The 72,089-nt window shown below is 41.6% G+C and overlaps 1 pseudogene; it reads left to right on the top strand.

Moving 5' to 3' along the window:
• The first annotated feature begins 42,300 nt into the window (after positions 1-42,300).
• On the top strand, positions 42,301-43,204 carry LOC104668883 (annotated as a pseudogene).
• The last annotated feature ends 28,885 nt before the right edge of the window (positions 43,205-72,089 follow it).

Raw genomic sequence — 72,089 nt, 5'->3', positions numbered from 1 at the left:
GAAAGCAGTTTGGACATTTCTCAAGGGACTTAGAACTAGCATTCAACCCAGCAATCCCATTACCGGGCATATACTCAAAAGATGATAAATTGTTCTACCATAAAGACACATGTACATGTATGTTCATAGTGCCCATCAATGGTAGTCTGAATAAATAAAATGTACATGTACATCATAGAATACTATGCAGCCATTAAAAAGAATGAGATCATGTCCTTTACAACAACATGGATGGAGCTGGAGGCCATTATCCTAAGCAAATTAACACAGGGGCAGAAAACCAAATAGCAAATGTTCTCACTTACAAGTGGGAGCTAAACAATGAGTACACATGGGCACAAAGAAAGGAACAACAGACATTAGGGCCTACTTGAGGGTGGAAGTTGGGAGGAGGGTGAGGATCAAAAAACTACTTATCGGGTACTATGCTTATTACCTGAGTGACAAAATAATCTGTACATCAAACCCTGCAATATGAAAGTTACCCATGTAACAAACCTGCACATGCACCCCTAAACCTAAAATAAAAATTGGAAAGAGAAAAAAAGGATATTCCATCTGGATGGGTCATACAAAATGTAAAAAACTTCTGATAGTTACATGGAAGTCTCATCTTTTAAGAAAAGAGTCTATAAATTAGGCTTCAAGAAATACTGAAATTCTGTTACTAATTACATAATAAAAACTAAGAATCTTTCATTGACTAAGGATCTTGATAAAAATGCAATTCCTCAAGGATCTAGAACTAGATGTACCATACGACCCAGCCATCCCACTACTGGGTATATACCCAAAGGATTATAAATTATTCTACTACAAAGACACATGCACACATATGTTTATTGCGGCACTATTCACAATAGCAAAGACTTGGAATCAACCCAAATGTCCATCTGTGACAGACTGGATTAAGAAAATGTGGCACATATACACCATGGAATACTATGCAGCCATAAAAAAGGATGAGTTTCCATCCTTTGTAGGGACATGGATGCAGCTGGAAACCATCATTCTTAGCAAACTATCACAAGAACAGAAAACCAAACACCGCATGTTCTCACTCATAGGTGGGAACTGAACAATGAGATCACTTGGACTCGGGAAGGGGAACATCACACACTGGGGCCTATCATGGGGAGGGGGGAGGAGGGAGGGATTGCATTGGGGAGTTATACATGATATAAATGATGAATTGATGGGTGCTGACGAGTTGATGGGTGCAGCACACCAACATGGCATAAGTATACATACGTAACAAACCTGCACGTTATGCACATGTACCCTAGAACTTAAAGTATAATAAAAATAAAAATAAAAAAATAAAAAAAAATGTGACCTTTTTTCAGCCAGTATTTTTAGTTTTCTAATTTATTTTTCTTATTAAGTATGGTTTTAATATTTTATAATTTATAAGTAAATTATATGTAATCATAAATGAGTGTAGTGCTTTGAGTAGAATTATATTTGATAGTATGCAGTTTTGTTTCATAATGTTAAATGATTGCTTTTATGAAATATCACATCTCTTAATAAACCATTGCCATTGTTCTATAAATATACTTACTAATACAAGTGGCAAAAGGAAAGAATTACGCAAGATACTGAGGGATCTTCCTGACACATTGTAAAGAATGTGACTCAAACTGGAGCTAAGACTACATATGATTAGAGAGTTTAATATAATTTAATATAATATCAATTTAGCTCTGTTAAACTTGGGTTGACTCAAGTCTCTAAGGAATACACAAAAGTATTTATGAGAAATTATAATGTGTCTAGCAAGCTGTGCCTCAAATTCTTTATTATGAGTACTCTTTTGCCTTGGTGTATTGAAAAGCAATAAGTTAAGCAGCTTGGAAGCAAAATCTTGTTTAAAAAACTGAGATAAAATTTACATAAAGTGAAATGTACAGATCTTAAGGATATGGCTCAGTGAGTGTTGACTGGTCCATATAGCCATGTAACCCACACCCCTATCCTTTTATCAATTATTTCATAAAATTCTTTTTTATTTTGAAATAATTATAGATTCACACACAGTTGTAAGAAATAACAGAGGGATCCCTTGTACCCTTTACCACAATGGTAACATCTTGCATATCTGTCTAGTATAGTATCACAACCAGGATATTGACATTGATACAGTCAAGATACAGAACATTTCCGTCACCACAAGGATCCTTTTTGTTGCTCTTTCATAGACACACACACATTTCCCTCCCACCACCACATCCTTCTTAGCCCCTGGCAACCACTTATCTGTTCTGCATTTCTATAATTTTGTCATTTTAAGAATGTTATATAACTGGAATTGTACAGTCTGAAACCTCGGGATTGGCTTTTTTCGCTCAGGATAATTCTCTTGAGATTCATCCAGGTTTTTGCACATAGCAACAGATTGTTCCTTTTCATTGTTGAGTAGTATTCCATGGTGTAGATGTATCCCGGTTTGTTTAATCATTTTACCTTTTGAAGTACATCTGGGTTGTTTCTAGTTTGTGGTTATCAGGAATTGAGCTGCTCAATAAACTTTTGAATACAAGTTTTTGTGTGAACTTGTCTTCACTTATCTAGCAGTGCAGTTCCCCAGAGTGTTCTTGCTGGATCCTATGGTAGTTATTTGTTTAGTTTTCTTTTTTCAATTGTCAAATTGGTCTCCAGAGTGGCTGTACCATTTTAAATTTCCCACTAAGCACTGCTTTCGCTGTATCCCATGGAATTTGATAAGTTGTATCACCATTTTCCTTCTTTCAAAATATTCTAAAATTTCTCAAGACTCTTTTTTTAAAACCCATGTGTATTTACAAGTGTGTGGTTTTATTTCCAAATATTTTGGGATTTTTCTAGCTATCTTTGTGTTGATTTTTTGTTCAATTCCATGTTGCTCTGAGAACATACTTTGTATGATTTCTATTTTACGTTGAGTTGTGATTTCTGAATTGGAATTTGGTCTACCTTAGTGAATATTCCATGTGAGCTTGAGAAGAATGTGTATTCCACTGTTGTTGGAGGAAGTATGCTATAAATGTCAATTAAATCCAGTTGACCAATGGTTTATTGTTCAGTTCAACCACATCTATACTGATTTTCTGCCTGCTGCATCTATCAATTACTGATAGAGGGGTATTGAAGTCTCCAACTATAATAGTGATTTTTTTCTATTTCTCTTGTAGTTCCACCAGTTTTTGCCTTACATATTTTGATGCTCTGTCGTTAGGTGCACACACATTAAGGATTATTATGTCTTTTTTGGAGAATTTACCCCTTTATCATTAATGTCTCTCTCTTCCTGATCATTTTCTTTGTTCTAAAGTTGGCTTTGTCTAAAACATATATTTAGATATACACCAGCTTTCTTTCAATTAGTGTTAGCAAGGTGTATATATCTTTTTCCATTCATTTTTAATCTGTTTATTTATATTTAAAATGGTTTTCTTTTTTTTTTTTTTTTTTTTTTTTTTTTTGAGGCGGAGTCTCGCTCTGTCGCCCGGACTGGAGTGCAGTGGCCGGATCTCAGCTCACTGCAAGCTCCGCCTCCCGGGTTTACGCCATTCTCCTGCCTCAGCCTCCCGAGTAGCTGGGACTACAGGCGCCTGCCACCTCGCCCGGCTAGTTTTTTTTGTATTTTTAGTAGAGACGGGGTTTCACCGTGTTAGCCAGGATGGTCTCGATCTCCTGACCTCGTGATCCGCCCGTCTCGGCCTCCCAAAGTGCTGGGATTACAGGCTTGAGCCACCGCGCCCGGCCTAAAATGGTTTTCTTTTAGACAGCCTCTACTTGGGTCTTGGTTTTTTAAATCTACTCTGAAAGTGTTTGTCCTTTAATTGATATATTTAGACAAGTCACCTCTAAAGTGATTATTAACATATTTAGGTTAATATCTACCATATCTGCTACTGTTTTCTATTTGTGGTACTTGTTTTTTGTTTTTTTTTTTTCAAAAAACGTTCCCTTCTTTTTCTGACTTCTCTGGTTTTAAGGATTTTACATCATTCCATTTTCTCTCTTCTCTTAGCATATATATTATCTTCTTTTAAAACATTTTCCTATGGTTTGTCCTAGAGTTTGCAATATATATTTACAATTAATATAAGTGCAATTTCAAATAACAGTATACCAGTTCATGTGCCTTGTACAAGAATATGTGCAATTTCTTCTTACTGTGCCTTATAAGATCAATCATTTCACTTACCCACAAATTATAATCACCTAAAACATTGTTGCTATTGCTATTTTAAACCAACAGTAATCTATTGGATCAATTAAGAACATAAAAAATAAAAAGATTTTATTTTATCTTCATTTATTCCTTCTCCAAATGCCCTTCCTTTCTGACAATATATGTCAGATCAAGTTTCTGATATATATCATTTTCCTTCTGCCTGAAGAAATTCTTTTAACACTTCTTGCAAAGCAGGTTAACTGGCAACAAACTCCCTCAGATTTATTTGTCTGAAAAGTCTTCATTTTTCTTTCAATCTTGTAGGATTTTTTTCCTTTCAACATCTTAAATATATCACTTTATTGTCTTCTTATTTGCATAGTTTTTGATGAGAAGTCTGATGTGATTCTTATTCTTGTTGCTCTTATTGGTGAAGTGGGGTTCTTTATTTTGCCCTGACTTCTTCCAAGATTTTCTCATTTTTCTTTGGCTTTCTGTAGTTTTAATATAATATGCTCTGGTATAGGTTTTTTAGTATTTATCTTTGGTGTTCTCTAAGATTCTAATATCTGTGGTTTGTATCTGTCATTAATTTTGGGCAATTCTCAGGCACTATTGCTTCAAATATTTCTTTCTTTCTATCTTCTCTTTTCACTACTTCGTGTATTTCTATTACATGTATGTTTCCCAGCTGTTCATTCATTAGTCCTGGGACACAGGTTATTTACTCCTAAGGCCCTTCTGTTGTTTCCATAGAAAACCAAAGCTGTTAGGTAAGCCCCTCTAACTTTACTCCCAAACTTTGTCTCCCTTTTTGTGGGTAGCCGCTGATATCATTACTCAACTTTTTTTCCTTCCAGCTGTTGGTGTCAAATGTACTCCTTGGAGACCCCTCTTCTGAATGGAATGTGTAAGTAGGTCTGGGGGCTTCTCACTCTGTGGCTCCTTCTCTAGAATTTTACCCTCTATTATCAGTCATTCTGGCACTTCCCAACACTCCCATTGACACCTCAAGCCAGTAAGACTGCTTTCTATTTGAGTTTTAGTTGTAGGGCTACTGACTGAGAAATACCCTCAGGGAAAAACCTGTCTAAATGTAGATCTTACCCAGTTTAATTCCTTTCTTTCTGGAGACATATTCTTTTTAATTTTTTTAACTTTTATTTTAGGTTTGGGGGTGCACGTGAAGTTTTGTTACATAGGTAAACTCATGTCATGGCAGTTTGTTCTACAGATTATTTCAACACCCAGGTATTAAGCCCAGTATCCAACAGTTATCTTTTCTGCTTCTCTCCTTCCTCCCACCCTCTCCACTCAAGTAGACCCCAGTGTCTGTTGTTTGCTTCTTTGTGTTCACGAGTTCTCATCATTTAGCTCCCATTTATAAGTGAGAACATGCGGTATTTGGTTTTCTGTTTCTGCATTAGTTTGCTAAGGATAATAGCCTCCCGCTCCATCCATGTTCCCACAAAAGACATGATCTCCTTCTGTTTTATGGCTATAGAGTATTCCACAGTGTATATGTACCACATTTTCTTTACCTAATCTTCATTGATAGCCAATTAGGGTGATTCCATATCTCTGCTATTGTGAATAGTGCTGCAACAAACATTCGTGTGCATGTGTCTTTAATGGCAGAATAATCTTTATTACTCTGGGTATATGCCCAGTAATGGGATTGCTGGGTCAAACGGAAGTTCTGCATTTAGCTCTTTGAGGAATTGCCATACAGCTTTCCCAAATTATTAAAACTAATGTACACTCACCCAAACAGCAAAGTTGGCAGCCCGCCCCCCGTCTCTGGGAGCTCCCACACAGGAAGGTTTCAGATCTGTTGGCTGGAGAACACCAGCAAGGGTGGGCGGAGACCCCGGTTGGGAGGTCCCATCCAGTGAGGAGGAATGGGATCGGGCACCTGCTTTAAGAAAAGCAGTTTGGCCATATTTTCATAGAGCAGCTGTGCTGTCCTGGGGAACCACTTCTACCCCCAATTGGCTTGGAATGGCTAAGTCATCCAAACAGCAAAAATGGGAACCCATCCCTTCTTCTGGGAGCTGTGTCCCAGAGAGGTTTCAAATTTCTGTTGGCCAGAAAACACGGGCAGGGGTGGGTGGAGATGCCGGATGGGAGGTCCTGCCTGTGAGGAGAAATGGCAGTCTGGTCACGTTATGTAGACCAGCTATGCTGTGCGGAAGGATCCCTTCCACCTCTGGTCGCCTTGGATTCTCCAAAGCCCCAAGGCTGAAATGGCTAAGTTGCCCAAACAGCCAAGATGGCAGCCTGCCTTTCACCCTGGAAGCTTCGTCTCAGGGAGGTGCAAAGCTGCTGCCAGTGACTGGTTGGAATTCCAAGCCAGTGGGTCTTATCCTGTTAGATGCTGTGGAAGTGGGGCCTGCAGATTGTCACTTCTCAGCCTCCTGGATTCAGCCTCATTCCTAGGGGTATACACGAGAGTCTAACCTCCTGCTTTGTCAGAGTTGCAGCTACTTTTGCCAGGAAGCCCAGAAAGCCTGGGTATTGAAGGCTCCCAGATTTCCACACGTGTCTGAGTGGCTGCTCTGCCAAGACCCCAGGTAGCTCTGTGCATCGGACTGAAGGCCCTGGTGGAGTGGGTTCACGAGGGGATCTCCTGACCTGAAATCCGTGGTAGAAGCGTGGGTTCCCAGGGTGCTACATTCACTCATGGCTTCCCTGCTGCAGGGGAGGTTGCCCTGGTTCCATGTTGCTCCTGGGTGGGCTGTCATCCTGCCTTGCTTTTCTCCATTCTCCGTGGGTCGAGCTGTTTCCTTGATTAGTCCCAATGCAAGTACCTGAATGTTTCCGTTTTAGGTTCTGTATTACTCGCTCCTTTTATTCCTCTCTATGAGAGTCATGCACAGTAGCTGCTTCTAGTCAGCCATCTTGGCCACCTCCCTCAGAGACATACTCTCATTTCCAGTTCTGCCTGCTTTGGTCATTTTCAAAAGCCTCAGATAGTTGGATTTTAAATATTTTGAATAGAATTTACAATTGTTATCTCTGGGAGGGTTAGTACATTTTAAGCTACTCTGTTACTGGAACCAGAACCTAGGAAGCTATCTCTTTACCTTTTTGATGAGAGCAGCAAAGTATCCTTTTAGACTGTAGATATTACCCCTAATCTCCTTTGGTTACTGGTAATCCAAAAGGTTATATGCCTGCTGTATTTTCTGTAGAGTCCGTTAATATTGAGAGTAGAGGGTAAGGAGAGCCACATTTTTCTGTTTTGAACATTTGTATTTTGGATTTAAGATTTTCTTCAGGAAAGACACATGTATAGTGGGCCCTCCATATCTGCAGGTTCTACACCAGGAGGGGACTCAACCAACCATGGATGGGAAATATTTTTTTAAATGGTAAAAAATAACAACACAACACATTTAAAAGTTTAAAATACAACATAACTATTTACATAGCATTTACATTGTATTAGGTCTTGTAAGTAATCTAGAGATGATTTACAGTATACAGGAGGATGTACATAGGTTAAATGTAATACTATGTCATTTTGTGTATAAGAAACTTGAGCCTCCTTGGATTTTGGGTATCTTCAGTGGGTCCTGGAACCAATCTCCCACAGATATTGAGGGACAACTGTATAGCTACACTTAATTCTGGCCTGTTTTCCACCGCTTGGATGAATGTTGAGAGAATTGTGCCTCTATTAAATTTGTATTATCAAAGCTAATAATTAAGGTAAATACCTTTGCCAGCTGTCTTTTCTCATGTCCTTCATGTTATCAGAAGCGGCTTTTGGTATTCATAATCTAGAAATAAATGATTCACTTCTGGTAAGCATTTACAGGTTAGAGAGCACAATAAATCATACCAATCATTTTTGTTTCCCTGAATTGAACACCCAAACCTCTGCTGTTCCCTATGCAGGGCATGGAGGTAAGTGTTCTCTTCTATTCTGAGGATCTCCTTGGAGGTGGGATTGGATTCAGAGATGTATATTCACAAACACCAATGCCATTATGAGTGTGAGCTGGCTTCTACCTTGGAGAGAGCAGCTCTTGCTGCTTCCTTAACTTGCTCTGAGATGAGACTCAGATTTGCAGCAACCCTATCATGTAAATTGCCAGGTTTCCTGTTCTGGATCCCAGTTTGTCCTTTTAAGATTAGAAAGCAGCAGTGTTCTAACCCTGCAGGCTAGGAGTCCATGTGGCAGATGTGATTTGCTGCTTGTGTATGCCATCAGGGCAAAGACAATGATTTTTAAAAATCATGTTTTTATAAGAATCATTTGCAACATTAAGAGATTGGACCCCAAGAGTCTAATGGCTAACTTTAAAAGGGGTTAAATCTCATGTGATGTTGACAGTCCTCCTCTGGATGGCTATAATCTCAAATGGTGAGAATCTGCTTCTTGCTGCGAAAGATCACATGGATTACTTATAAGTGTGAAAAGCAACTATCCCAGTCTCCTTAGCCTTTAATTTATCTTCCATATCTGATTCGACCTCCTGTGTTGGCCATTTCTCAACCATCTTTTCTGTCTACTCTTTGGTTCATCCTGTATTTATTCCTAAACCCAGCCCTATCCTCAGCCTCTCCTGGCTGCATGTGGTCTGAACATTTGGTACCCTGAAATATACTCCTTCTTGCCCTTTTTGGGCAGTGGCTTCTGGGGAAGATCTTGAGAGAAACTTTCTCATAGTGGTTTTTCATCTTTTTTCCCTACTTTAATAGACAAGATAGATCTGTTTATCCACTTGACAAATATCTCTTGAGCATCTCCTTTGATTCAGGCACTGTCTTAGGGACTGAAGATCAGTGATATCAAGAAAGATAGAAGTTTTTGCTTCCACGAAACTCACATTCTAGGAAGGATTACAGCTAAGTAAATGAAAAATAGTGATGTGATAAATGCTTTGATATGGGCATATAGGATATTACAGGGACTTATGAAAGCACCTAATATAAATGTATAGGGATGATATGGTTTGGATATTTGTACTCTCCAAATTTCATGCTGAAATTGTAATCCCCAGTGTTGGAGGTGGGGCCTGAGGGGAGGTATTTGGGTCATGGGGGTGGATCCCTCATGGTTTTGTGCTGTCCCCTTGATAGTGAGTTCTCATGAGATGTGGTTGTTTGAAAGTGTGCGGCACCTCTGCCTGTCTCTCTTGCTCTGGCTATCCCTGTGTGACACACCTGCTCCCCCTGCTCCCTCTTTACCTTCTGCCTTGGTTGGAAGGTTCCTGAGACCCTCACCAGAAGCAGATGCTGGAGCCATGCTGATACAGCCTGCTGAACCATGAGCCAATTAAACCTCTTTTCTTTTTACACTACCCAGCCTCAGGTGTTTCTTTATAGCAATACAAGAATAGCCTAACACAAGGGATCAAGGAAAATTTCCTGGGGGAAGTTGCACTTATGCTTAGACCTGAGAGTGATTAGGAAGAGATGGGTTCCAAGTAGGAGGAACAGTATCTAACATAGCCATAAATAACACATATCCAGGTGAGAATCCAGGATTATGCCCAACCTTCAACTGTATCTTGTACTTACCCTTTTCTTCCCTGCTTAAGAGAGCATATAGAATATAAAGTGAGCAATAAGTCATTGTAGGGATAAATATGAATCTGCTCTAACTTTTTAAAGAGATAAATCATAAATTATTTACAAATTGTCTGTTAACTAAGAGTCCGGATATGATCCATAGACCTGCACTTTCAAAATGATTTAACATTCCAGACAGTGTCTTATGCATAGACATTCATAAGAAAACAAAAAAGTCATAAGGGGCCAGGCATGGTGACTCATGCCTGCAATGCCAGCACTTTGGGAAGCCGAGGCAGGCAGATCACCTGAGGTAAGGAGTTCGAGACCAGCCTGGCCATCATGGAAACCCCATCTCTACTAAAAATACAAAAAATTGACTGGGTGTGGTGGTGGGTGCCTGTAATCCCAGCTACTCGGGAGGCTGAGGCAAGAGAATTGCTTGAACCCAGGAGGCAGAGATTGCAGTGAGCTGAGATCACACCACTACACTCCAGCCTGGGTGGCAGAGCAAGACACCATCTAAAAAAAAAAAAAAAAAAAAAAATAGAAAAAGAAAAAGTCATTAGAAAATACACTGAAGCAGGAAATGTGAAAAACAAATTTTCCTCTCTCTTTTGATATGAGTAAACATCCCCCTTGAAATTCCTCCCCCCTCCATGTGGTTGTACTCTGCTCTGCAGGTTTTATGAGTTTATAGATACCTATTTTCTGTAACTAGTGACTGTAACTTTCTGTTTTTCATTTGAGTAGCACAGTGAAGCTCATGAGACATGCCTGAGCAGGACTGGATTGCAGCTGTCTAGGCGCCATAGTGAAGGATATGAGATGAGCTTTTGCAAGGCTCTTGAGCAAGCTGAGAGAACAGCAATCTGGGCTGCATAGCAAGAGTCACATGAAAGCCTGAGTTATGAACCTGTCACAGTTTGATTAACTGCCTTTGTTCTGCTTCTGTACACTTGCTTTTGTGCCACTACGCTTTGCGCCACTGTAAGCTTGTTCCAAACTAGCCAACCCCCTTTCAGAAGTGTGTATAAAAGTCAAGCCCTGTCTTTGTTCAGGGCCCAGCCTTTGGCTGTTAATCTGCTGGGCCTGAGTACACTCAATAAAATCCTCCTGTTCCATCCAGAGGTCTCTCCAGCCTCCTGATTCCAGCAACAGCACCATCCCCCCAAAGGTAATCACCATTAAGAGTGAAGACACATTCTTCTAGTGTTTTTCCTTTCCAAAAAGATATACACTATTACATTTACAAAAACAGCCTTATGTAATACATGTATGACTGGCTTTTAAAATGTGATAGATTATAAACATTTTCACATTAGTAAATACTGTTCTATAATATAGTTTAAATACCTATGGGCTGGGCACGGTTGCTCACACCTATAATCCCAGACCTTTGGGAGGCCAAGGCAAGCAAATCACCCGAGGTCAGGCATTTGAGACCAGCCTGACCAACTTGGTGAAACTCCATCTCTACAAAAATTCAAAAATTAGCCAGGTGTGGTAGCACACTCCTGTAGTCCCAGCTACTCTGGAGGCTGAGGCAGGAGAATTGCTTGAACCCAGGAGGTGGAGTTTGCAATGAGCTGAGATCATGCCACTGCACTCCAGCCTCCTGGTTTGATCCCAGGGATCAAAGCCTGGGCAATAAAGTGAGACTCTGTCTCAAAAAAATAAAATAAAATAAAATAAAATAAAATAAAATAAAATAAAATAAAATAAAATAAAATAAAATAAAATAAAAATACATACTTTCTCATGTGATATATTTAATTAGTTCCGTATTGTTAGGCATTTTGGGTGCTTCCAAATTTTTTGTTTATAAAAAAGTCTGTAAATTGTGTAGATAAATCTTTCTAGCTTTAGAACTTCTATAAGCATTTCTTCCTTTTCTTAAGTTGAATCTGAGACCCACTCATCATTTCTTGATTAGGTGATACAACAAAAGAAAAATTTGGTTGTGAAAGCAGCAAGAGTAGAAAAAGCATTATGACTTTATAAATGAGGCTTTCAATTTATATTTCCATGATAACTTTATCATTTGTTGATATTTATTAACCAAAGTGCTACAGAACTCTTAGAAATATGAAAAGCCATGGGATTTAACCATACAATGAAAATCATAATATTTTAAAATGATGTTTACCATTATATCAGAATGAAATGATTTTAGGTCTGAAAAAAAATGTTTACCATTACAAAACAAAGGAGGGTAATTTTAAAACTTGCTTTCATAATTTGTAATCAAATTTGGTAGAAAACTAATACTTCATGTAAATTCGGGGGGAGGTTGATTCATTCCAAGTTCAGGTTATTTAAAGCATTTAAAACTACACAAATGGCAAACCATTAATCATAATTAAAATAAATATAAATGGGATTGTTTATGGTCTTATGATACCAGTTTTAGTTTGGAGCATCATAAACAATCAGTCTAAATTTACTGTGTCCAAGTAGACTTGACTTGTTGGATTAGAATGCGTAAACTGCTTAAAAACATAATATATTGCCCTCAGGGATTTCAATATTTTTGATGCATATTTAAAATTGAAATAACTTGTCAGTCTTCTATTTACTATTAAAGAATATTTTAATCTTTTTCTATTATCTTCCAAATTGAAATCAACCATCATTTAGTTTTTCTCCTCAGTGTTTCTGCTGCCCTTACCTTATTCAGTAATAAACTTATTACTGCTGTCCTTATTATAATATTATCACTGATAAGATGAATTTATGGGTGTTGGGGAATTCTCAGTTGGTTTCATAAACATTTATGACTCCTTTAAAATTTTAGTGAAAAATCCTAAAATATTATTGTCTTGTTGATGTCCATCTCATTTAAAATTTCTTAATCTCTAGTGCTTTAAGAACTCATGTTTATGCTACTTTGGAATCGTTAGTAGTTAGCTCAAAGATGATTTCTTGCACTAGAGATTCTTGATCATCTAGAAGCATCCTTCAAGAAGGATGTTTTAGAAACATACTTAATCTTGAGGGAAGTGCTAAACCTTTCTTCATTCCATCTGGGTCCGTTCTTGCTGTAGTTGATAGTACTGTTTGGGCAGTTGCTGTTGGCTTAGAGCAAATTGGTTCCCATCATTCTCCTGCTTACCTCTCTGGCCTCATTTCCCAGGACTCCTTACTCTCTCCACCTGCAGTAAGGTTGAGTCTAGAATTCAGCTTGAAGGCTGCCCTCAATTTCCTGAAAGCTGGACCGATTTGTCAGTGACCTGTGTTCCCAAAGGACACTCTCCTGGTGCTTAGCTCACTGTGGCTATTGCCGCAGGTGGGCAGGGAGCAGGTGACAGAGTATTCATCCTGGGGATGTAGTGGGAAGCAGGACCATGTCTGAGTTGAGGCTCCAATTCCCTGGCATGTGCCTCATTGTCTCATCAGACATCACTTATAAAACACAGATTCCAAGAGAAAATTGGGAAAAACTTTAAGAGAGCAACCAGAGAGCATTACTCCAAGAAAGAGGCCCTCTGAGGAGGAGCCAGGGGCTGAGAGACTGCACTGGCCACTATCCCAGGAAACTGGCCCCATGCACATTAATTCATTTCATCCTCCCAACAACCCCCTTGTAGAGATGTGGAAAATGTCACACTGAAAGTAACCAACCAAACATCCTGTTAACCAATAAATCAGTGACTGAGGCAAATGTCCCAATCAATAGAGGTTTATTGAGCCAAAGTTTGAGGACGTGCCCAGGAAAAACACAAGCCACAGAAGCATCTGTGACCTGTGCTGTTTCCAAAGAGGGTTTTGGGAACTCAGTATTTAAGGGAACGGAGCAAGCAGGAGGGGAAAAGGGAGGGGAAGGGTAGGCAGTGAGGCAAATGGTTGTATCCTGGTAAGGCTCTCCTTCATGCTCAGTAAGTCTATGTTTTATGTAAAATAAGGTGAATATCTGAAAAGAGGGAGTAGAGGCAAGAATAAATTACACACACATCTCAGGGGAGGCAGAGGAATGATTGATCTCAGCTTGTCCTTGTTCTATACCTGGGAAGATAAGTTTGTAATCGACATTGTCAGAGTGAGATTTAACAGAACTTGGTTTTAGGAGTTAAATTTAGATTGCAGACCCAAAGTTACCATTGGCATGTGCTTGTTTTATAGGGGGGATATGTCTCCTGAAATATTTAGGGGCTAGCAAGGTATTTCCTTGTAATTTGGGAAGGAGACCATCTGGAGAGTTATATGGCCTTTTGTCATTGTGGGAACCTGGCTTATTTCACAATGCAGGGTTGTGAAATTACAGCTATCTGTTCAGGGAAAAAGAATGGCTGTGTTGTATGACTCAGTTCCCAGGCTTAATTGTCCCTTGGGTATAACAAGTTTAGGGGTCCTGAGGTTTTATTTTCTTTTACAATCCCATGTCTTCTAAGTGGCATAGCCAGGATTTGAACTTGTGTACTAGTACATCCGTATGGTCTCTGCTCTTAAACTTTCTGCTAGCTCACTCCTCCTGTGCTACGTAAGTGAATGCTAGAATGCATAGCTCTAGGAGGCTGGAAGTGTAGGGAAGAAAACCATCTCTTTGTGCTTCTCCTCTGTGTATAACTACCTAGGTGGAGTCTAAGTTACTCAGGTCTCAGGTCTCTGCTGAGGACTGATGGTGTCTCCTGTTTACATCTGACAGTGTTAACAATCAGTATGGCCTGCCACGTAGCATTGTTCTCATCATTATCAAAAAGAAAAAGCCTTCCCTGTATATATGTGTACATAAAAACATATAATATTCATTTATATAAATTACTCACATATTTAAGAACATGTGTAACATTTTTTTAAAAACTTTGCTGTATTTAAAAAAATAGATCTGTATTGCCCTCTAGTGACCGTGAAAATTTAAAAGTCGGTAACCCTAAAAGAGAATAGCAGCTGTTCAAGTGCCAACCATAAAAACATCAACCCTACTACCTCCATATATTGCTGGGGTGCAAACAGACATGCTCACAGTGAACAGGTAGGTGATGTCATAGGGAAGTGGGCTGGGACAACATGGAAATGGTCCAACACTTCCCTTTCCAAAGGGGGAACCTCTTCTGAGTTCCAGCTTATTGCTGCCCTGAAGAAGACGGGCCAGTTGCTAAAGAGAAGCTCCAGAACCAGATATTTATGTAAGAGTGCCCAATGTTTAAATGTAGGAAATCGACTAACTTTTATTCCCAATCTCTGGGTGTGTCATTCATATTTCTGTGGGCTGGATTTAGGCTGCAAGTCTAGCCACTTGCTCATATGTGTTGGACAAAACTTACAGGAGGCCTTTGGTTTGGATTAGGCCCCAACAGACCAAACCAAAATGGAGTCATTTGTGCTAAGGTTACATATCACCAAGCTGAAAAGAAGTTGTTTATCTGACCTTCTGAGAAATCAGGAGAGAGAGAGATAATGGCCAAATCCCCAAACAGGCCAGTCCCAGCCAACGTAAGGAAGTCCCCTCTGCTTTAACATTTTTACAAACTTTTACAAAGTGACAAAGGAAAGTCACTTTGAAATGACCAATTTATTTTTGTTTTGTTTCTGCTTTCCTCAGCCTTTCTTTGTCTATAAAACCAATCTCCTCTGCTCAGCTCAGCAGAACACTTATTCTATTTTATGGAATGAAGTGTTGCCTGATTCTAAAGTTGCAAATAAAGCCAATTAAAATCTTAAAAAATGTGTTGTAATTTTGTTTTTTGACTCTTCTGACCTTTGGTTGATTGCCACTTACTGTCTAATGGGCACTGTGCTAAGGGATTTACATACAGTGTCCCCTTTAGCCTGCAAAACAACCCTATTACAGTTTAGCCCCCTTTCATAGATTAGGCTGAGAGAAGTTATTTGAATTGCCTAAGGTTGTGTGGTCTGAAAACCAGAGCTGGGATTTGAACACAGCTCTTCCTAACTCCAAAACCCATGATTTTAGCTCCTGCACTTGCTGCCCACCATGTGGTGTATAAGGTCTATTCAGTTGAGAAATATATATGGAGTTCTTGACACATGCCAGAGACTATTCTAGGTGACAAAGATACCTAGTCACAGTGAAGAACACAGCGACTGCCCTTGTTCTAGTGTGGTTTTTGTGTGCTGATTGGGGGAGAGGGCCAGTTGTGATACAGGGAGTAAGAGATGATAAATAAATACATGTCAATGCTGGATAGTAGAAACTGTCGTGGAAACATCAAGTGGTGTGAGAAGATTCAGAATGATGGTGGCTTGTGGTGACAGGGCGGTCAGGGAAGGCCTCCTTGGTGAGGTGTCACTGGACCAGAGTGAAGTGAAGAGCAAAGTCATTGATCCTGGATGGCATGTGGTGGGTGGGGGTGGGCATAGAGACCAAAGGGAACAGCAGCTGCCTAGGTCTCTGGGGGGTGTGTGCTTGGTGGGTTCCAGCAGCAGCTGAGAGGCCAGTGTGGCTGGAGTGAACATATGAGTGATGGGGAAGGCAGGCAGGGCCACAGGGTGCAGGTAGGGCATGGCATGGAGGATGAATTTCCTTCTGAGTATGATGGAAAGCCTTTGAGAGTTTTTGGCAAAGAAGCTGACACAAAAACGAGACAAGAATAAAATACCCTCCCCAATGTGACACTCTCCTTATGGCTTTACCTTACCACATGTTCTCTGCACATGCATGCTCCCAGGCGCAGCCCCTCTTTCCGCTGTGATAAATACCTTGTGGTTTGTTAAAAATGACATCTTCTCTTGTCCCTCTGCTTCTGGGTATGTATGTGTATGCCCAACCAGGCCTCATTAGTTCACCTATAGAATTATTTATGCATCCTTCTAAGCTCAACCCAAATGCCAGAGGTCAATTTTAGCTTAGTTTCCTGGCCAGGGTTAGTAAATTCCTTCCTCTGAGCTTCTATGCAATAACTATCATGCTAAAATTGAAATACTTGCTTTTTCTACAATTATACAAATAGTTCATAATACTAAACTTTGAGAAATGCATCAATTATTTAAAGAAAACAAGATGCCCATAATTGTCTCATAGCACTATCATCCAGAGGCAGTCACATACTGCCCTGTTATCTTCTTATCTTTTTTACTATGTGCATATTATATATGTTATTCTGATTATTTTTTCTTCTTTAACCTTATGTCATAAACATTTTCCTGCTGTTGAAAAATGTTAATTGTGGAAAATTTCAAAGACATAAAAAGTATAGAGTAGTGTAGTGAATCCTTATGTATCCATCACTAAGTTTCAACAACTAACAACTCATGGCCAACCTTGTTTTCTTTATATCCCCAGCTACTTCTTCACTTGGGATTATTTTGAAGCAAATTTCTGATACATCATTTCAATTGTGAACTTTTCAATATGTGTGTTTAAAACAATGGCTCAGAACTAATGGTGATTTGCCACCCAGGGGATATATGGCAATAGATAGAGACGTTTTTGGTTTTTACAACTGGGAATGAGGTGGGGGGTTGCTCCTGGCATCTAGTGGGCAGAGGCCAGGTACGCTGCTAAACATTCTATAATAAACAGCAGGGATCCCCAACCTGTGCATTGCCTGTTAGGAACTAGGCTGCACAGCAGGAAGTGAATGGTGGTCAGCAATTGAAGCTTCATCTGTATCTACAGCCCCTCCCGATGGCTGGCATTACTGCCTGAGCTCCACCTCCTGTCAGATCAGCAACAGTGGCATTAGATTCTCATAGGAATGCAAACCCTATTATGCAAACCCTATCAAACTGCACATGTGAGGGATCTAGGTTGCATATGCCTTATAAGAATCTAATGCCTGATGATCTGTCACTGTCTTCCATCACCTCCAGATGGGCCCATCTAGTCGTAGGAAAACAAGCTCAGGGCTCCCACTGATTCTACATTATGGTGAGTTGTATAATTATTTCATTTTATATTACAATGTAATGATGATAAAGTACGTAATAAATGTAATGTTCTTGAGTCATCCCCAAACTGTCTCCATCCTGGTCTGTAGAAAAATTGCCTTCCATGAAACCTGTCTCTGGTGCCAAAAAGGTTAGGGACCACTGGTGCACGGGACAGCTCCACAACAAGGAATTATCTAGCCCAAAATGTCGTAAGTGCCAGGGTTGAGAAGTAACTACTCTAAAAGGATTTAAAAACTTTTTAAAAACTTTGATTGTAGTATTATATGCATACAGAAAATTCGCAGATCAGAAGTGAGCAGCTCAATTCATGTCCATGACCTGCACACATCCAGATCAAGATACAGAACACGGTCAGCATCCCAGAAGCCACTGTGACATCTCATTCCAGTCACTGCCTGCCCCGAGGGTGGCTGTTATTCTGATTTCCAATAGCATATTGCCCAGTAAGGGATTCACTCAGCAGGTCTGTGTGGTCTAAACCCTGCACATTCCAAGGAAAGGTTTGTCTCTTGCCCATTTTCTAGGAGATAACCTGTAAACCTTTGGAATATTGGGCCTAATAAGAGTGTCTTTTTATATTGGGGGCTTTGGGCCACACTAGATGGGCTTATGCTAACAATGTGATTTACAGTGGGGCCTTGGGCCACACAGTATCAACTTGACCTCTGGAAGGGCTAGAAACTGAAGACCGGCTAAGTGGAGAATTCAGCCATATCTATGTGATCAACTTCCAATAAAAGTCTTGGACACCAAGGCTTGGATGAGTTTCCCTGGATGACAGTACTACATCCTTGCTGGAGGAGTAAGCACTCTCTCTGCTACTGCACTGATAAAGACAATGGAAGCTTGTGCCTGGTCTCTCCTGGACTCCTCCCTATGCACCTTTTTCCTTTGCTGATTTTGTTATTATTATTATTTTAGTAGAGACAGGGTCTTGCCATGTTGCTCAGGCTGGTCTCAAACTCCTGGGTTTAAGTGATCCTCCTGCCTAAGCCTCCCAAAGTGCTGGGATTACAGGTGTGAGCCCCCATGCCCGGTTCCTGATTTTAATCTATATATTTTGACTGCAATAAACTGTAACCCTGAGTAAACAGCTTTCCTGAGTTGTGAGTCCTTCTAGTGAAACTTTGAATCTGAAGGCATCTTTGGGGACCCTCAAATGCACACATTAATTTTGAAGGCCTTTATTTTGAAGCTTATGCATAGTACCATTATTACACCTAAAATCGTAACAATTTCTTAATATTATCAGATATCCAGTCAGCATTCTTCAGTCAGATTTCTCTAACTTGCGATTTTTTAGGAAAAGTTTGTTTGAGTCACGATTCAAATAAGACCCCTACATTATATTTAATTTACATATTTTTAAGACTGCTTTAATCTATAGGTTACCCTTCTATCTAATTTTTCCTTTTTGCAATTTGCTTGTTGAAGACTTTTTTTTTTTGTAGCTCTCTCAGACTAGATTTTGTAGAAGATTGCATCCCCATGGTGATGTTGACATATCCTGTTTTTTTGTTGTTGTTTTTTGTTTTTTCTTTTTTGTTTTTTTGAGACAGGGTCTTACTCTGTTGCCTAGGCTGGAGTGCAATAGTATGATCTCAACTCATTGCAATCTCTGCCTCCCAGGCTCAAGTGATTCTCCTGCCTCCCTAGTAGCTGGGATTACAGGCACACGCCACCACGCCCGGCTAACTTTTGTATTTTTTGGTAGAGACAGGGTTTCACAATGTTTACCAGGCTGGTCTCAAACTCCTGACCTCAAGTGATCTGCCCACCTCAGCCTCCCTAAGTGCTGGGATTACAGGCATGAGCCACTGTGCTTGGCTGACATATCCTGTTTTCTATATTTTCTGTTAGATCTAGAGGCATAATCAAATTCAGATTCAACTTTTTTGGCAAATCCTTAGTCATTTTCGGCTACCCTTCCTATTTTGGGGGACACATTTCCAGTTTTGTCCCCACCTCTCATTCCAGAACCTGTAAAGGGAGCAGATGTTCCAGGGAAGCCAATCCCTGGGTGTATGTCCTCGGCTGGGCAAATCCAACATTCTCTCCAGTCTCTGAATCTGAAGTGAGTGGCACAAAGAAACAGGCAAGAGCTGAGGACTCATTCCTGGGTGGCAGCAGTGGCCAGATGAGCAACAGTATCCTGACCTACTCTTCTTGTGATGTGATTTTTGACTTTTGACTGTGATTCCAGCTGCCCAGACTCCCCTGACCCTGCCCATGCCCCAGTCCTATCTATCCAGTCAGAGGTGGATTCTGACCCCTGATGTGGTCAATGTGATGGTTCTGAAGAGAGCTGTTCTGTTTTGATGTATAACTTCTGGTATGTTTTGTCCAAAGATCTGTCTCTCTACCTTATGGCCACAACTCCAAGATTTCCATATTTTTCTTGACTGATGATGACCTGTTTATTTTGCATATAGTGGAATCTCACTGCTGTAACTCAAAATGCTGGTGGCAGAGGCAGTCTGGCCCAGTGAGATGACAGGAAAATCAAATACACTGGAAAGCATATATATGATAATAAATTCTCTCTCTATATAGAGAGTATACATATGTTTGTGCATACATATACTTTATATAGACTTGTATGTGTGTGTCCAGGCATGTATTTATATATGGCAATAAGAGGATACATTCTAGTATATATCAGAGTATCTATTATAAATGCCAATAAAAGGGCATATTGATAAAGGAAGTTGGCAAAGAATGAGGATTCAAAATAGGCTTACGTTTTATATTAAGATGTCATGCATTGTATTTAAAGTACTTTTCTAAATTAAAACAACTCATCACTAGACGTAGTGATGGTATATTTAAAAATTTGCATCTTACTATGCCTCTAGTTTAAAGGTGCTGTAAGATTGCAGATAAGTGGTAAAATATCTGAAAAAAAAATAACAGAAGAAGGTGGCTGGCAAGATGGCCGAATAGGAGCAACTCCAGTCTGCAGCTCCCAGCAAGATCAATGCAGCAGGTGGGTAATTTCTGCATTTCCACCTAAGGTACCTGGCTTATCTCATTGGGACTGGTTAGACAGTGGGTGCAGCTCCCTGAGGGTGAGGTGAAGCAGGGTGGGACATCACCTTAGAAAACCCCATTGTCTCATCCCAAAATCTCCTTAAACTGATAAGCAACTTCAGCAAAGTCTTATGATACAAAATCAATGTGCAAAAATCACAAGCATTCTTATACACCAATAATAGGCAAATCATGAATGAACTCCCATTCACAGTTGCTACAAAAAGAATAAAATACCTAGGAATACAACATACAAGGGATGTGAAGGACATCTTCAAGGAGAACTACAAACCACTGCTCAAGGAAGTAAGAGGTGACACAAATGGAAAAACATTCCATGCTCATGGATAGGAAGAATCATTGACTTTCTTCACAGAATTAGAAAAAAATACTTTAAATTTCATATGGAACCAAAAGAGAGCCTGTATAGTCAAGAGAATCCTAAGCAAAAAGAACAAAGCTGGAGGCATCACGCTACCTGACTTCAAACTGTACTACAAAGCTATAGTAACCAAAACAGCATACTACTGGTACCAAAACAGAGATATAGACCAATGGAACAGAACAGAGGCCTTAGAAATAACACCACACATCTACAACCATCTGATCTTTGACAAACCTGACAAAAATAAGCAATGGGGAAAGGATTCCCTATTTAATAAATAGTGTTGGGAAAAATGGTTAGCCATATGCAGAAAACTGAAACTGGACCCCTTCCTTATACCTTATACAAAAATTAACTCAAGATGGATTAAAGACTTAAACAGAAGACCTAAAACCATAAAAACCCTAGAAGAAAACCTAGGCAATACCATTCAGGACATAGGCATGGGCAAAGACCTCATGACTAAAAACACCAAAAGCAATGGCAACAAAAGCCAAAATTGACAAATGGAATCTAATTAAACTAAAGAGCTTCTGCACAGCAAAAGAAACTATCGTCAGAGTGAACAGGCAACCTACAGAATGGGAGAAAATTTTTGCAATCTATCCATCTGACAAAGGGCTAATATCAAATTTACAAGAAAAAAAATCCCATCAAAAAGTGAGCAAAGGATATGAACAGACACTTTTCAAAAGAAGACATTTATGTGGCCAAAAAAAACATATGAAGAAAAGCTCATCATCACTGGTCATTAGAGAAATGCAAATCAAAACCACAATGAGATATCATCTCATGCGAGTTAGAATGGCAATCATTAAAAAGTCAGGAAACAACAGATGCTGGAGAGGATATGGAGAAACAGGTATGCTTTTACACTGTTGCTAGGAGTGTAAATTAGTTCAACCATGTGGACGACAGTGTGGTGATTCCTCCAGGATCTAGAAGCAGAAATACCATTTGACACGGCAATCCCATTACTGGATATATACTGAAAGGATTATAAATTATTCTGCTATAAAGACACATGCACATGTATGTTTATTGCAATGTTATTCACAATAGGAAAGACTTGGAACCAACCCAAATGCCCATCAATGATAGACTGCATTAAGAAAATGTGGTACACATATACCATGGAATACTATGTAGCCATAAAAAAGCATGAGTTGATGTCCTTGGAAGGGACGTAGATGAAGCTGGAAACCATCATTCCTAGAAAACTAACACAGGAACAGAAAACCAAACACTGCATGTTCTCACTCATAAATGGGAGTCAAACACATGGACACAGGGAGGGGAATGCCACACACCAGGGCCTGTCAGGGGCTTGGGGGTCTAGGGGACAGATAGCATTAGGAGAAATACCTAATGTAGATGATGGGTTGATGGGTGCAGCAAACCACCATGGCGTGTGTATACCTATGTAACAAACCTGCACGTTCTGCACATGTATCCCAGAACTTAAAGTATAATAAAATTTACAAAAGAAAAAATGTATAATTTTTTAGGCAATAAGAAACAAATACCCAAAAGCTGAATTGTTAAAAATTCCAAATTTAGTGGTATTTTAATTAATGTGCTACACTCCCCATCTATTCATGTTATCCTTGTATGGGAAGAGTCACGTTAAAGATATTTGAATGGAATTACGTTAAAGATATTTGAATGGAATTAAGTAGAGACTTAATGGTGCAGAGATTTGTTTTGAGTGACGGGATTCCTTGGTTTCCACACCTTTAGAGCACAGGTCCATGTGTGGCCTCTCAGTGTATTGTGCCAGTTTTCTCTGCTTCTGCCCGTCTCCATCTTAGCATCCACATTTCTCTGTGTTTCTGTTCAGTCTCCTAGCCCACCACTTTCCTTCCCACTATCCAGCTCAGAATTTATCTCTACCTTTCTGTCCCACACATTTGGCCTGACACAAAGTGGTGTGGCCTTTGACTTGGCCTGGAGACATGCACATCATTCCCTGTTTCCACCCATTCCCAGATACTGCCCTGGCAAGGGGATGTCATGCAAGATGTCTTTCTTATTAATCTTAGGGACACTTATGCCATTAAAAAAAATGGGTGATTTCATCACACCCAACTATTGTTCTATCTAGAAAGTCATGAAATAGCCTTAAATGCTAAGTTTTGGGGTTTTATTATTTCACCTTCAATTGTACTTTTTCTGTTTTTGTTTTGTTTTTTTGGTAATTCAAGTTTATAGAGGTATAATTTAAATACAGTAAAATTATTTTAAGGTGTTACTTTTTTGCATTTTGACACACACATACAATCATGTAACCTCCACCATAATCAAAATATAAAATATTTTTATCACCCTAAAGTTTCTTCCTACCTGAAAAATAAAAATAAAATTCTAAGCCCCATCTGACTGAATGGAGCCCCTATTGGGAAAGGGGATTGCAGAGAAATCTTGGAAGCTGAGTTCCCAGCAATGACAGGGTGGGGAGGTTGGGGAGGTCTCATTATACCTTCTCCCAGCCTAACCACCTTTAGGCTTTCTTCCTTAAGGGCTACACAGAAACCAGCCCTTTCAGAACCCTCCACACTGATAATGTCCATTACCAGCTTACCTTCACCATGTACAGAACAAAGACAAGATGAGATTAATCATTCCTTCACCCCTCCCTGAGACGTTCACATCCTCTGTTCCCTTTTTCTTCCAATGTTCAGCTTGTCTTATGTAAAATGTAGATTTAGCGGCACTAACTAAAGTCTCACAAGTATGTAACCATTTGTCTCACTGCCACCTCCACTTTTTTTTTTTTTAAAAAGGAAAATGTATAAAATACTAAACCTCCTGAGAATCTCTTTGGGAAAAAACAGACACAGATGCATCTGTGACTCTCGTTCTTCTCTGGGCCTACCCTCAAGATGGCTCGATAAACCTCAATGGCTGAGACTCCTGCCTCAGTCTCTCATTTTGGTTTTGTCATACCCTTTGCAGTCAATCCCTTTCCCCTATCCCCAGTCACCAATGATCTGTTTTCTGTCCCTATGGTTTTGTCATATACATGGAGTCATACAATTTATGACCTTTTTATTGCTGAATAGTATTCTTTTATTTTTTATTTTATTTTTATTTATTTATTTGAGACAGAGTCTCATTCTGTAACCCAGGCTGGAGTGCAGTGGCACTCTCTGCTCACTGCAACCTCCGCTCACTGCAACCTCTGCCAACCAGGTTAAAGTGATTTTCCCATCTCAGCCTCCTGAGTAACTAGGACTATAGGCACCTGCCAGTATGCCCAGCTAATTTTTATATTCTTTGGTGAAGACAGGATTGCACCATATTGGCCAGGTTGGTCTTGAACTCCTGACCTCAAGTGATCCACCCGCCTTGGCTTCCAAAAGTGCTGAGATTACAGGCATGAGCCACAGTGCCCAGCCTGACTAGTATTCTTAATTGTCTGTAAGACAAGTGTTTTCTCAGTGGCAACATTAGCTTTGAAATGCTAATGAAAACCAATGGGAAATGTTGATTCCGGCTAGAAACATTTGCCTTAGAGACCACTTTCAAGAACATATCAATTTTATTATGTGAAAGCATACCTGAAATCAATATTATCTATTGGTCTATATATATTATTCATCAATGTGAGAGACCAGGCCTAGTCAAACTAATAATATCCCTTGGGAATTTTTGCCAGCCTACTCCCCTCATTCTCAGCCCGGGTGGAGAACTACAGATATAAATGTTTCAATGCTATGCTTACTGCTAGTATTTAATCAGTGCTGCTGCTTGCAGTTGGGGATAAGACCAAGGACAATTGGATCTGCATAGAAAATTAGTGTTTCTAGGGCACCTGTAGCATAGGTTGATTGGATTCACCTCACCCAAATGAATCAGTAGCCATTAGTTTGGTGAAGAGAGGAAAGTAATCATTCCAGGCAGGCATGTGCAAAGGTCCTGTGGCATTATGCTGCACCAGATTAGAGTGATCTCAGGGCTGACATTCAACTGTTTGCACTGGTCAGACCATCAGGATGTCCAGTATTTACTCTGATAGAACATGTGCCTTATCAATTGTTAAATATTTTCAAATATCTCTGCTGAAGGCACTCTATGGCCAGCTAGCCTCAGGCAGTTAGGCTGTTGCATACTTGAGCCCTGCTGGAAGCAAGGGTCAGAGGGAAGGCGCTCGAACTCAGAGACTCCTGTCCCTCAAGTGCATACTGGACTGAGCTATACAGTAAGACTTCCCAGAGAGGCTAGGCTTTCACAGATTAGCAGTAATAAGTGCTATGGGCAAAATTTGAGTCCCCAGAGTCCTTTCCCTGGAACCACCAAGAAAACAAGCTGAACCCAGACCACTTCTGAAAGTGCCTGGCGTAAAGCAGGTGGTCATTACATATTCATTGACCTGCTGACTGGCAGAGGACACTCAGACATCCCTTTTATTTACTTTTCTTCTGAAGTTGTGTCTCTAGTTAATGCCTGTTTCACTTAACAGTCTAGGTTTGCCTCAACAGAATTCCATTTGGATTTAGAGACTGTCTAATCCAATGCTAATTTTACCAATGAGAAAGAAAGTAATTTGGCTAAAATACACAACTAGTCTATGGGCATATGATATGGTTTGGCTCTGTGTCCCCACCCAAATCTCATCTCGAATTGTAATACCCCTGTCGAGGGAGGGACCTGGTGGGAGGTGATTGGATCATGGGGCGATTCCCCCATGCTGTTCTCATGATAGTGAGTTCTCATAAGATCTGATGGTTTTAAAGTGTTTGGCAGTTCCCCGCCACTGCCCCTACCACCCTGCCCCTGCCGTCTTGTGAAGAAGGTACTTCCTTCACCTCTCCAATGATTGTAAGTTTCCTGAGGCCTCCCCAGTCATGTGGAACTGTGAGTCAATTAAACCTCTTTCCTGTATAAATTACCCAGTTTCAAGTTGTACTTCATAGCAGTGTGAAAATGGACTAATACAGCATACCTGACTAGAACTCAGGTTTACCAGTTCAAAGTTAATGCACTCTCCTGTTTTAATAAAAACGAACACTCCTTCTTCTCCCCACCACCCATAGAGAAAAACGTGTTTGTGTTCTTGGAAGCAAGACTGATTAAATTGCTGGGTTTGGATCTCGGTTCAGTAAGGTCGTGGTTTGGCCTATAGCAGCAAGTAAATATTTCAGATAAAGCACATATAAAATGTAAAAGCCCACACACCTCAGGAAACTTCAGTACAACTTTGCAGAGCAGGCTGATGTCCAATAATTTTATGATGCCACTGTTGGGGCAGACCCTCGGTCTATTGCCAGGAGCTCCGCTGGATCTGGAAGGATGTGCAGAAGGGTCCTGATGCAGCTCACTGATTTTCTAGGACACAGAAATTGAAATAGGATTAGGCTGGGAGAGGCTTATCTCAGTGCTGCTAGAATGTTGTTTCCTACATAAATGACTTCCTTTTATTATATTTTCCTCCTACACTGGTAGAATAATTTACAGAATGTTATGTGTCTGGTTTTTGTGACAGAAACATGGGTGACAGCTCTAATTTCAGCGGGTGCGGGAGAAAGGCTTCAGAGTGCTTCCTGGATTCCTTGCTGAGCATTTTTGCAGTCTAATTAGGGTAAATTACATAAAATGCAATTTGGACTGGGCTGCCTTCTCACAAAGGTAACTTAGACTTTCAAAATGGAGAACTAGAAATGAACAGATTTTTTAAAAAGCTTTTACCATTTTTGAATTAGCAAAAGATTAAGTGAATGAGGATCAGCCCTTAAAATCCTCTGAATGGAAAGTGCCTCCCTCTGATGTCTTTGATGAACCCATCCTCTTAACTGTTGGCTTTGTGTTCAGTTCGACCAAAAGTGAATAGTAAAATACTTAGGGGCCTTGTTTTCTCATCTGACATTTAAACAGAATTTGCAGGTGCTGGAGAATCTCCAGAAGAACAATAGCATTCAGGCAGGGAGTCTTGCTCATTGTTGAAGAAATGCCATGGCAACATCTCTGTGAAGTTGCTTGTGGGTGGATGGGACTGTGCCAACCTCCAAGTTCATGCTGTGTGTGTGCGTGTGTTTCATATGGATCACGCTGTCTTGTAAATCCTCATGTAAGGATATACATTTAGTCATATATCCTTATATCAGTCACCCAAAGCAGCTTCTAATTGGTACTTCAAGCTAAGAACAAAAAGTGAAATCAAATAAATTAATCAGTGAGGGGGACAGAAAAGAGTCTGCACACAAGCCTACGCCACACAAATGAAGCTAAAAACAAAAAAGCACTTCATAGCTTGGAGAACTCTAGAGGCGTGTGATTTAGGTGGAGGTATTAAGAACAGCAAGAGCTCTAACAAGCCAGAATTTTGAGAGAGATTTGGATTCTTTCTGCAGGTAGAACAAAATTTAAGTCTTTTTTCAATTTGGTAATTTAGTTTTGATTACCGAAGAGTCAAAGTAACTAAAATGTTCATAATGTAGTGGCTCCAGTATGTGCCACTGACTGTATTCTGAGAATTTATAAAATAACCTTTACCTGTTTTGCTGAAGACCAAGAAAGGGTTGAAGATGAGCTGGGGATGGTGGGTGAACAAAACTAGGCAGAATGGAATAAACAATTACTAGTCTGCTTCTCTATGCCCAAAATTCTGATGTCTGCTTGCTTTACATATATACTTATTTTATTCTTCACTATCAGTCCTTGGATAGTTGGAGAAAAAACTTCTTTTCTTCCACACAGTCATTAGACAAATGCTTATTATGTGCTTATAATGCCCCAGGCACAGGAGTAGTCTCTGAAAATAAAATGTTGACCCAAACTGATACAGCTCTTGTACTCAGGGAGCTTATATGCTACAGGAGATATCTACATTGATAAAATAGTCACACAAACATTATTAGTAATGGAAAAGGGAGGTAAATGGCACTATGAGAATACTTAGAGGTGGATCAGGGAAGACTTCCTTAAGAAGCACAATTGAGCTGAGATTGTAAGAATGAAAAGAAAATAAGTAAATAAAGTGAGAAGAAAGTATGTTTTAGGCAGATGGAGGAAAGAATATGTGTAAAGGCATGTGGCAGAAAGAAGTGTGGCTGATATGAGAGAATAAATGATAACTAATTTGTTACTCTAGGTTCCTAACTGAAAAAAAAAAAAAAAAAAAAAAAAAAACCAGAAAAAATTCTGGCCAATTTTTGCTGAAAAGGAATTTATTAAAAGATTGGATAGCATACAGATATCTTGGAGTACTGAAGAAGCAAGTCCAGTACCATGTCTGAAATAATTTCATGGAGCATGTGTCATGAAGGTATCATTAAAACCGACATCATTGGTATCATCAATTTAGGCCTACTTCTAGCCCCAAGTGGAAGATTTTAGCCACAGCCCTGAAGAGTCTTGAAGTAAAATCATACCCTCCTTAGAAAGTAACTATTCTCCTTTTGGAAAATAGTTCCTGGATTGCTACTTGATGCCAATAGAGATTGAGTTCCTAGTCACCAAGTGACATAGCATGTGAGTTTCTCTTCACTGACTGGGTGTTTCTGATATTCCAAGAAATAAGGCAGATGTATCCAATAGCACTCCATCAGCAAGAAGAAACAATATGTGATAGTAAGTCTCCAAGATGGCTCCCAATGATCTTTGCCTCCCAGTGTCCATGCCTCGTGTAGTCCCCATCTCCCACATTGTATCAGGACTGGTCTGGGTGACCAATAGAATACAGCAGCAGTGATGGTATATAGCTCCAGAAACTAGGTTATAAAAAACACTATGGTTTCTGCCTTGCTTTTTCTCTTGGATCACGTGTTCTGGCACAAGCCAGTTTGCCATGTTATGATGACACTCAAACAGCCTATGGAGAGGCTGAACTGAAGATCTTGCCAGTAGCCAAAGAGGAACCGAGGCCTCCTACCAGCAGCTATGTGAGTGAACTACCTTGGAAGTGGATCGTCCAGCACTAGTCAAGCCTTCAGATGATTACAGCCTTGACTGACACCTTGATTACAGCTTTGTGAGAAACTCTGAGCCACAACCACCCAGCTAACCCACTCCCAGATTTCTGACTATCTTATTCTATTTTCTGCTGCTACAACAATACTACAGACTGTGAGGGTGGTGACAATAGGATTAGCTGTGCTCAGTTTCCAGCAGTTGCAACAATAATTTATAAACAATTAAAGGTTATTTGGCTCATGATTCTAGAAGCTGGAAAGTCCAAGAGCAAGGTGCTGGCATGTGGCGAGGGTCATCCCATGGTGGAAGGTAGAAGGCAGAAGTGAGTGCACAAGACAGAGAAAATAGGATCAAATTCATTATTTTTATTCATTATTTTTATCAAGAACCCAACCTGTAACTAATCCACTTCCATAACAATGGCATTAATCCATTCATGAGGGTGGAGCCCTCATGGCCTAATCACTTCTTAAAGGTCCCACCTCTTAATACTGTTACAACAGAAATTAAATTTCAAGTTTTGAGTTTTGAAGAGGACACTCAAACCATGGCAGTGACTCTTAAAAAGTGTGTGAGATAATAGATGTTTGTTGCTTTAAGATACTATGTTTTGGGGTAATTTGTTATGCAGCCCCTCTCCTGGAAGCTTTCACAGCTGGCGTTGAGTGTCTGCAGGCTTTCCAGGTGCATGGTACAAGCTGTTGGCAGATCTACCAATCTGGGGTCTGAAGGATGGTGGCCTTCTTTTCACAGTTTCACTAGGCAGTGCCCCAGTGGGGACTTGGTGGAGTGGGGTGAGGCTCTTACCCCACATCTCTCTTCTGAACTGCCTTAGCAAAGGTTCCTCCTGAAGGCTCTGCCCCTGCAGCAAACTTCTGCCTGGACATCCAGGAATTTCCATACATCCTCTGAAATCTAGGCAGAGGTTCCGAAACCCCAATTCCTGATTTCTCTGCACCCACAGGCTCAACACCACATGTAACCCACCAAGACTTGGAGTTTGCACCCTCTGAAGTAATGGCCCAAAGTGTACCTTGGCCCCTTTTAGCCCCAGCAAAAGCTGAAGCAGCTGGAATGGAGGGCACCATGTCCCAAGGCTACATAGAGCAGGGGGCCCTGAGCTGGGCCCCAGGAAACCATTTTTCCCTCCTAGGCCTCTGGGCCTATAATGGAAGGGGCTGCCATGAAGGTCTCTGACGTGCCCTGGAGACATTTTCCCCCATTATCTTGGTGTTTAACACTCAGCTCCTTGTTGCTTAGGCAAATTTCTGCAGAGGGCTTGAATTTTTCCCCAGAAGATGAGTTTTTATTTTCTGTCTCATTGTCAGGTTGCAAATTTTCCAAACTTTTATGCTCTGCTTCCTCTTGACCCTTTGCTGCTTAGAAATTTCTTCTGCCAGATACCCTAAATCATCTCTCTCAAGTTCAAAGTTCCACAGATCTCTAAGGTGGGGGCAAAATGCTGCCAGTCTCTTTGCTAAAGCATAGCAAGAATCACCTTTATTCCAGTTGCCAACAAGTTCCTCATATTCAATGAGCACCTCAGCCTGGACTTCATTGTCGATATTACTATCGGCATTTTGGCCAAAGCCATTCGACAAGTCTCTAAGAAGTTCTAAACTTTCTCCCGCATCTTCCTGTCTTCTGAGTCCTCCAAGTCCCTAGGAAGTTCCAAACTTTCCCACATTTTCCTCTTTTTCTAAGCCCTCCAAACTCTTCTAACCTCTGCCTGTTACCCAAAGTTGCTTCCACATTTTTGGGTATCCTTATAGCAGCACCCCACTCTACCAATACCAATTTACTGTATTAGTTCCTTTTCAAGCAGCTGTGAAGAAATACCTGAGACTGGGTAATTTATAAAGGAAAGAGGTTTAATTGACTCACAGTTCTGCAGGGCTGGGGCGACCTCAGGAAACTTACAGTCATGGCAGAAGGGGAGGCAAACACATCCTTCTTTACATGGCAACAGAAAGGAGAAGTGCTGAGCAAAGAGGGAAAAGCCCCTTATAAGACCATCAGATCTTGTGAGGACTCACTCACTATCATGAGAACAGCATGGGGGTACCTGCCCCCATGATTCAATTACCTCCCACTTGGTCCCTTCCATGACACATGGGAATTATGGAACTACAATTCGAGATGAGATTTGGGTGGGTAGGGACACAGCCAAACCAGATCAGGGAAGTTCTAGGGGCTTCTTCTTGTTTCTTTTACAATAACCTCTCTTCCTCAGATCAGGAGGCCAATGTAGGATTTTTGCCCATTGTAGACTGTATCTATTCCAACTCCACATCCAGGAATGGGTGAATAACCTGGAATTAGTGTTGATGTCTCACTAAACCTACCATGAGATGGACTCAGGCCAAACTTCACACATCACCTGACTATCACCTGACAAGTCTAAAAGGAATATTTACAACATATCCTTGGGGTGGTCCACAGAATCTTTCACTTGCAATGCCTCTTCATTCAGGTCACTCTAGGTCTTTGAATTAACTAAACCTGGGATGGGGTACCATAGTAAACATTCTCTGCCCATTCATATCCCCTTGGGTCCTTTTTACCATTTCTGTGCACCCCTCCCCTGGTTTGGAGTTCTTTTGTTTCTAATATCTTACATTTGTAACTCTCTTCAGAGCTCTGTCCTTTAACTATTGGAGGCACTTTGGCCACATGCACAGAGAGCTGGAAGTGCCTAGGAATTCATGACCTCCTTCCCTCCTGGGGCTCCTACTCAAAGACTGATTGGTCCAGCTTTGTTGCCTTCAAGCATAATTTAAACTCTAGTTCCCATGTGGGATCAGGCCAAAGCTAGGACTTGGCCTGAAATTGCAACCTTTCTTGGCTTCTCTCCCCTTCCTATCATGCTTCCTCTTTCCTTACCAGTTTCTCCTGGAAACACTTGCTTAGTCAATTACTTGCATAGAAATCTTCATTTCAGGGTTTACTTTGAAAACTTGACCTAAGACAGGAGCCATAACTATGTGGTATCTCAGGCCTCTGTTAATCAGATTTAGATTTTGTTTGCTTGTTTGTTATTTTGGCCAAAAAGGAATTAAGTGGACTAGATGTCTATTTCAGTCTAAGGAGGTCATAGTCAATGACCATTGCCAAATATCCCTGTGGTCAATCAACCATCCTGTTACTCTAGCCCCACATCCTATTCAGTAACCACCCCCATCTTGCCTCAGGGAGGTAAATGCAGATTCTAGGCTTTATGTGCCCTGGAATCCCAGCATTGTCATTGAAATCAGAAAATCCATTTCCATCTCAGTTTCTCTCACGAGCATCCTCAACCTATAGAGAAAAGCTTGTACCATTACTTTTGAAGATGATGGCAATACTTTCACCATTGTAATTTCTGGGATGATAAAAGGAGCATCTTCTGGGCTGTCTTGCAATATATAGAAGATGGGTAAATGGGATGCCCATAATATGTCCTCAACATTCCTATGTCCCCAGGGCATTGGATCCTTTCTTGTGTATTTGCTGCTCATAGGGTATGAGGACCAGGAATACTGGCATCATCTGGGAGCCATTTGGAGAAATTCCGAATCTTGGACTCTACCCCAGACCCTACTGAATCGGAATTTTAACAAGACTCTCATGCTATTCATATGCACATTAAAGTTTGAGAAGCACTAACCTAAATTTGCTGTGCCAGCGAATTTCTGGCATTTCAGCATCTTGCAGTTAGGCCACCCCTGAGCCCAGGTATCGGTCAACTAATTGGAAACAACTAAAGTCACTTCCACTGCTCAAGCTAGCATATTGAATTTAGATGTTCTGGTCCACACGGGTGCTAGTAAATTCAGCCTGATCTAAAATTATGTTTCTCCCTCTTTGGTCTAGACCAATATTCTGCAAGTGTTTGAAAATGAAAATGAGCAATAGATTGCATATCCTTTGGTGTGTACATCTCCTTCTGGGCTTGTCTTTGTAATTACAGGTCATAAATTCCAGCCATAAGACTGGAATCTAGCCATGAGTCTGGAAACTATAAGGGTGACAGGGCTAAATCATGAGGTGAATTGGCTCACTTGGCAAGATACCTGTCTCAGCCATGATCTTTGGGGTCCTCAAAAAGGCAGGGAGAGCTTCATCAGAAGCGAAAGGAAAGACTCCTTCAGCTGGGGTTTGAAAGCTTGGGAGGCATTTGAATTCTCCTGTTATATCCCATTCCATCCCAATCTACTGTTTCTTAATCCATGCCCAAACTTCTATGTAGGAATAAATGATGCTGTGCATTAACCTGATATTGTAATTCAGCAATCCATAGGATCAAATTTTGAGTTCAGTTTTTGCGTGTCTCTGCCTTGCAGCTTCATACTATGACATATTAATTCAGTAGCCATTACTTCTGTTTCTGTCTTGAGCTGAGTATTTAGGACTTAGAGCTTGTCATTCTTATTTCTTTAATCTCTTCAGTGTCACTAAGAAACAACCACCTCCCCAGCTAGTCCTTGAATTAAAAAGCTGCTCCTTGTGCTTTTGATAACTCTTCTATGGCAGATGCCATTTAATCCCCCCAAGCCCTACCTTTAGTGGGCATTCTGTTCCAGTTAACACAGGTAATAATTTACCTAACAGCTTAATCGCTGGATACTATACTGTGTGGATTTGCTGCATTTTACTCACTGCATCCTCAACTGTACCAATAATCAAGTTCAGATTCCTCCTATTATCTTAAGGGTCTATTCCTTGTCATCACTTCTGGAACAAATTAGAAGCCAGGGTTTTTATCCTGCAACTAGGTCCACTCTGGCTAATTTTAGCACAAAAGAATTGATTACAGGATATTGAACAGTTCCCAAACTCTCCAAAAAGGCAGAAGAAATACACCCAAGAAGAACATTCAAAATCCTGCTAGAGACCTGGCCTCAGGAAGCCTTCCTAGTGCTGCTTTTATGGGGCACAGACTCTTCTGCTGGCTCTGCTGACCTTACCACTACCAGCAGTGACTGTTGCTCTGTCTGTTTCCCCTGCTGTCTCTGCACACTCATGACAACAATCATAACTTCCATGCTCATTTCAACAGATTGTACTATTTTGCATTCTTTTGTGTCATAGGTGCCAGAGTCTGGTATGGGGACAGCTGATGGCTGGAGTGTCACAGGCCCATGCCTTAGCTGCAAGGGACACCGTGAAAGCAAGTTTTCAGCTTTAATAGTGGGAGAAAATCTCTGTTGCCTGCAAAGATTCACAAGTTGGGAAATTCCCCAAAGGAAGGGCATTCAGAAATTGGCTCCATCATAGCTCATGTGATTGAGTTTAGACATCAAGGGTGAGTGTGGGTGAGATGAGGCTAGAGAGGTAAACAGGGGCCAGATTAGCAGAGCTTCAAGGCTTATTTTAAGGATTGGATTCTTCTAAAATTGGGAAGATTTTTAAAGGGCCTCAAATTGAGAAAAGGCTGTCCCATGATCAATTTTTAACATTATAGTAAGCACATCCCTCTGGAGAGCTTATTGGATGCAGCAAGAGAGGCTGTGAGTGCAGCTGTTAGGCTATTTCACTTATTCAGATGAGAGATGATGGTAGCATGAGCAATATTGGTGACAGAGAGGAAGAGCTGAATTCAGTAGACCTGATGATGGTTGGATAGAAGCAGGTGAGGGAGAAGGAAGTGTCTAGGATGCCCTCAGATTTCAGGCTACTGTCCCTGGATGAATGATGGTGCCACTCACCGGGATAGAGGAAACTGTACATGGTTCCGGTTGGGGCAGAGATGTGGGTTGTGTTGTGGGGGGTATTGAAGATCCTCTATCTGCTTTTAAACAAGCTGAACTTGAAGAGTCTTTGGGATATCCAAAAGAAGATTTCAAGAAGGCCGTTTGATATACAGATCTGGATCCCAGTGAAAAGGTCTGGGCTGAAAATATGAATTTATAAGCCAACAGCTCATAAGCTGGCACTTGAACATGTAGCTGTGAGTGAGATCATTTGGTGGGAGTGTGTAGGGCAGAAGAAAATAGTTCTAGAAAGGCATTTGGAAGGATGAAACATTTTCTCTTTTCTTTTTGACTTAGTCCGTGACCTGTGTAAGGGATGAAACATTTTAATGGCCAGTTTAGTGGGCTCTCTTGGTTGCTTTCTCAGAATTAGCATACTCCGTTTCTCTTCCTAGTCCCAGTTTTATTTAGATATTTCCTTTTTCCTTTTGCAGCTCTGTGCCTCTGCAGAATTTGACTTCACATTCAATTCTACATGCGGCATGATTAGCATAAGGGCAATCCTATTCCTCTTTCCAGTGAATGGTTCAAGAATGGCCATGTGACCTGCCAATGAGAGAGGAGAGCAGACCAGCTGTTAGGCTTGGGAAAGTTTGTCCTTGCTCCCAAGAGGGTACCAGAGGGAAATCAGTTTAAGTCCTTTGAACATCTTTGAGTCTAGATGTGTTGTCTGGCACTGCTGCATCTCTCATGCTGTCAGCTTGAGCATGTAGACATCACTGAGAGTGGCAGGAAGAGAGAGAAAGAGAGATGCTAGAAACCCGGGGCTTTGGAGTCTTTTAATCTGCTAACCCTGAAAGCCTGTTTGACTTCCTTACTTCCTTCTTGTGAGATGACATTTTTTATTATCTTTTTAGTTGGTTTGAGTTGAGATATCTGTTACTTGCAGCAGAGGAAAATGAGGCTGCACATTTACCCCAGATCCCACAGCTAGTAAGAAAGACACCTGGAATTTGACCTTAAGTTGGTCTGAAGGCAAAGCCCATATGCTAGAACTTTCACCCTGCCCGTAAAAGAAACATTTGCGTTTTCATTAGTTATTTTTTGGTAATTCCAGGACAGGAGATGGCAAGGGGGAGATAGTAAATATTTTAGCCTTTGCAGGCCATATGGTCTCTGTCTCAATTATCCAATTCTGCTGTTGTAGCAAAAGTGGTAATAGAAAATATGTAAACGAGTAGGTGTGGTTGTGCACCAGTAAAACTTTATTTACAAAAACAGAGGGTGGGCCTGTGGGTTGTAGTTTGCCAGCACTTGTTCTATTGTAAAAGACTGAGAAAAAAAATTCTGAATTAAGACCCTGTGTTTTAATTACAAGTGTCATTGTAGGAAATAGTGACTGAATCCAATTTAAGCACAGTCAAGTGCCATTTAGTGATATTTTAGCCAAGACAGACTGCATATACAACAGTGGTCTTGTAAGATGATAATGGAGCTGAGAAATTCCTATCACCTGGACACATCTTGATGATCCTGACTCTGTGGAGGTGGCTAATGTGTGTGTTTGTGTCTTAGTGTGGCAGGTCAGTTCCCCCTGACAATTGCACAGACAGGCCTGCATACCAGGCACACAGACAGGCCTGCATGGTACTCCAGTTAGACAGACAGATTTCCACAGCACTGCCTTAACATTGAGCAAATAGTTAAACCCGGGGAAATCGGTGCCCAGACATCAAAGCTAGAAATGAAACATGGTCAGTAGGAGCCTCGCATGGACTTCTCCCTAACCTGGAGCAAGTCAAAATAACAGAGACAGTCTTAACATTCCTAGTGCCAGGATCTGTCTTGGTTCAATGGAAGCTGAGACAAGTCAAGGTAACAGAGGCAGCTGTTTGAATAGATTCACTGGAGAGTCTAAGGCAGCTCTCCGGACCAAGCTGTACAGGAGATAAGATAGAAATAATCTCTCTGGTACCGTGGTAGACAGGCCTTGAAGGTACTGGGCCCTTTTAATCAGACTAAGCATTTTTTGCCTCTGACCTTCTAGTTGAAACAAAATTAGTTACCAATAGACTTAGGCAAATGCTATACTGCATATAGGCACATAACCCCAACCTATGAAAGCACGAAGAAAATTGTAACACTTTGAGTTGGTCTGGTGGATTTATCTCCAGCCTTCTCCCTGTATCCGGTTACAGTAATACATTTTCTTATTTCCTAGTTTGTCTGCTTTTTATTATTGGGCAAATGCAGCTGGACCCAGCTTAGTTCTGGGAACATTAGTTTTTTTAAAAATTAAAAATGTAGACCGGGCGTGGTGGTTCAGGCTTGTAACTCCAGCACTTTGGGAGGCCAGGTGGGTGGATCACCTGAAGTCAAGAGTTTGAGACCAGCCTGGCCAACACAGTGAAACCCCATTTCTACTAAAAATACAAAAAATAGCAGAGCATGGTGGCAGGCTCCTGTAATCGCAGCTACTCAGGAGGCTGAGACAGGAGAATCGCTTGAACCCAGGAGGCGGAGGTTGCAGTGAGTCGAGATCATGCCACTGCACTACAGCTTGGGCAACAGAGCTAGACTCTGTCTCAAAACGAAAGAAAAATCCTTACAGAATAAAGATATAAAGAAAATTTTTTGTACAGCTGTACAATGTGTGTTTTAAACTATTATTATAAGAGAGTCAAAGAGTGTTTAAAAATTTAAGTTTATAAAGTAAAAATGTTACAGTAAGCTAGTTATGATTGAAGAGAATTTTTAATAAATGTAATGTAGCCTAAGTGTACAGTGTATATAAAATCTACAGTAGTGTCCAGTAATGTCCTAGGCCTTCACATTCACTCAGCACTCACTCACTGACTCACCCAGAACAACTTCTAGTCCTGCAAGCTTCATTCATGTTAAGTACCCTGTACAGGTGTACAATTAAAAAAAATTTTTTAACTATACTTACACTGTGCCTTTTCTATGTTTAGATGTGTTTAGAGACACCAATACTTGCCATTGTGTTACAATTGCCTACAGTTTTCAATACAGTAACAAGATGTACAGGTTTGTAGCTTAGGAGCAACAGGGTATCCCATAGAGCCTAGGTGTGTGGCAGGCTGTACCATCTAAGTTTGTGGAAGTGCACTGTATGATGTTCAAGCAATGATGAAATCACCTAATGATAACATTTCTCAGAATGTATCCCTGTTGTACTTGCTGCAACCTGTGAAATTTCAACACACAATCAAATTCTATTTTGCATTTTTAAAGTTTTTTGTCTATGTCCCAGAATAGCAAGATTTGGATCAACATAACACAAATTGATTTCTAAATATTGAGTAATTAAGAATGATTCACAAATACAGCGTTATAACCAAGTGCCCTAGGGCATTTGCAGAGCTGGGAGCCTGGGTTATGGTGGCTGCCTGAGGATTCTGGGAGATGAGGTTGTCTTTATCACCACTTCCTCCTCGCTTCCCTAAGGCAGCAAGGGGTGCTGGATCCTCCGCAGCTAGAGGTGTAATTAGGAGGGGGGTGGGGCTGGGGCAGTTAAGATCCCACCCCTGTCTCTTCCTAGTGCATGTTCAGATAATTTTGGACAACCAGAACTTTCAACTTGTTCTACAGCAACCATCAAAGAATTATTAATAAATGCTCTTTTTGGGGGGAGCTTGTAAGGTCTTTGATCTGTGGGAAGAGAAACACTTACTCTTTATTTTGTTTCTATCCTAGAGCTTGGAACAATAATCAAAGTGTGAGTCAGTGAGGGTCTGTTGGCCAGAGTTGTCAAAAAGAAAGGTGAGACAAAAACCTGAAGAAATCAAAAACAGACCTGAATGATGTTGCAATAGCTGGGGGTAGTGAAAAAATTTTAAATGCTTCCACTTTCTGCACAGCCAGACACTCTCAGAGAAAGCACATTTTACGACGGACTCTCCACAGAGCAGAATATTTAATATTTCAACCTAGCAATAATACAGTCAAGAGCTGTCAATAACAAGCGCCACTTTTCTACCTGCCTTGATGAAGGTGGGCTTTGGCCTCTCTCCAGTGGGTGCATTTCTGCCTGGCCTGTGCTTGTCAGCCGGGGAAGCATTCCCGGCCCCTGAATCCTGCTCCAGGCTGACTTCCCAGCACCCACCTCTGAGTTGGCCTGTCTTGTCTGTCACCACCAGAGAGAAGGCCCCTCGGGCTTCAGGGCTGAGCAGAAAGATACAGTGAGGCCAGCTTAAACTCCACCATTCCCAAACACTGGATCAGGCTCCCACTGGTGCAGGTTAATTCCAGCCATAGTGTCCTGCACAGGTAGTTCAGGAGGGAGAGCCACAAAGCCGAACATGATAAGTGTTTCATTTTACAGGATGCTTTCTGAAGACTGGGCTAGAAGAGGAGATTTCAAAACACAACACAATTAGCCCCACATCACAGGTGTGTACTAAGCAAAACCACAGCCCCAGAGCAGTCTTGGCTCTGAGTTGCATCACAAAGCCGAGGGCCTGGCCGGGAGCACAGGCTGTCACTTTCAAAAGAGATTCTTGGACAGAAAGTCATCACTTATTCATGCTTCATAATCACACACACACACATTCAAATCCCTTAAACACAGGATGCTGCATCACTTCAATTAACAGAAAAGTGAGGCCATTTGCAGCCCAAATTCTGCCAGCTGCTGATGGTAGGAGAGCTCCCGCAAGGAGGCAGTAAGCTGTCAAGCCCAGTGCTACAGCGGCCTATTGAAATACAGGAAAGGGCCAGATGCAGCGGCTCATGCCTGTAATCCTAGCACTTTGGGAGGCCAAGGCAGGCAGATCACTTGAGTTCAGGAATTTGAGACTGGCCTAGGCAACACGGTGAAATCCCATCACTATACAAAGTACAATTAGCTGGGCGTGGTGGTCCTAGCTATTTGGGGGGCTGAGGTGGGAGGATGGCTTGAGGCTGTGAGGCAGAGGTTACAGTGAGCCAAGATCATGCTACTGCCCTCCAGCCTGGGTGGCAGACCCAGACCCTGTTTTCAAAACAAAACAAAACAAAAAGATAAACAAAGAAATCCAGAAAAGACTAACCTCCTCAGCTCTAGTAAAGATATTTGGGCATTTTTGTGTTTTTCTTAATTTGTGTTACAAAACCAGAAAGTCTTAGTATTTGACTGTGAAAGCTGCCATAATCAAAATGGAGTCACTAATGTGAAGAAAACTGTAACAAACAGAGCTAGGGAAGGCCATGGGAAGAGTATTCTCACATGTGTATGCCTGAGTTTAAAAACTCTACCAAACCACAATCTTGCACAAAGGCCATCACAACTTTACACAAAATACACTTCTGCAAGGACATCTGCCCGTCAACTGCCTGTTCACCATCAGACTGGTGGTGACCCTCATAGCCAAGGATAATTATTTCAAGACAATTGTGTAATGTATTGTACAATTGTGTAGTTTTCTTCGGCATGCATGTTCCCATTGCAATACCTAGGCGCAAATAAATCTCTTTTCTTTTAGAGATCCTCTCTCTCTGTTATTTAGGTTGACATGAGCTTTACTTGATAGGTAAGAAGAGGTACAAATTAGAAATAGCAGACCTATTAGAGAAAGTGAAGCAGCAGCAAACTCATTATCACATGAATGGATGTTCTGTGTAGTCTAAATAAAAAGCTGGGACATTTTACTGGGACCTAAATGGCTTCAAATCAATGCCCCATACAACTGTAGACATTAGATAGAACAAAACAAAACACCAACAGTGAAACACACAATACTCCAGGAATCATGATAACCAAGTAGGTCTTTATTGATAAAACTTTTACAAAGCCTTTGTTGACACAGTGTACCTCAAGTATTGGAGGGAGATGGCCTGAGTATAACCCTTTGTCCTAACATTTATTGATGAGAATCATCTGGTTGGAAGGCCCTTGTAGAGACCACTTAGTTCAATAACTCTTAACCAGGTGACATTACCCACCCCCTCTCCTGGCATGAGGCATTTGGAAATGTTTGGGTGTGGTTCTGGTTTTCATGACTGAGGATGGGCAACTTTATGGCTGAGAATTAGAGATCAGATGTCAGGGGGTATTAAACATCCTTAACCCCTATGCATGAGCAGTTCCACATAAGAATGATTCCAACTGAAAAGTCAGTAGTGCCTCTGTGTTAGTCTGTTCTCATGCTGCTAATAAAGACGTACCCGAGACTGGGTCATTTGTAAAGGAAAGAGGTTTAGTTGACTCACAGTTCCATATGGCTGGTGAGGCCTCACAATCATACCAGAAGGTGAATGAAGAGCGAAGTCACATCTTACATGTTGGCCAGCAAGAGAGTTTGTGCAAGGCAACACCCATGTATAAAACCATCAGATCTCTTGAGGCTTATTCACTACCACGAGAAAGGTATAGGGGAAACTGCCCCATGATTCAATTATCTCCACCTGGCCCTACCCTTGACATGTGGGGATTATTACAATTCAAGGTGAGATTATTACAGCCAAATCATATCAGCCTCCATTGGAAAAACACTAACTTAGACCAATCACCCCATTATACAGATGAGAAAGCTGAGGCCTCAGGTTATAAAGATTTTTATCTAAGATCACCCATGTCAGTGACAAAGCTGGGCCCAGGACCCAAGATTCCTGACTCCCACTTCATGGTATCCTTCCTTAAGTTTCCAGTGATCACCTTTCATAAAATTAGGACTGAGTTTGACAAGTGGGAGGGCACACCTGTGTAAACCAAAAGTATCTGAGACAGGTATTAGTCAATTTAGAAAGTTTACTTTGCTAAGGTTAAGAATACAACCATGACACATCCTCAGGAGGTCCTGACAACACCTTCCCAAGGTGGGTGGGGTACAGCTTGGTTTTATACATTGTAGGGAGATGTGAGACATCAATCAATACATGTAAGATGTACATTGGTTGGGTCTAGAAAGGTGGGACAACTCAGGGGTGGGGGGCTTCCAGGTCATTGGTAGATTTAAATATTTTCTGATTGGTAATTGGTTAAAAGTTATTATCAATAGAAAGAAATGTCTGGGTTATGATAAGGGGTTGTAGAGACCAAGTATTTATCAGGCAGATGAAGCCCCCAGGTAGCAGGCTTCAGAGAGAATGGATTGCAAATGTTTCTTATCAGAGTAAAGAGTCTGTTCTGTCAGTAATTAAAAAGGGAGGAGAGTATAATGAGGCATGCCCAGCTCCCCATTCCCATCATGGCCTGAACTAACTAGTTTTTCAGGTTAACTTTGGAATGCCCTTGGCCCTGAGGAGGGGTCTATTCAGATGGTTGGGGGGCCTTAGAATATTATTTTTGGCTTATACTGGGACAACAGGATAGCATTTTAAGTCAGGACTGCCCTGAGAGTGCCTCCCAGCTCTGTATTAGGCTGACCTGGTACCTGCACTCCAAAGCCTTACCTGCTGAGATCTACTAACAAGGCAGTCTTGGTGAGCAGACCAGATGGTGGAGAACCATTGTTTTATCATAGGGAGGAGGAGACGCTGAAACTCTCGGTCCTCCTGGAGAGGTGCCATAGTCATAGCACCCCAGGGTGCAGACCCTGCACCCCACAGGCAAAGCTTCTTGCTCCTCTCTTGGGGCAGAACTTTCTGCACTCCAAACAAATGGATGAGGCATGAAACAGTAGGTTCACCTGAAGCCATCAGACAACAGGCATTTGATTTTTTACATGCTTTTTTGTAAAGACACATGCAACTATCTCCAGGCATCCTGTGAGACTGACATCGTCTTTAAAACTCTGCATGGCAATCCCTGACACACTGCTGTTATGCCCAGGGAAGACAGGGAGACCTAGAAGTCCAACTACTTCCTTAAGATTATCCAACATTTGTATGATTATCCAAAATGCTTGATTGTGGGAGTGAACAATGTGGGCTCCAAGCAGATGCAGCAGAACCAAATGTCCCTGCAAGGGAAGGCTGGTGGACAAGAGCACCATGATGAATGAGGCCATCCATGGACATCTGGAAAACAACCCAGCTCTGGGGAAACCATTGTCTCATTTCATTTCCAGGTGAATGTAGGTTTTATGTTCACCAAAGAAGACCTCACTGAGATCAGGGACTTGCTACCACTTATGCTGGTGCCATTGCCCCACGTGAAGTCACTGTGCTCACCTGGAACCCTGGTCTGGGGCCCAAGAAGACCTTTCTTTCAGGTTTTTGGCATCAGGAACTAAGATGTACGGGGGCTCCACTGAAATCCTGAGTGACGTACCACTGATTAAGACTGGAGACAAAGTGGGAGCCAGTGAAGTTACACTGGTGATCATGCAGAACATCTCCCCCTCCTCCTTTGAGCTAATCATCCAGTCGGTGTTTGACAACTGCAGCATCTGCAACCCTGAAGTGCTTGACGTGGCAGAGGAAACTCTGCATCCTTGCTTCCTGGAGGGTGTCTGCAATGCTCCCAGTCTCTGTCTGCAGACTGGTTACCCAAGTGTTGCATCGGTTCCCTATTCTATCATCAGCGGGAACAAATGGGTGCTGCCTTTGTGAAGACTGATTACACCTTCCTGTGCTGGAAAGGTCAAGTCCATCTCTGCTGCTCCATCTGCATTTGTGGCTGCTGCTTCTGTGGACACTGCTGCTACTACTGGTGCTGCAGCCCCAGACAAAGTTGAAGTCAAGGAAGAGTCAGAGGAGGATATGGAATTTGGTCTCTTTGACTAATCACCAAAAAGCAACAAACTCAGCTAGCTTTATCTGCAAAACAAGGAAATAAAGCCTTGCTTCTCTTAAAAAGAAAAGAAAAGAAAAAAGACACATGCAAACAAAAAGAAAGAAATGACCCCCTGAGGTGAGGTAGTGTCAGTTTTTCAGCTGAAACAGAGAACAAAATTTATTTAAAGAGCTTGCAACTTTCTGGTAACTCCTGCTTGAAATGCTGGCCTGTTCTGAATTCCCTGTACTTTGTACCTTCCATGGCATGGATCATGTTCTGTTCTTCCTCTGTAATAATTTATGCACACTTAGCTGCTCCTGGTGTTAGATCCCAAGCTCCTGCAGTGCAGAGACTCTATTTTAGTCAACTTAAGCCAACACAGTGCCTCACATAGGCACACAGTAGACTTTTCAGAAATGCTTGTTGCATAAACAAGTGCAGACCAACTCAGAACTGAGTCTTTTTCTTCCTGCTGCTGATATGCTGGGGCACTCACAGATATGGGGACCATCCCACTCTCCTTTCATTCCTTAAGGTTTCTCATATGGTTTGGATATTTGTCCATTCTAAAATCTCATGTTGAATTGTGATCCCCAATGTTAGAAGTGAGACCTCATGGGAGGTGTTTGGGTCATGGGAGAGGGTCCTTCATGAATGGCTGGGTACAGTCCTGTTGGTAATTAGAGTGAGTTCTCACTCTATTAGTTCACTTGAGATTTGATTGCTTAAAAAACCTGGCACCTCCCCTCTCTCTCTTGCTTCCTCTCTTGCCATGTGATATGCTGGCTCCCCTTCCCTTCTACCATGACTGTAAGCTTCCTGAGGCCTCACCATAAGCCAGGCAGATGCTGGTGCCATGCTCATATAGCCTGCAGAACTATGAGCTGAATAAACCTCTTTTCTTAATAAATTACCAGTCTCAGGTATTCCGTTATAGAAACACAAATGGACTTATATAGTGTCAAATAGGTCTAGAGTCAGATGGTTGGAGTTGAATCCTGCCTGTACTGTTGACTGTTTGACCTTGAAGAAGTTAATCTCTTTAGGCTTCAGGGTCCATATCTGTACAATGACCATGATAACTGTACTTATCTCATAAGACTGCTGAGAGGATTCAGTATGGGATAATACATGTATCATTCCAGAGTATTTTCCAACACCAAAAACCAGTTCTCCAATTCTCTGGACACCAACTGGGTGTCCTACAATTTGATTCAATTCTGACACTAACTCTAGGTAGTTAGTGTCAGATTCCACAGATTTAAGGGTTCGGTCCCACAAGACTACCTCAACTGCAGACACCAGTCACAAGTACAGGGTCACTGAACTTCTGAGCAACTGGAGCACTGGCCATAAATGTGCAGTTCCCACAACCCTCTCCTCAGGTTTGATAATCTGCTAGAATGCATTTCAGATCTCAGGAAAATATTTTTGTTTGCTGGTTTATTGTAAAGGATACAACTCAGGAAAAGCCAAACGGAAAAGGTGCATAGGGCAAGGTCTGGGGAGTGCAGAGTGTTTCTGTGCCCTCTCTGGGCGCACCGTTCTCCCAGCACCACCATGTGTTTGCTAACCTGAAAGCTCTCTGAACCTCATTGTTCAAGAGTTTTTATAGAGCTCAATCTCCAGTCCTCCCGCAGAGGGTAGTAGGTGGGGCTGAAGATTCCCACTCTCTAATCACTCCGTCCTTCTGGTGATCAGCCCCTTCCTGAGGCTACCTAGGAGTCCTAAGTCACTGCATTAGCATAAACTCAGGTGTGACTGAAAGGGGTTCCTTATGAATAACAACATATCATTATTCAGAAAATTCCAACAGTTTTAGGAGCACTGTGTTGGCAACTGGAGACAAAGACCAAATATATTTCTTGTTATACTTAGCACAGTGCCTGGCTGGTGTCATAAACCTTTAGTGAATGATCGTTATCTGTCGTCATCAGCATCACCATTACCTTCCTCAGTTAAGTTTACTGTCTCGCAATTGAGGTTTTCTAAGGTGTAGATTGAAGATATGAATCACAGTTTTTCATTAAAACAGGAAAGCACTCAGAAAAACACAAGGGTCAGGGCACTGAGACCTGACATTCAAAATCTGTTAATTTCAAACAAAATGTCTCAGCCTGAAAGGCCACACTCAGGACAAAAGACCATATGGTGACTTGGTTGGTGGCATCAGGCAGAGTGCTGGAAGAATCATTCTTAGGCCCAACTGTTTTTAATTTAAATGATCTGGAAAGGAGAGTAAGCCACACATTATGTACACCCAGAGGTGTGTTAAGCATTAAAGACAACTCAGAAATAATAAGACGTTAAAAAATACTTGTCTCCAAGATGAAAAATAAAGTGTCATTTGACAGAGAATGTTGAGAATGCCAATCCATGTTAATTAGCATGGGTTTCTGAGTCCCTGGCTTGACAGCAATAATTTTTAGGCAGGCTAAGATTTTAATTAAAATGGAAGAAGAATTACTGCAGTCTCTTGAGTGCTGACAATCAACAAGAAACTCATCAGGTTGGAAGAAGCTGGTGAGAATTTGCAGGTGGTTGGAATAAGGTCAGGTGGAACTTCTCATGGTTCTAGGCACCCTTAGAAATTATTTAGTTTAGGACTGTTATTTTACAGGAAAGGAAATGAAAGTCTTGGGAGGTGATGTGACTTGCCCACATCCTACACAGTAAGTTAGTGACATAATTCAGTCAGCCAACCTCCACCCAGCACTCCCCTCACTTACACCATTTTAAGGAACCTTGTATAAGTTGGAGTTGGCTCCTCCTGTCTCTCAGCTTTTTTCTATTTCCAGTCTTAGGAGATTTTTTTCAGATGCAGATAATTTTTGATATGCTCATTATATTTCCTGAGTTTTGAATGCTTTGAACATTTTTATATAATAAATTGATCTCCCATTATGGGAAATACGTAATTCTTTTCTTCCAGAGTCTCTCTATGCAACTTTCTCGATAGACATTTACCTATAAAGGTAAATTTTTTTGATCACTGAAGGCAATTTCAGGCATCCATGTCCCATCAGATCCTGCTGGCGCCTCGAAGTCAAGGCCTCTGTTTCCTTTTTCACCCAGAAAAGACACATTGGGTTGGGGGCCTGGCATCAGACTGGCGGTGACCTTCTGTGATACACTTCATCCTTCGTGGCCTCAGTTTTCCCTCTACAAAGAAGAGTTTGGGAAAGTTAAAGGCCAAGGTCTATCCTAGTCTCACAGCTAGTGTCCCACACTCACTTTGTTTAAAAGCCAGCTCTACCCTTGCAAACTTACCAAACTGACTAGGGTCATATGGATTTTGCAGCAGAATGAAATGTGAAATTAATGTTTTTCCCATTAATAAATTATGCAAGACTCAGAGGCATCTTTCCCCCAAAGGCCCTTACTTGTAAAAATTTCTCCCCCTCTGTTAAATATATCAGAAACTAAACTGTAAAGAAGTTATATGGACTCATATATGAGTGAAGGAAACATTCACTCCTCCAGGAAGATGGGAGTAAGAACAACTTGAAACAGATATAATGGAAACAAATCCATTCCTTGCTATTCCTTGAAATGCAGAAAGGAAAACATAAATGACACTCATATATTAGAGGGGAAGAAAGAGCACAGTCAGGAAGCTGTGTTGGGGAAACTGCTCCAGGTCCTTTTGCATCCCCAGCTTTGAGCTTGGCCTTTATTTGTTGTAACATTATTAATAGCAAAGATAATTTTTTTGAATTTCCTCCATAAGGTAGGTCCAAACGCTTTTCAAATGTGAAGATCTATTATTATAATCACTACCACCATCTTTATTATCATCAACAATATCACGTAGGGTCCATCTCTGCATTCCCTGAACATAAATGGGGACAGTGTTGTGCTTTTCACTCTAATCTTGTGGTTGAGATTAGAGTAGTGGTCATGGAAGCCACTGATGGTAATGAGATGGACTCTTGCTATGCAAATTCAAGTCCAAAAAAAAGTAGAGAAGACCTTCCTTGTCTCCCTAAGTTGCCCAGGTCTAAATATACTGACAAAGAAGATGTCTAAAATACAGCCTTAGCCACAAGGAGGAAGTTGCAAAATAGCATGTACATGTATGACAGCATTTTTGTTAAAAACAACAGCAAGTCTTCATGTCAGGATATACATAGAAAAATATTTTGAAGAGTAGATGCTAAATCTTTTACAGTGATTACTTTTATGGGGATGGAATTATGGAAGATGTTAGCTTTCTAGTTTCTGTATTTCCAAAATTTTTTAGGAACAAATCATATACAATTACAAAACTAAAGTTTAAAACAAAAGTTTTTCAGGAAAGCAATCTTCCCCTCTTCATTATCACAAGATACTCTTTCCTTCATACAATGATTTAAAACTTAGCTGGACATGGTGGTACATGCCTGTAATCCCAGCTACTTGGATGCTGAGGCAGGAGAATCACTTGAATCGAGGAGGTGGAGGTTGCGGTGGGCTGAGATTATGCCACTGCACTGCAATCTGTGACAGAGCAAGAATCCCTCTAAAAAAAAAGAAAAAAAAAAAAAGATACATCTCATAAATAGGGAATAACCATCTTTATGGTCAGAAACAAACCATAATGAGCATGACCACAATGAGGCATATTGCCCACCTACATTTGTATGAGTCTTATATTTCATAAGTAGAGAGAGTCCAGATCCAGGCTGGCTAACTTAGCCCAGCCAATCACATAGGCAAGGGAGTGATGTGTAGGAGAACAGATCACACTGATCCTAATGGGCCAAGGTAGAACCGTCCTGGCCACAGTCAGGCCAGCCACGTTCCCAGCTGCATAGGGCAGGGAGGACCCCAGAGTCAGCAAGACTTTAGGAGCTCAAGGGGGACCATTTGAGGTGTGTGTGGTGGCTCCAGCAAAGCTCCTACGCAATTACAAGCTTCACTCTCCAAGGTCTTGAATGGTTCCATCAAACATTAAAGTGCAGGCCTGGTTGTTACAGGCCTGGCTTATAGAGATTAAGGAGCATTCTCACATCTCGGGGGTGGGCTCCTGCTCCTCCAACAGCTCTGGTGTAGAGAGGAGGGCAAATAATAAATTGGCTGAGATTAAATTCTGCTGCCCCCATCTTCATCAGAACTCTGACTGGAGAGAGATTGAATTATGGAATAATAAGAGAAGTACTATTTCCTGTATATCTGAGTTTGGGGACTGAAATTTATCCATGCTGTATGTGAAGTGAACATTCTGATGGTCAGAAACAGACCATAATGAGTGTGACTGCATAAAGATGAGTGTAATTGGGGCTCAAGGTGAATACCACATTTTAGGAATTCCTGGATTCTAGTTCTAATCTCCCCTCTAAAAAAAAAAAAAAAAAAACTTTACCAGTGTCACAGACGTATTAACCAACATTTGCTAAGTTTTGTAACCTATGAATGAGAAAATTCTGTAATGGTAACATCTCTTTGCCACCAAGTGACATGCAGAGGCCAGAGGAACTTGCCTGGGGGTAGAGGGCAGGACTATGAGTCATCAGATGGAATAGGAACATGGTGGTTTTAGAACATGTCCATAAATATTTTGAGACTCTTCCCAACAAAACGTGGAGTCTAATTCCCTTCCCCTTAAGTATGGGGCAACTTGAGTGATTTGCTTCTAAGTGGTAGAAGGCAGTAGAAAAGATGCTGCATGACTTCCAAGGCTAGGTCATAAAAGGGTGTGCATGGGCGCATTTGCCCTTGAAATCCAGCCACCATGCTCAGAAGAAGCCTAAGTCACCTTGGAAGCCTGTCAGCAGGTGTTATGGCCAGCAGCCCCTCCTGAGTTTCCAGCTGACAGGCAGCATCCACCATCACACATGCGAATAGGAAAGCCTTTGAGATGACCCCAGCCTCAGCCATCATTTAAAGCCAACTCCACGAGAGACCCTGAGCAAGGACCACTTCACTGATCCCAGTAACCCCCAAAACTAGAAGAGATAACAATAAAAGGTGTTTGTTCATATTTTATGTTACAAAGTTTGAGTTGATTTGTTACACAGCAACATACAAGCAGGGTGAAGAATGTGCTGACTGATCTACTTCTTAGCGAGCCAATGTAACCAGGGCAGAGGACACTGAATTGGCAGTAAGGAATGTACTGTGCTTTGCTCCTGCCTCAGTCAAAGCTGACTATGTGCTTAGGACAAGTAGCTCTGCCTCTCTCAGCCTCATTTCCCTCAAGTGCAACACAAGGATTCTCTGTCTCAGCCTGGATATCCACATTCCTGACAGCAGAAGGCAGAAGGAGCTTTTAGGGCTATAGAATTTTAGATCACATACTACAAGACTTCCCAAAGTATTTTCCAACCATGAGAAATTAACAGGTATTATTTCATCACTGAATTCATTTCTAACACATAAACATGAGATGTGTTGGATTGAACTATTAGGCAGGTTTCTTTACTACAGGACTTCTCATGGTCTTCAATGTGTTCAGGTGCTCTCTGGCTCTCTAAGAAAGGGAAATGGGAAGAAGCACTCCTCAAATCTCCTACACTATGTAACCTTTTTTCTTTGTTGAGCTTTTCATGGGACTAGGATTCTGCTTAATGTACTCTGAGATTGCTTTCAATTATTCATAGTAAAATAATCAAAACCAATATTTATCTCCCCAGAACTGTCTATAAATTATGAAACGGCTGTGGTATTTGGTACAAGTGGGCATTTATATTTTCCAGTGCCTGATTGTTTATTTTAGAAGCATGTCTCATTGATTTCCTCTGAGAAATCCTAAGAGGAAGGACATTCCAAGGCCTCGGACCCTGTGGATATCTGAGGGATGCTGAAGAGGAACAAAGCTAGGCTGGAGGGAGCTATGGCCCCTGGCCTCAGTTACTGCAGTTACCATATTCCAGACACTGTGCCAGACACTGGGGAGATGAGGATGAGCAAGGCAATAGCTCCCCTCCAGGGTCTCACAGTCCAGTGAGGGTAACAGACAAGTAAACAGATAGCATCTTAGTCAGCTTGAGCTGCTGTAACAAAATACCATCTCCTGGATGACTTAAACCACAGAAATTTATTCTTCACAGTTATATTCTTCACAGGCTGGAAGTCCAAGATCAAGGTGACAGCATGGTTGGGTTCTGGTGAGGGCTCTCTTTTTGGCTTGTTGACAGCCATTTCTCATGTTCTCACATTGCACAAAGAGAACCCAGGTACGCCTTCCTCTTATAAAAACACTGATTCCATGGTATCCAAATCTAACTATCTCCCAAAGACTCCATCTCCATATACATCACAATGGGAGTTAGGGCCCCAATTATGAATTTTGTAGGGGACACCATTCAGTCCATAGCATGTGACATGTTAATAAATAAGCCCCAACTACAAGGGGAGCCTGGGACACACAGGAAGTGGCTCATTCCACCTGACAGAGTCAAGTAAATCTTACAGGTGATAATTCTTGAGCTGAATCTTGAAGCATCAGGAAGAGTTCTTATTGGTGCATAATTAATTACCACAAACACAGCAGCTTGAAACAATACATATTTATTATTTCATGGTTTCCATGGGTCAGGAGTCCAGGTGAGGCTTAGCCGTATTCTTCACTCAGGGTCTCACAAGGTAGAAATTCAGGTGTTGGGCATCTGTGGTTCTCATCTAGAGCTTGGGGACCTCTTCCAAGCTCATTGAGATTGTTGGCAGAATTCTGTTGTGTGTCACTGTAGGATTGAAGTCCCTATTCCTTGCTGGCTGTTGATCAGAGAGTCTCTCTACTCCTTGAGCCTACTGTCACATGGCTTCTCACAATATAGAAGCTTAAGTCTCCAAAGACAGCAGGGCCACATCTTTCTGATGTGTCACCATCTATTAAAAGCTCTTCCAATCAGGTCAGGCCCACCCAGGATACTCTCCCTTTTGATTAACTCAAAGTCAGCTAAACAGTAACCCAATTATGATGACATCCCATCATATTACTTGATTTGGCCCATATTCAAGAGGGGGAGATTATATAAAGGCAAGAGTCATTGGAAGTCATCTTTGGATTCCGCTGACCTCAGCAGTGACGGTTGGGGAGAACATTCGAGGCAGAGAAAGCAGGATGGACAAAGGACTGGCAGAGGGAAGCAACTCAGGACTTTTGGTGTCCTCAAGTGGTTCCATGTGAATGGAACATAAGGCAAGGGCAGAAATGGTGATGCACAGGGTCACAGACAGACAGAAAGTGCATGTCATGGGAGACTCACCAGACCAGGCTAGGGAGCTTAGATTTTATACTGTAGGTGAAGGAGATTCATTGAAGAATCATAACAAGGGGCTATGAGGATGAGAAATATGCTTTAGCAGAACATTCTGGCATTAGTAACGACGAATTGGAGTGGAATAAACCTGAAGGCTGGGAGGCTATTGTGCTTATCTAGGTTAAAGATGTTGCAAACAGGATCTCTATGCTCATTAATTTCTGCCCTGGCAGCACAGCTCTTTGGGAGTCACTGAGATCTAGCCTTACGTGCAAATCCAGAACAAGGCTGCCACTATATCAAAATGCTCTGAGCTACTAATGAGGGAGGGTCTGGAGTTAATCCAGTTGCTAATAGCTTAGTATCTGGGGTATGTGAAATGAACCCAGAAGTTCAAGCCTTTCTCTGGTCACATCTCCTTTTGCCTTGTCTCCATGACTGTATGTAGTTGTGTTGGATTCCAGATATGTGTTACAGGTACCCCAAAGGAGAGCTGTGCTGAGGAATCTACTGTGTAAATAGCAGCCTGCACTAGGCCAGGCCACTCTGCCATGAAGGCCAGACCACCCTTTTCCACTTTCACTTCTGGACATGGTTCTGCTCTTCACAGAAGGAGCTCTGGATCCATGAATTCTGCCATTACCCAACTCCAAACTCCCAGCACTGTGCAGAGGAGAATGGCTAAAGCACGCACTCTCCTTTCTCTAGACCCATGCAAACAGTACCAATAAGCCCGCCAATCTTTCCCACCAGTCATGGGAGCAACCTCAGGGTCCTTTTCTACACAGAACCCCAGACAGTCACTCTTATGCATTAGAGTTGGTCATCAAGATAAAAGCCATTCATCATTCATGGCTGAAGGGCCCCACCCCTTGGATGTCAATAACATCCAAGATGATGTCACTTTACCATGATCTTCTAGTTTAAATTGCTGGCATGCTCAAGGCTTTGTCTGGCATCAGGCCCATGTGCTCCTGGCTTTTCCCTTCTCTCTTCAACTTGGGTGTCTTGAGGCCAAGAGGCCAAGGCCACCTGAATCACAACAATTCCAAGATATGAATTATAGAGACAGTGCTTCTGGGAATTTTGAAATCTTTAACACCCCAGTCAAGGTTTTGGTCAGCTAATATGAAGGCACATCGACCTGGTTCCCCAAAAGCTTACTATCTAGTTGGAGAGATAGGATATGGTGCTGTGAAATGAACCTAAAACTTCAGCTATCAGAGGCAAAATGCTAAATAAGCAGAGGGTTGACAAATGCCAGAGAAATTCAAACCACACAGGAGTAGATATTTTTGGAAATAGCAAATAGGGCTCTGCTCCTGATTCATGACCCAGTCCCTGGCACTGGTCCTGTGAGTGCCAGATGATGGGGAGGCAGAACTGGGTGTTGTGGAATGAGCAGGCAGGAGGAGGGGGTGCGCCGCTGGCCCGGGCGGCTGGGCCCACAGAGCTTGGTGAGGCCTCCTGGTGCTGGCTGAGGCCATGAGAGAGGAGGCAGAAGTGGGAGAGGAGAGCAGCAGGAGCCCTCATCACCAGGAACACACGCGTGGGTCCCTTGTCATTTTCTGAACTTAAACTCACCTCTGCCCACAGAACCCCCACACCCATGGAGAAGCAGCAGGCAGAGGAGCCGTGCGCAGGTGGAGGAGGCTGGTGCATGCTCTGCGAGGTTTCTGTTGGTGACTTCACAGCTGACATACTCAGGCTAGAAAAATGGAGAAAGACAAAAGGCTGAGTTAGCAAGAGCAGAGAGTCCCAGCTTTCCACACACTGGGCCCAAACTGTGGGCTATTCTGGGCTTTGGAGGCCTAAGCAGAGACATCATTCTCTTACCACTTTCTTCTAACTGCTGATGGCTGCAGTGGGGCTGTGTGATGGGAGTGGGCTCAGGTTCCAGTGGACTCCAGGAGCCCTGAAGATTTACCACTGACGAGTCAGGGCAAAACCATTTTGGGGTGAAAGAGAAAGATGCCAACAGCACGCAGTGAAGCACATTATATACAATTCCACCTCCCCACCATATTTGTATATAGTGGTTAATCAGGCAAATCTGAGAAGGGGGAAAGAGGAGCTGGGGAAGAGGCACAGGTAGCTGGAAGACATGGTTAGGAGCAGAAAGAAGCAATGCCACTTCTTCACCATGGGGATCCCTCTCCTTTCCTTCAAGAGGGTCCCATGGTGCCAGATTTGGAAAAGACTTAAGGAGAGTATAGAGGCCGGGCATGCTTCACACCTGTAATCCTAGCATCTTAGAAGGTGGGAGGATCATTTGAGGCCAGGAGTTTGAGACCGACCTGGGAAACGTGTCAAGACCACACCATCTCTACCAAAAAAAAAAGTATACAATGTCCTCAGAGGGTGTAACTACAAAAAAACGAGTGAGCAAGACACGCCATACCTACCTACTGTAGCGAACCTAGGCTTTTGTTCTCTCATTTCTTCCCAGTAATCCCCCCCAACTTGTGACCAGACATTGAGGGAGGTATGTGGGACATGGTCTAAGAATCTCTCAAATCAGCCCCTTCTCCACCTCTATTGCCCCACCCTAATCAGAGTCATGGCCATCTCTTGCCTGTACTCCTAAAATTGCCCCCTAACCCAACTCCCTGATTCTAATATTGTTCCATAAATAAATAACATAGATTTTATATTTCCCTTCTGGGGAATTGCTCAAAGGCAATCTGTTAGAAATGCAAAGCTGTTTGTGTCACTCTCCTGTTTAAATCCAAACTCCTGACCACAGGTTTCCAACCTCTGAATGACCTGGCCCCTGCACACTCTTTGAGGCATTCCTGGGACCTCCGTCCTCACTCCAGCCACCCTGGTCTCCACTGGGCTCCTTTTTGCCTTTAGGATTTCTCACATGCTGAGCCCGCATTGTCTGGAATGTTCTTTCCCCTGCTCCTGGCATAGTTGGCTCCTTCTCAGCCTCCAGGACTTGGTTGAGATGAATAAAGGTCTTCTCTGACTGCTTTATCTACTCTCTATCATTGACCTAAGATACCATCAACTGTAAGATGTCTCAGAAAGTAAAAATGCCACTCAATAGCATCCCAGGCTGCATCTATTATAAGTTGCATCTTGGTTTCAGAAATAGCAAAATGTTTTTAAAGATGCATGCCCAGAATTAAGGAAGTATGGCAAATAGGTAGGATTTTCCTGTTATTCTGTCATTGTCCCTTGTTCATTTCCATCACAACACTTCTTACAATTGTTAATTATATGTGTACTAATGTATGTATAATACATATAAGATCTGGCTGTTAACTCAAAGGCCCATGGTCTCAGGAGGGTATCTGCCTTGTTCATGACTCTATAACCAGCAGCCACTGCAGTTCCTGGTTCAAAGCAGATGCCTCATGAGTGGCTGTTGACTACCTGGATACATGGAAAGAGCAGTGGTCTGGAAAGTAAGACATCTGGACTCGAATCTGACTCTGTCCTTAACCAACTGGGTGACCCTGAGCCAATGAGTCTCCTTTCCTGGGTTCCACTTTGTCGTCTACACAATGAGAAGATGGAAACTGAACAGGTCCGAGACTTTCACTGCTCTAACACTTCAGGAACTAAGTGATGAAATCTTTTCCAATTGTTTAGGGAAAGTGTCTCATTCCCATAAATGTGGAAGGATTTGCACACTTGCCGTCCCTTAGCCCAATCATCATGTTAGTCGATTTCTTGAAATTCAGAGAAACCCAATGCAGGATGGCAGAGAAAGCTATGTGCACACTGCCTGGAGCTTCCCTGAGCTTCACCCACCTCTACTCTCCAGCAGCATCAATAATAAATGAGGACCATTCAGCATTGCAGGCAGGTACCCACTCTTTGCTCTGTGAAGCTGAGACAGGGCAGAGTTTCTGTAGAAAGAAGCTCCTTAGCTCACCAAGGCACAATGGTGCTCTTACGTGGTATCCTATTTCAAAAGCAGTTGACAATTAGTTAGTCCCTATAGCACGTGGGCTTTGCTGATGAGAACAACTACATGTGGGGCTGTGATTCCAAGATCAACAGGAGTCAGTGCATGAGTCTAGAACAAGGTGTGCCAGATTGTTTCTATAAAGGGCCAGGTAATAAATATGTCCAGCTTTGCAGGTCATACAGTCTCTGTAGCAACTACTCAACATTGCCATTGTAGCATGAAATAATATGTGATTGAAAAAGCATGGCTGTGTTCCAATACAATTTTCTTGACAAAAATAGGTGGTGGAGGTGGATTTGGCCTGTGGGCCATAGTGTGCCAACCCCTGCTCTAGGATTGCACATTCAGAGTCCTCCAGGACTATGCATTGACTTATTGGGCCACCCCATAGATTACGTGTAGCAAATGCGCACCATGGCTTACCCAAGGTCACATCACGGAAAATGAAGCTGGGAGTCATATTCAGGTCCCCTCGTCCAGTGCATTTTCACTACAGGGGACAATGCTACCTCTTACTATTCTCATAACATCATTGACAATCCCAGTAAACTTCATTCTTCCCAATCAGTGGGGAAATGTGTGTTCCTCAGGGACAGAGAAAAGAAAGAGGATTAATGAAAATAAGTCACTTTCTTCCCGTTTTCATACGAAAATCTAGAAAAGTAAGATTTATCAGTCACCCTGAGCTACCCTGCTTCATAAAATCAAGCCCATAGAGGCTCTGGGTGAGGCTGAGGGTCACTTTTTTTGTTTTGTTTTGTTTCCTGGATCAAACTAGATAGCAGCAAACTGATATTTTATGGGAAAAGTCTCCCTGGTTCTTTTCTAAGTCCAGCTTTCCCACCAGGGATGCATTTTACTACAATTAGCCAAACCATTGTTCTCATCAGAGCAGAGCAGGCCAAACTGTGGCTTGTGTTTGGGGAACTAACTTTAGTTTGCCATATGTTATTTGTTTCTATCTACTTGACCATAAATGTGCAAAGGTTTTAATCTAATCCTTCCCTCAGGGTTTCTACGGTCTAGTTGGAGAGATAAGACATAAACATGTAAGAGGGTAAAAAAAAAAAATGAAAGAGCTGGAAAACATTTCAATGCAATAAGAAAAATGCACACACATGCATTCTCTCCCTCTCTCTCCTCCAGTGAGCAAAGAGTAATTATTGAACACTGTATAGTATTAAGCCACCTTGGGAACGAGAAACTCATTTTTTCTTGAACACAGCATAACCTGTCCTAATCTCTCTTTCTCCTAATGCCCATTCTACTACGATGCAGAGCATTTCTTTCCCGCTTACAGACAGTGCCCAGAGGTTCAGAGGTGCCTAAGAATCAAGGGCCACTTCCCTACCTTTCCAGACAGAACCATCAATCCCTGTTGGATGCCTTTAGTTACCTAAAACACATAAAAGATTGGAAATGAGGCCTTTCGTTGGCAATGAAATTCTAGCTTTTAGGTAAAGACAGTTTATTGGGCAGGGTATCCTCCCATACCAAGACAGTCATTTCAAATCCTCCTGGACACATAAAGGAGAAGGGACAAATTCTTGCTCTTACACACTGGATGTTTCATTTGTCATTCAACAAAGTAGGTGTCGAGGCCTTTCTCTATGGAAGGCACTGCATGTATTTTTGTCTGAGATGAGCTTGGAAGACAGATGTTGCCAAGGACAGGGTAATAGTAAGAATAAACGTACACAGTGCTTTCATAATAAAAATGAAAAATGAAATCTGTGAACAGAGAAAATCAGGACTCCTTTGATTTTCACCTGATATTTAACATTTTTCAGTTAGCCATGGAAAGGGAATTACTAGCCTTCCCTTAAGGAAGCAGCAGAGCAGAAATGGCCATGGATCCTATTGCTCCAGGTCATTTCCATAGGGAATTGGGCTGGCAGGTGTATTCCGGTTCAGGGAACAGAAGCTGCCAGGGATCTGCCCTGCTCCACAGCCGCCCAACTTGGGAATAGTCCTGCAGGCTCTCCACTGCCCACAGAAAGAGCCTCTCCTACAAAATGACCAGTGGGTGGATGGAAATGCTGTAGAGGCTTCAAGAGATCGTCTGGTCCCATCCCTCTCTGAGCTGCTGCACAAGGTCAGGAGTTCCTGGAGCTGGGGCTGCTGTAAGGACCAGAGGTCAGGGGTCAGAGCCCAGGGCTTGCATTATAACTGCTGGAGAGTGCTGCTGCTCTGGCCCAGCCTGATCCCGCTCCTTGCACCTGCACCTGCATCCTGGCTGCAGGAGGCTGTGCTCATTTCTAATTCTTCTCCTGGCTCTTTGGTATGGGGTGTCCTTGGCTCCCTTCTCTGGCTCTCTGTCTGCCGCATTAACTTCCAGCTCTCCACAAACAGCTCTTCTAACAACTCCAACTCCAGGTGCTTCTTTTCTAAATTTGGTAACTAGGGAACATGGAGGGAAGACTGCAGCACCCACAACCCCCTAGTCCCTTGGCCCATTTCACCTGGGCCCCAGTTCGGCATTATTATATAAAAGTGATTAGCAATCACTTTTCTGGGGCAAGGCTGGGACTGAGCCTTTTGGCAACTCTATATGAACAACTGTCACACTCGGGAGCAACCAGGAAAAACAGCTTTGATGCCCTAAAAGTCAGGATCTCCAAAAGTGAATGCCACTGACTTAATCTGTTATTTTCAAAGCAGGTGAAATTACTCATTAGCATTCAAAATTCTTATAATTCAGATGTCTTGTCTGTTAATAAACATGATGTAATTGAACAGATATTATAGTGAAATTCCTACATTTGACTAGAATCACAATGCTTTTGCCATTACATCTCATGGCTCATGTTTTACTGTATATCCTAACAAGCTGTTTAAACAGGGTGGCGCTACATTTGAAAAGTGACTTCTTTAGCCCAGAGATATAGAAAGGCACTGATTTAATGGGAGAGACCCTGCTTTTTTCTTCTGACTCTCCTTAATTTGTACTTGTCATTTCTAAGGGAGAGGATCTGCTAAGATGATGCAGAAACATGGTCTGCATGCACCTGGTTATTCCTGGATTTGCACCATGGATTCAGGCTTCCCAGATGAATCAAACTGAATTTGATCAGGGTCTTGATTCTTCCCCTGTCTTTGGCATAACAACCAGCAAATATGTGTCGACTCCCACCTTCCTCGTTTCCTCCCATTCTCACATTTCTGATAGATGTCCAATCTCTTCTCTGGTTTGCTTCTGGATTTTATAAACCTGTGTTCCTGAGTGAGAATTAGTCTTAGAATTCACCCTGGATTTTATAAACCTGTGTTCCTGAGTGAGAATTAGTCTTAGAATTCACTCTGGACTGTGGTCCTACCCAATTTTGATATATTCTCATTGAAATGAATTCAAATAATACAGAAACATACTTAGAAAAAAAATTAAATCACCTGACCTCTTACCACCCAGAGAAAACCACTATTAACTTATGGGTAAACATTCTTTCAGGCATCTGCCTAAATGTATTTATATCTATTTATGGCCTGCTTTCTTCTCTCAACCATATGTTCTTGTTGGGAGAGAGAGTTCTCTATGGGTCTCTTGTGCTTGTACACATTTTGCTGAGTATGCTAAGATTACAAGATCATTTCTCGGGGTTATTTTTGCAGTGGGCAACTTTGAGGGACAAGGCAACATCTCCCTCCTAGACAAAGGGCAAACTTGCTTACCACTTGCAGTAAAATGGTGAGTTCCCAAGCTCATGGCACAAAAAGCAGCATGATATCAACATGTGTACATCCCTTTCCAGAGAATGTGATACAAACCCACCTGTACACAGCCTTCATCTGGGTTGGTAGCATTGCCCCCATGGTAGCTGAGGCAAATGTACTGATAATTACTCTGCTCCAGTGCCATAGTTTTTAAAAGGTCCCTTGTCTCTGATCCAGGAGTTTCATGTCTTCTGCCAATATCCATGAAACAGTAACAGACTAATTATTAGCTTTAGTTAAGGTAAAATCAATAGAATACTCATCTATGTCTTTCCACATTAAATATAGATCTAATTATTTTTCATGTGGCTGCATGGTATCACATTGTGAGTGTGTGTATGTGTGTGTGTGTTTGTAGCATAGCATATTTATTTAATCGTCTATTTTTGGGCATTAGGTTTCTACCAGTTTTTTCTTTCTTCTCTTCCTTTTGTATTTCATACAATGCTGCAATAAATATTATGGTACAAATATCCTTTTATACCTACACAATTTTCTCTTTACGGTGAACTTCTAGAAATAGAATTGCTGGGTCAAAGAATATGCCCATTTCTATACAATACTTCAGTTAGAAACCATGGTGGCGTATTTTCCTAACTGCATCTAAAAGGAGTCTGTCCTTGGTACAACACACATATTATAACTCTTTGATCTTTCCTTTTGGTTACTAGTCACACTGTTATGCTTGAATTTTGAACTGATCTTCTCCTTAGATAATATATTAATATCCCAAATATAGGTAACAGTCTGCAGAGCATGCCAGTTAGTATAGCTTGTTACCTATATTTGGGATATGAATATATTATCCAAGGAGCAGAATAGTTTAGTTAGTTATATACGGAGGAATTGAGGTCCAAAAGTGAAATCATTTGACCAAGATAACATACAATACCAACACTGAGCCTGAGGTCTGATTCATTCCTGTGCATAGTCCATTGGTTCATGGTATACACAGAAGAATAATAGCCTATGATGTTTACTGTTTCTTTGAGTGGCAAACATATAATATTGGTATTATTGTTATCATAGTCATGTTTCTGAACACTAAAACTTAAGTTATAAGTATTCTTATTAAAATCAAGATAAAGACAACTTCTATTTTTCAGAGTAATAAAATTTAAGTGACCGGACATGGTGGCTCACACCCGTAATCCCAGCACTTTGGGAGGCTGAGGCAGGTGGATCACCTGAAGTCAGGAGTTTGTGACCTGAGGTGCATTTGTGACCTCAGCCTGGCCAATGTGGTGGAACCCCATCTCTACTAAAAATACAAAAATTAACTGGGCGTATTGGTAGGCACCTGTAATCCCAGCTCCTCGGGAGGCCGAGGCAAGAGAATCGCTTGAACCCAGGAGGCAGAGATCATGCCATTGCACTCCAGCCTGGGTGACAACAGTGAAACTCCATCTCAAAAAAAAAGTAAATAAAGTAAAACTGTTTGCCAAGTTACATATATATGTATATATGTGTGTGAAAGAGAGACAGAGAGAGAGAGAGTGTGTGTGTGTGTGTCTGTGTGTGTGTGTGTGTATTTAAAAGTCAGCTGGGCACGGTGGCTCAAGCCTGTAATCCCAGCACTTTGGGAGGCCAAGGCTGGTGGATCACTTGGGGCCAGGAGTTCGAGACCAGCCTGGCCAACATGGCGAAACCCCATCTCAATTAAAAATACAAAAATTAGCCAGGTGTGGTGGTGTGTGCCTGTAATTCCAGCTACTCGGGTGGCTGAGACATAAGAATCACCTGAGCCTGGGAGGCAGAGGTTGCAGTGAGCAGAGATCATACCACTGCACTCCAGCCTGGGCGATAAAGTGAGACTGTCTCAAAAAAAAAAAAAAAAAAAAAAAGAAGATAGCATTTTAACATTCCGTTGACCCAGAAACTCCAATTTTAGGATTATATTCAATAGAAAAAAAATTAAAAAGTGCAAAAATATATACAGATAGAGCTATTCACGCAACATTATATGAATGGAAACAAAAAATAGGGGACTGGTTCAATAAATAATGGTGTGTTAATATAACTGAATTTTATGAAAAAGAATGAGGTGCGTCTTCATATGCTGACATAGAATGATTTCTAAGATGCATTTTTAGGTGAATTTTGCTGTCATGTGAATAAAAACGGGAACATAGGTATATAGATTATTTCTTGAAGAATAATGAAAAGCTGATGATAATGTTTATTTCTGGGGGAGGAGAAAAGGAAAAAGATTTAGTCTTTTCTTTGTATTTGATTTTTCAAAATATCATATACTTTCATACATTTGTTTCCATTTTTAAAAGCAGTAATGTTATAGGTAGACAGGTAGTGCTTCAAAGCAATGTTTACTAGTCTGGCTCCAGGTCAGACTTTCTGAAGGGGCCTTGGCATCATTAAGCTCCTCCCCTCTGGATTGGATGCAGGGGGCCCACAGAGGGGTGTTTGTTATTGCCACTTTACAGCAACTTAGACACATGAACAAATCCCTGTCATATACACTGGAGCTTTTCCCACTCACTTTTCACTTACCATTTATCAACCAATTTCAGCCCTACCTGTACCCACAGATGTTGCTTCTCCTGTTACAGAGCCCTTGCGTTCCTGGGACTGCACCCACCACCTGGTGTCTTCTGTCTGGGAGCCTTTGCGTTGCTTACTCCTGCTGCCAGTGGCTCTTATCCCCCCATCCTCTGCTTTTCTGATCTCCTGAGGTGGACCTGTGCCCATGGCTAAAGACAGACACCCCTCCGCTTCCAGGTTTCTTTTCTCTTCCACATTCTGGAAAAAAGAACTATTCACTTTATAGAGTACTTTCATCTCCAGCCCAGCTAGATTCTTTCCTTTTTCTAAACCAGAGGGAGGCAACTATCTTTTTTACTCCTCCGTCTTCCTGTCAAATACTGGCATATTTAGCAAGAAGTAGGTAGAATTTATTGAGATAAATTTTCACGCATATTTCCTGGGTATGTTGCTCTAACCCTCTTAGTCACCCAAGCCTTATAAAAAGTGTCTCCATAAGAGAGTCTTTCAGCAACTGTCCACCAAAGAGAAGTGATGTCCACCAAACGGAATAGTACATTGTGATTATAATAAACATGGTTCTGTGAAAGTGCTTACCTGGTTTTATGATGTACAAACTCCAGCTGTCTCTTTGTACTCTTTTTCTGCTGTGACCATGTAAACCTAAAACAGCAACAGAGAGACTCTCCGAAGATAATGAATTTATTCAGGAGTGGGCATTGCAATGCAGAATGCAGGTACCTGGGTACCCTATGGGCATATTCAGGAAGGCAAGGATTTTAAAGGTAAAATGAGGAAGGTCACAGAAGTTGTTTTGAAACAATTATCCTTGCATCAATTCCCATGAATAACAAGGGTATACAAGGAAATACAGCAGAGCATCAATAACAAGGTATTGTGTGCAGCATTACTTCATTCTGCTGCACAATTCGCATCAATAACAAGGGTAATGTTCATTCCAGGTTGGACAGGCAGTTGTTACGCAGATGTCCTCCCCAAAATATTTTTTGTGTGAAGGTGCAGTGGCCTTTGTGCAAAGTTGTGGTTTTGGCAGTCTTTTGTGATAGCTTATTATCAGGCAACCATGTGTGAGAACCCTGCTTCACAGCCTTCCCTGGCTCTATTTTGTCAAGAGTTCAACACAAATGACTATTTTGATTTGGACAACTGTCACAACCATATTAATTTTTACCACACAGTCCTCGAGATGGTATCTCTGCCTTTGTCCTCCATTGTCCCATATCATTAACCCCCTTTCCTCGAAATATGTCCCTCATTTTAAGCAAACTAGATATTTTAAAGGCAATATTTATAAACAAGGGAAAAGAAAAGAGCTAAGAACTGTTTGTTATGAAAATATTCTCTGCTTTATATACTATTTCATCATGGCATTCTTTAAAAGCATGCCGGAGTCGCAATTTTGATGTGGTTTAATGTATGATAGCTCTCTGTTATATAAGCCTGTCACTTCACTGATGTTACATTCTTATTATATAGGAGGGAAAAGTATATACAAAATTCAGTTCAGACTTGGAAATTAAGTCAGTATTAATATACTTAAGTTACAGCACAGCCATTACTTGGTATATGGGTAAAGAACCATGCCATCTGACTGGGCGCAGTGGCTCACGCCTGTAATTCCAGCACTTTGGGAGGCCGAGGCTGGTGGATCACTTTAGGTCAGGAGTTCAAGACCAGCCTGGCCAACATGGTGAAACCCTGTCTGCATAAGAAATACAAAAATTAGCTGGGCATGCTGACGTGCACCTGTAATCCCAGCTACTCAGGAGGTTGAGGCAGGAGAATGGCTTGAACTCGGGAGGTGGAGGTTGCATTTGACTGAGATTATGCCACTGCACTCCATCCTGAGGGACAGAGTGAGTGAGATTCCATCTTAAAACAAACAAACCAAAAAAAACAAAAAAGGGAGTCATGTGATCTAATCTCAGCTCTCTTCTTGTTTTCTACTTCTTTTCTTATCTCTCTTTTCTGAGGGTGGTTTGTCACTCATTTCTCTCTCTTTTTTTTTTTTAAATAAAGGTATAATTTATATGTAGCATAAGGCGCAATTATCTTAAATGCACACACAACTTTATAAATATATGTATAAATATGTATATTGACCTGTGTAATCACTCACTCGGATCAAGATACAGGACATTTTTAGTAGCCCAGAAAGCTCCTTGTCAATCTTCACCTCCAAGAAGTGACCGCTCTTCTGACTTCTGTCACTGAAGATCTTGGCCTGTTTTCGAGCTTCACATAAATAGAGGCTTTATGCGTAGAGGCTTTATATACATAGTCTTTGGTGCTGTTTGCTCAGTGTTAGGTCTATGAGATTTCTCCACATTATTGTGTGCAGCAGTACTTCATTCGGTATTATTGCTGTGCTATATTTCCTTGAATAAATACATCAAAATTTATTTATGCATATTGCTGTGGATGGATAATTGGGTTGTTTCCAGTTTGGGGCTATTGCAAATAAAATTTCTGTGAGCGTTTTTGTAACATGTCTTTTTGTGGACATATACACTCATTTTTGTTGAATGAAGACACAATAAATTCTGCCGTTGGGTTGTAGGGTAGGGGTACATTTAGCTTTAGAGATAACATGCAACAGTTTTTCTAGTTGACCATCCCTATTTAACATTCCCAGAGACGATGTATGAGAGTTCCAGTTGCTCTACATTTTTGTCAATTTTCATCTGTTGTTTTAATTTTAGCCAATTTCGTGGGAGATTCCCAGTTCCTTTTAAACTCAATTAACTCAGTCTCTGCATTTCCTCATCTGTCACATGGCATTGCTCACTATTCTCAAGTTTATTGGGAGTTTCACTTGGGAGAATAAATATGGAAGTATCTTTAAAAGCTAGAAGCCATACAAATGTTAGGTATCATAGAAAAGAGAAATAAGTGATTGGCACACAGAACATAGGCACTTTGCATCTTGGTCTGAGCCAGATAGTCCCTAAGAGATCTCTTCCAATACCGTTATTTTATTGATGAAGCAGTAAAGTGAGGCTCAGGGAGAGGAATTGCCTTATCTAAGGCCAGGGGGCTGACCAACGGCAGAGGCAAAATTAGAGCCTAGGTCTCCTAAGTCCCAGCCTAACCTTTGTTCCTAGTCTATGCTGCCTTCCAAAAAGCCCAAAGAGGTTATTGAACTTTCCCAAGGGCTATCTTGAGCACAGTAGCAATTGTGTTGTTAAGGTTGTGGTAGAAGGCAGTCCAGACCTTCTTTCTGATACTCATCCATTCATGTATTGTACATTTACTATAAGGTGATACCTGCATTGAGTGATTAGGAATAAAGGGTCATGAAAATGCTGTGCTTCCTTGAACTCCTACTCCAGTGGAGGTAAGAGCTGGATGGGTTCTGAGAGGCATGGTATGACTTTCTTACATTTTATTCCTTATGGTGACAGTGTTGACTACCCTCAATTTCTTCAAATCAAAAGTAGCTAAGAAGACCAATGATAGTTCCATCACCTGAATATGTGTCCACCCAACCTCTGACTAACCCCCACAGTGGCTGCTGCTTGGCCTGTTTATATAGCACTGTCTCTGCAGACACTCTGGTGTGTGTGCTAGGTCAACATCTTCCTTTCTGTCCCATTTCCTTCATCCCTGGAGTATAGGGATCTGTGTGTGTGGATATTTTGAGGAAAAGGCGTCTTTCCACAAGACCATTCTGTACTACAGAAATCCTGCCTTCCAAGGCTTCCATCCACTGTGGGAGGGGTGGTTTCAGTATGCGTGAGTACCATCCCAAGCTCCACTACCCTCTAATGCAACCTGCGGGTACCCTGCTGGACTTTAGGCACAACCATCAGTTTGTCTGTGCTGTGTCCCATCCTTCCCAAAATCTGTTTCCATTCCAAGTGTCACTTGTCTGTACCTGGTGCCTTTCCTCTGCCCGTACCTGCTGAGAGTAAATGATTAGTCAGTGACAATTCAGCATGAATTTAAAAAGCCTCCTTTTCAAGGAACCTTTATTTTTCAGTGTTGAAGGAAGCACCATGTCCCTTGAAAAGGAAATGTAGGACCAATCATCTGTCTCTAGAGACAGACAGACAGAGAGAGAGAGAGAGAGAGTGTGTGTGTGTGTGTATGTGTGTGTTTGTGGAGGTAGGGTTGTAGAGTGAGCCAATTTTTATATATCTTCCCCAAGTCATTCCTGTCAAAAAAGTACAGTTCGGTAACAGAACAGAGAACTTTCCTGTTCCCTCCATATTCCGAGAATATATACAAGCGAGCATTTTAGACTAGAACACAGGGATTATGGGTGTGGATCCCTTTATTTCAGAGTGCTTTTACTTGTTATCTCATCATAGTGTTGTTCCCACTATGATGATGAAACTGAGACCTAAAGGATTTAAGCTAGAATAAGAGCTAGTCAATGATACAGTTGGGAACAAAATCCAGGTTTATTGAATCCGTGCTGTGCAGTGAAGTTATCTCAGGCCTAAGCTACTAAACCCTACACATTACAAAATGTCCTGTGTTGTGGGGACTAGCCCTTGACAGGCCCCTGGGAGAGAACCTCTGAGCCTTGGAATATCACGCCTGCTAAGAGTGTTTTTGTGGGCCTGAGGCTGAGCAGCTGCAGTCCATCATGCAGGTGCCACATGCTAAAGCCCTTGACAGCAAGGCTTGGGTGAGCTCCCCTGCTGGACAGTACTTTGCACGTGTTGTCCCCCATCATTGCTGGGAGAATTAAGCCTATCTCCATGGAACTCCACTGCAAGGGGAAACCTGAAAGTCTGCACCAGATTTTCCCTGGACATTGCCCACACACTTTTTCCCTTTCCTGATTGTAATCAGTATCCTTTCACTATAATAAACAAAGTAATGAGTGTAACAGCTTTTCTGAGTTCTATTAGTCTTTCTAACAAACCATCGTGCCTACAGGTGGTCTTGGTGACTCCTGACACAAGTGCCCTGACATTTCCCTTTAGACTGCACCTCTCTTAGCCCCCTGATGTCAGCCTGTAATTCTATCAAGTCCACCGGCTATGGTTTGAATGTTTGTGTCCCCCCCAAAATTTGAATGTTGGAACTTCAACCCCAAGGTGATGGTACTAATTGGTGGGGCCTCTTGGGAGGTGATTAAGTTATCAGGGTCCCATCCTCATGAATGGGTTAGCACTCTCTGATGGGAGAGGTAGAAAGGAGTGCCCTAGTGCCCCTTTGCCCTTCTGCCTTCCACCATGTAAGGACACAACATTCATTCCCTCTGGAGAACACATAAATGAGGCACCATCTTAGAAACAGAGACCAGGCCCTCCCCAGACATGCAACCTGCTGGTGCCTGATCTTGGACTTCACAGTTTCCAGAACTGTGAGAAATAAAGTTCTGTTCTTTAAAATTACCTAGTCTCAAGAATTTTGTTATAGCAGCATGAATGGTTTAAGACAACAGGCTACCATTTGAAGAAGGCATTCATCAGGCCAGCTAATGTATGAACTAAAGTTTTATTTACTCTCCCAAGATCTCTCTGTGATGAGTGCGCTCCCATGGAAGAAGCGTGCTGCCTGGAACATCTGGCTGAACCTGATGCTTGCACCTTCCCTGAAGCCATAAATCTTAGGGTTGGACCCACTAGTCTGTCACATGAACACATCTGGAGGTTTCTTGAAGATTCTGAGATTTGGAGAGGGAGAACATGTGAGGCTAAAGTCTAAAGACATCAATTTTCAGGAAAATCAGATTCCAAAATATTATCCATGTAAATATTCAATGTCATAATCAAATATCCCACCAGAGAATGTGGCCAGTCTGGGTTGAATACAGAATTTTGTAACATATGTGGTTTGGGGGATAATTTTTTTAAGTTAATGAAATTGTCCTTTGGACAGAAAGAAGATTTAAGGCAATGAAGGAGTAAAACAAAATTAAAATGGGACAGGAAGGGTTAAAAAAGAGGTAATTCCCCAAAACATTAAAAGATCCTGAAATAGACTCAAGTGTGAGTTTTAGTAAATGACAAAGTTGGCATTTCCAACTAGAGGAGAGGATTAATTACTCAGGCCATGGTATCGGGACATATGGTTTTATATTTAGGAAAACATAAAGGTTAGAGTTAGGAAAAAAAAGAGTTTTTTTTTTTTCTTATTTGACACATTGAATAAAAAATCTAAATGGATTAAAGAGTTAAATGATAAAAATGGAGTTGGGAAAAAAATTGTTTCATTTGGAGTATGGAAGATCTTTCAAAGGATAAAAATAAAAGAAGAGATGAAGAGATTTACTAGATAAAACTGAAAGCCTCTGTATACCAAGCCTTACAAACAAAATTAAAAGGTAAATGAAGCACTGGAAAAATATTTGTACTATATAAGACACGCAAAAAAGGTTGAGTCCCAATACGGGAAGAGAACTTAATAAGAATAGATGAATGTCAATAAGAAATAGAAATATAGGCAAAGGACATAAACAAGCAATTCACAAACAAGACAAAATGTAAATACACAGGAAAGAGATTCAACCTCAAGAATAGAAAACAGGCCGGGCGCGGTGGCTCAAGCCTGTAATCCCAGCCCTTTGGGAGGCCGAGACGGGCGGATCACGAGGTCAGGAGATCGAGACCATCCTGGCTAACTACGGTGAAACCCCGTCTGTACTAAATAATACAAAAAACTAGCCGGGCGAGGTGGCGGGCGCCTGTAGTCCCAGCTACTCAGGAGGCTGAGGCAGGAGAATGGCGTAAACCCGGGAGGCGGAGCTTGTAGTGAGCTGAGATCCGGCCACTGCACTCCAGCCTGGGCGACAGAGCGAGACTCCGTCTCAAAAAAAAAAAAAAGAATGGAAAACAAAAAACAAACAATCAAAAGGATAACACTCTATTTTTCACTATGAAACTGGCCACATCAGTTGCAGTACAACCAGGAAACAGGAACAACTTCACATATTTACAAGAGGGGATTTTAATTCAGAGGCTTGGTTACACAGGTGATGGAAAAGCCAAGAGTGTAAACAGAGGACCATGAAGTAACTTAGAGAGAATTAGCAGTGACAGGAGAAGATGATCACCTTTAGGCTGAAAGGACAGGATGAGGAAGTGATGTTGCCAGAGCCAGGGGCTGGGGACACTCCTCACTCAACCCTCCAGGGAACACAGCAACTACCAGAGATGTCTTCTCCAGTAGAGAGGGAGGGAGAGAAATACTTTGGCTTCCCCCTTCCTTTTATATTCCAGTCTCCCGTTTACACTGCCCATTGGCCACACCTAGATGGATAAAGCTGGATAAATGCAGCCTGCTGTGGTCAGCCCTCCTCTGTAACACACAGCAGAGAAAGCGAAGGGTGAGAAAGAGGTCTGAGGACAAACTGGCCAGGACCACACACTGATAAAGGCTAAAGCCATGACAATGTTTTAAGGATGCAATGAAATGGTACTTTTATACAAGGCTGCTGCTGTACCAATTTACAATTTACAACTCTTCAGGTAAAGAAACCTGGTAATGTCTGCCAAAGCTTTAAGAAGATGCCCTTTGACCTAGCAATTGTAGTTCTAAGAATTTGTCCTAAGAAATATTAGTGATAGAGGAAAAGCAGCATGCAGCTTAAGCCAGGGTCCCCTCGTCCTCAGCCCCTACTTCTGCAATTGATCTGCTCCCATCCCATGTCAACCTGGAGGTAACTCAGTAGCTCTTCAAGTTCCCCCAAAGATTCTACCAAAACACAAGTCAATGAACAATGTAGTCCAAGCTTGTCCAGCCCATGGCCTGTGAGCCGCTTGAAGCCCGGGACAACTTTGAATGCAGCCCAACACAAATTCATAAATTTTCTTAAGACATTATCAGATTTTTTGCTATTTTTAAATTTTTTTTAGTTCATCAGCTGTTGTTAGTGTTAGTGTATTTTATGTGTGGCTCAAGACAATTCTTCTTCTTCCAATATGGCCCAGGGAAGCCAAAAGTGGACACCCCCGAGACTTTACTGAAGATTTTGTAGGGGAGATAAAAGAGGGAGTTTACAGCACATCAATAGAAAATTATGAGTCTACATCCGATGTTTCTGTTACCCCAAATCCCTTTTGTGCCCCACCACCCCTATGCTTCTCTTTCAGAGCATGCAGCCCTGGTTCCTGCTCACTCTTCTCTGCCCTTTCATTCTTTTGTTTTGCTGCCTATTCTCACTCCTGCTCCAATCATTACACCCAAACCCATCCTGGAATTCAGAAAAATACAGAACTCTCCTGCTATCAGATGTCACTCCCCATAGAAGGAAACAGAAGCTTAAATTACAAATTCTTTCTTCTGTCACATGTATGAGGATATCCCTCACATCATTATTTATAATAAAAGGTTTAAAATCTACATGTTCAAGAGTAGGGGACTGGTGACTCTCTTTTGAGGAAATACAATGTAGTTATAAAACATCACCCTGCAGAAAATCAGCTGACATCAAAAACAAACAAACAAACAAAAAAACCATTTCAACTATTGAAACCAGATTGGGTTTATTTTATTTAAACAAGTAAAAAACAAATAAAATGATACTCTCAGAACAAAAGCTTTGTTGGTGGCCGAATAGAGAAAGCAGGAAAGATCTCAGCTGGATTTTAGTTGTAATCAACGTATAAAGGCCAGAGAAGGTGGGAAGCATTTCCATATTGGCCCCAGCTGGTAGTAGTTGATGGGCGTGATATTGGCAATTTTTTCTGTCAACAGCCGCATAGTAAATATTGTCAGATTTGTGGTCCATTTGGTTTCTCTTGCAATGGCACAAATCTGTTACTTAGCACCAAAACCTCCACATACAATAAACAGATGAATGAGCATCACTGTGTTCCCATAAAATCTTACTTAAAGACTCTGAAATTTGAATGTCATAATCTTTTCATGGGTCATGAAATATTCTGTTTTTTCCAACCACTTAAAAATGTGAAAACCAACTGAGCATGGTGGCATGTATCTGTAGTCCCAGCTACTCAGGAGGCTGAGTTGGGAGGATCACTTGAGCCCAGGAGTCTGAGGTTACAGGGCGCTATGATTGTACCACTGTACTTCAGCCTGGGCAACAGAGCAAGACTCTGTCACTTAAAAAGAAAAAGAAAAAAATTAAAATAATTAAAAAATGTGAAAACTATGCTTACTTTGGGAACCAGAAAAAAACAACAACAACAACAAAAAAAGAGGCCACAGGCCAAATCATGGGCCATGTTTTGCTGATCCCGGAATTAGGAAATCATGATTTTGATCCCATTGAGTCAAAGCACTTAGCAAAATGTTGAAACTGTAGGGAGAAAAATACCTTTTCTCACTCAACACTTAGTTTAAGGCTGGGGCACCTATAACAAAAGAGAAATTAACAAGAAAAAAGCATACAAACTTATTTAATATTAAGTTTGACATGTTATGAAAGAATTCAGAAATAGAGACCCAAAGAAACAGGGAAAACTGTATTTTTATGCTAAGTTTAAATGAAGAAGTGGATAGGTATAGAGAAATAAGATTGGACAAAATGGGTACAATCTCATGGTAATAAATGGGAAAATTTAGCAAAGCCTGTTTATTCAGATTCTTCTCTGTGTTCCTGTGTCTTCAGGGATGAGGATATCACTTTCCTCCAGGTTTAGGGAAGGAACCTTTGGAATGACAGTTTTATGACCTCCCTCAGGGGAGAAGGCTGAGGAGAAAGTGAAAGTAACCTTCCTGCTTCTGCTATTTTCTCAAATGCCAAAGTGCCATATTTTGGGGTAGCATGTCCTGAATCCTATGAAAACAAAAACAGGCAAAACAAATCTCCAGTGAATGGGTCCTTTTGTGTTTTCTAAGTGCAGTAGAGAGAATGGCCTTAAAGATGTTTAAATATGTTACATTACATGTGTCAAATGGTCTCTTTTCAATTGAAATGACCAGAGCTAAAAGAAATGTGTAGCCATGAGGACACTGTAACCTATGAATGACATGCTGAGACCAGAAACCCAAAATCATGGTAACTGAGAGTGGTGCTAAGGACCTAAGTTTTGGTCACACTGTCATCTAAGTAAGAACCTGACCAAAAAAGGGGAATTTTTAAAACACAATTATGGAAGGTCATTGTTTTGAACTGAGCTGATGCATTAGGCCCCAACAGATCAAACCAAACCAAGACAGAGTCATTCATGCTAAATGTGACATAATCAACTAAGACTAAGGAAACACATAGATCCTAGACCAGACCAGGTTTTGTTTTTCTCCTGTAAACAGGATGTTCCAGCATAAGGAGGTAACCTCTACAAATGTCCTCGTTCCTACCTTTGCAAAACTGACCGTTCTACTGTTTTCCTGTGGGTTTCAAGACCAAATAAGTACATTTATGATGGTGATAGTGACATCAATAACTAAAGTTTTGCTTGGTCAATCTCTCAAAATTGAGAAAATGACCAAAAGGGGGGAATTGTTAAAGCAAACTAAATAGAGCCTGAGAAGGACTCCATACTTCAGTATCTGAGTCCTTATGGATGAACTGCAACCTAACTTAATAGGTAGGTAAGATTGAAAACCTAACTTGGGAGTATGCACCTGTAACAATAGCTGAGTCTTAGCCAATCCAGCAGCCACACTTCAACCACTCATAGACTGCTGAGT

This window comes from Rhinopithecus roxellana, chromosome 21, assembly GCF_007565055.1.
Source record: "Rhinopithecus roxellana isolate Shanxi Qingling chromosome 21, ASM756505v1, whole genome shotgun sequence".
NCBI classification, from domain to species: domain Eukaryota; kingdom Metazoa; phylum Chordata; class Mammalia; order Primates; family Cercopithecidae; genus Rhinopithecus; species Rhinopithecus roxellana.
Note: the sequence above shows the minus strand (reverse complement) of the source record. Positions and strands in the feature narration are given on the sequence as shown.